Source organism: Rhinatrema bivittatum, chromosome 12, assembly GCF_901001135.1.
Source record: "Rhinatrema bivittatum chromosome 12, aRhiBiv1.1, whole genome shotgun sequence".
NCBI lineage: Eukaryota > Metazoa > Chordata > Amphibia > Gymnophiona > Rhinatrematidae > Rhinatrema > Rhinatrema bivittatum.
The window spans coordinates 71,666,269-71,737,074 of NC_042626.1; the positions used below are offsets into that span (position 1 = coordinate 71,666,269).

At 49.3% G+C, this 70,806-nt stretch overlaps 2 protein-coding genes and 1 long non-coding RNA gene across 12 annotated transcripts in view; 1 reads left to right on the plus strand and 2 right to left on the minus strand.

Annotated features, from left to right (window-relative positions):
* Positions 1–15,577: 15,577 nt before the first annotated feature.
* Positions 15,578–50,873, minus strand: IGFBP4 (insulin like growth factor binding protein 4). Of its 2 annotated transcripts, none has more exons than XM_029573597.1 (4): positions 50,292–50,873; positions 20,735–20,892; positions 18,121–18,249; positions 15,578–18,022 (listed from the first exon to the last, which is right to left on the minus strand). In XM_029573597.1, exons 1-4 carry the CDS (start codon positions 50,635–50,637, stop codon positions 17,888–17,890), a joined length of 768 nt encoding a protein of 255 aa, XP_029429457.1. In that variant the 5' UTR covers positions 50,638–50,873; the 3' UTR covers positions 15,578–17,887. The 2 variants fall into 2 exon arrangements, with proteins under 2 accessions (XP_029429457.1, XP_029429456.1); XM_029573596.1 differs by having other exon boundaries at positions 20,705–20,892.
* An 8,998-nt stretch (positions 50,874–59,871) lies between these two features.
* On the minus strand, positions 59,872–67,928 carry LOC115074065. Of its 2 annotated transcripts, none has more exons than XR_003852179.1 (3): positions 67,303–67,928; positions 64,562–64,685; positions 59,872–60,224 (listed from the first exon to the last, which is right to left on the minus strand). It is a non-coding gene; the product is annotated as an uncharacterized LOC115074065 (long non-coding RNA). The 2 variants fall into 2 exon arrangements; XR_003852178.1 differs by lacking the exon at positions 67,303–67,928 and adding an exon at positions 66,712–66,849.
* LOC115074064 (collagen alpha-1(XI) chain-like) overlaps positions 66,892–70,806 on the plus strand; it is a 30,011-nt gene continuing 26,096 nt past the window's right edge. For 6 of the 8 annotated variants that reach the window (XM_029573169.1, XM_029573175.1, XM_029573171.1 and 3 more), the window contains exons 1-2: positions 66,892–67,213; positions 68,520–68,656. In XM_029573169.1, the coding sequence (XP_029429029.1) occupies positions 67,039–67,213; positions 68,520–68,656 (312 nt within the window). In that variant the 5' untranslated portion in view covers positions 66,892–67,038. Of the gene's footprint in view, positions 67,214–68,505; positions 68,657–70,806 lie in introns of all 8 variants that reach the window. The other 2 variants (XM_029573176.1, XM_029573177.1) reach the window with 2 other exon arrangements.

Genomic DNA, 70,806 nt, shown 5'->3' on the forward strand with positions numbered 1-70,806 from the left:
TTAGTTCTTCTTCTATTTATTTTATTTATTTATTTATTATTTTTATATACCGACATTTGATCTCAATCGAGATATCACATCGGTTTACATTCAGGTACTGTAGGTATTTCCCTATCCCCAGAGGGCTTACAATCTAAGTTTTTGTACCTGAGGCAATGGAGGGTAAAGTGACTTGCCCAAGGTCACAAGGAGCGACAGCAGGACTCGAACCCTGGTCTCCTGGTTCACAGGAGACCCTTTGGTAGAAGGGTTTTCCCTGGCTTGGGTTTAGAGCTCCATGGCTCATGGCTTGTTTAATGTTCACTGATTCAGGCCCTCCGCAGTATGAGCTTCAGTAATTTTAGCTTCGCTAAGCTCATGGCTAGTCATTCGCTGTTACACAGCCTGGATAGGTCACCTTCTCTCAGCGAAAAGGCCAAGACAGGCAGGACCATGGAAAGAGAATATGTGCACACCCTCCATCATGCCTGCCCTTTTTTTTTGTGTTGTCTGAGAACTGAGTACCCAAGGGTCTGACTCCCCTTATTAGTCAGGGTGAGAATCTGTTTGCTTCCTATGGCTGTTTTTTCAGTACATTTCTCTCATAAATCCCTCTTTCATTCAGAAATCTCCAATGTAGGACTTTTCCAGTCATAGTTCTGTAATTTAGGGTTTTGCTATCCGTTGATTTAAAGTGATATTTCACTGCAAGTTACCAATAGTAGTCCAGGGGTCTGTGACATGCAAATCCCCTACCTGAGTCTCTGAATCATCTATTCTTTATTAAATACTGAAGAAATTCTTGAGAAAAAGATTGAAGTGTTATCTGAGAAGATAGAAGAAACCCAATGCATACAGAAATTCCAGATCAGTAACCAAAGGGAAAAGCTCATTGCGCTGGATGGATCTGACATCAGAGGCACTAATCTTTTCCCTTGCACAATTGCAAAGGGAAAGGGTGAAGTGAATAACAAAACTCAACTAAAGTCACAAAAGGAGTCCAGGAAAAGCAGTAACCTGAACGAGAAAAGCTGGAAAGCTATGAGCACAAATGCTCATAGTTTGGGCAATAAAATCCCAGATCTGGAAGCCCTAATGGTGGAGGCAGACTTGGATGTTGTTGCTGTCACGGAGACGTGGTTCACAGAATCTCATGATTGGGATACACCATACCGGGCTATAACTTGTTAAGGAAGGATAGAGTGGATAGAAAAGGGGGAGGTGTGGCTCTTTATGTCAGAAATAATATCCAAGCATCTGAGCTGCAAGGAAGATGGGGCAATGAAGAAGCACTATGGGCCAACCTAAAAAAAGATGATGGGGCATCCATTTATATTGGAGTGGTTTACAGGCCTCCAAATCAAAAGGAAGAGCATGACAGAGATCTGATCAAAGACATCCAAAAGATGGGAAAGAAGGGAGAAGTGGTGAACGTTGGAGACTTTAATCTGCCAGATGTAAACTGGAGAATCCCTTCTGCAGAATCTAACAGTAGTAGAGAAATAGTGGATTCCCTGCAAGGGGCTTTGTTCAAACAAATGGTAATGGAACCCACAAGAGAAGGAGCTATACTTGACTTAGTGCTCACTAATGGAGATGTTGTCTCTGATGTCCAGGTGGGTGCCCACCTCAGCACCAGTGATCATCATACGGTATGGTTTCATATCACAAATAGAATACGGAGAAGAAGCACGAAGACCCGAGTTTTGCAGTTCAAAAACACAGACTTTGATGAAATGGGGAAGTACCTGGAGGAAGAACTAAAAGGCTAGGAGAACAAGAGAGATGTGGATCAACAATGGACCAAACTAAAAGGAGCAATTACCAAGGCAACTAATCTATATAGTTAGAAAAGTAAAGAAAAGCAAAAGAAAAATGAAACCTATCTGGTTCTGAAAGGAGGTGGCTGACAAAATAAAGGCTAAAAGAACAGCATTCACGAAATATAAAGGATCCCAAATGGAGGAGCACAAAGAAGAATATCTGGTAGAACTGAGGGAGACGAAGAAATTAATCAAAACATCAAAAAGTCAAGCGGAAGAAAGGATTGCCAAAGAGGTAAGGAGAGGTGACAAAACATTTTTCAGATACATCAGTGAAAGGAGAAAAGTTCAAAGTAGTATAGTGAAATTGAAAGGTGGAAAGGATCAATGTGTGGAGAGAGACGAAGAAATGGCAGAAATACTAAACGAATACTTCTGTTCTGTGTTCACTAAAGAAGACCCTGGAGAAGGACCGTTGCTAGTTAACAAGAAACTTGAGGGTGTTGGCAACGGGTGATTTCCTGTGCCCTAAGGCCTCGGCCCGGCCCCAGACACGTCCAGGACCGACCCGAGGGTTGACGTGGTTCAGCATGGCTGACGGGCTGACCCTCTGCCAGGCCTGCAAGCTCCCAAAGCCAACAACAAGATGATGTTGGAAGTTGAATGGTCCTCCAACCATTCCGAGCCCTTTCGGACCTGCTGCAAGGAACAGCATGGAGCAGCAGTCCTGGCCTGAGGTTGAGGGCAGACGGGCCTTGACACATAGACAGGACTATGGTCGATGCGACGGCATCGCAGACGAAGACACGTGGGTTGATGCAGCGGCATCACAGACGAAGACACCTGGAACTTGACAACAGCTGGGAGGAAGGACATTTGCACTGTCTCTCAGGGTGCCCTACTCAGGCCACCCGCGGGAGTGGGACAAGCACGGGGAAGATCCAGGCAAAGAGGAACTCCAATGACAAAATCGATGTCACCCGAAGCTCCATCTATGGCTGGCGGGAACAGAGGCTCCGGAGCACAGGGACCAATCCCACCTGCAGACCGCTCCATTCTCGGGCACACACCATCCAAGAACCACAGCTCTACAGGAACAGAAGGCTCAGGAGCACCAGACAAGACGCAGGGAAGAACATCCTGGAAGGCAGGCACATCAGGAGGTGGAAGATCATGACGAGACATCAGGACATGGACCAGGACCTCAGGCAAAACACCAAGACACGAAGACGTGGTAGAAGGCAGATGAGACGAGGAGCTCCACGAAGAACAGAAGACCTTACAAGGCTCTGGCAGGCAGGAGCCTCCAGAGGGGATGACACTCCGATGCAAGGCCACGACAGACTGAGAAGACAGCCTTTTTATAGGGCTCAAGCAGGAAGTTCACTCCCTAGGTGGGGCCAGCACACTTCCTGTGCCTGGTCCTTTAAATCATGAAGAGAGGCGCGCGCCAGCGCCTAAGGAGCAGGAAGCAGGGCTGTGCAGGACCGTGGACAGTGGCCTGCACAGCATCTGTGTGTACAGACGCAGGCTGGGCCTGAGGAGCAGGCCCTGACGTCGGCAGCGGCTCCAGCCGCTGCGGGAAGCCCCGGGGGCGGTTCCAGCCGCTGGATGGAACCGGGGCCTGCGGCCTAGCGCCGCGAAGATGGCAGTAGTGTCGGGGGTGGTCCCGGCCCCGCGAAGAGAGGCAGGAAGTCTGCGGCTCCGGCCGCGGTGAAGAGGACGATCCGGGGCGGCCTCCGGGCCGCGTGGTGGAAACAAGTCCGCGGCTCCGGCCACGTGAAGAGGCCCGACGGCGGCGTCCCTGCCGCGTCGGGGGAAGAAGGCAGCATGGTGAGTGAGCCTGCTCGTGGGGAAACCCGCAGGCAGCGCAGTTCATAACAGAGGGGAATGGAGTAGATGTAACTCCATTTACAGAAGTGAATGTATGGGAAGAGCTTGGAAAACTAAAAGTTGACAAAGCCATGGGGCCTGATGAGGTTCATCCCAGGATACTGAGGGAGCTCAGAGATGTGCTGGCAGGTCCGCTGCGTGACCTGTTCAATAGATCCCTGGAAATGGGAGTGGTGCCGAGTGATTGGAGAAGAGCGGTGGTGGTCCCGCTTCTCAAGAGTGGCAGCTGAGAGGAGGCTGGAAACTACAGGCCTGTTAGCCTCACCTCGGTGGTGCGAAAAGTGATGGAGTCACTGCTGAAAGAAAGAATAGTGAACTATCTACAGTCTGAAGAATTGCTGGACCAGAGGCAGCATGGATTCACCAGAGGACGGTCCTGTCACACAAATCTGATTGACTTTTTTGACTGGGTGACTAGGGAATTGGATTGAGGAAGAGCACTAGATGTCATCTACTTGGATTTCAGCAAGGCTTTTGATACGGTCCCGCATAGAAGGCTGGTGAATAAAATGACAAGCTTAGGAGTGAGTGCCGAGATGGTGGCCTGGATTGCAAACTGGTTGACAGACAGAAGACAATGTGTGATGGTAAATGGAACTTACTCTGAAGAGAGAGCGGTGTTAAGCGGAGTGCCGAAAGGATCGGTGTTGGTACCAGTTCTGTTCAATATCTATGTGAGCGACATAGTGGACGAGATAGAAAGTAAGGTTTGTCTGTTTGCGGATGACACTAAGATCTGCAACAGAGTGAACACACTGGAAGGAGTAGAGAGAATGAGAAGGGATTTAAGGAAGCTGGAAGAGTGGTCGAAGATATGGCAGCTGAGATTCAATGCCAAGAAGTGCAGTCATGCATATGGGGTGTGGAAATCCGAAAGAGTTGTATTCGATGGGGGGTGAAGGGCTGATGTGCACAGAGAGAGACCTAGGGGTGATAGTGTCTAACGATCTGAAGTCGGCGAAACAATGTGACAAGGCGATAGCTAAAGCCAGAAGAATGCTGGGCTGCATAGAGAGAGGAATATCGAGTAAGAAAAAGGAAATGATTATCCCTTGTACAGGTCCTTGGTGAGGCCTCACCTGGAGTACTGTGTTCAGTTCTGGAGACCGTATCTTCGAAGGGACAGAAACAGGATGGAGGCGGTCCAGAGAAGGGCGGCCAAAAAGGTGGATGGTCTTCATCGAATGTCTTATGAGGAGAGATTGAAGAATCTAAATATGTAGACCCTGGAGGAAAGGAGGAGCAGGGGAGATATAATACAGACTTTCAGATACTTGAAAGGTTTTAATGATCCAAAGTTAACAACAAACCTTTTCCGTCGGAAACAAATCAGCAGAACCAGGGAGTCACAATTTAAAACTCCAGGGAGGAAGATTCAGAACCAATGTCAGGAAGTATTTCTTCACAGAGAGGGTGGTGGACACCTGGAATGCCCTTCCGGAGGAAGTGGTGACGACCAGAACTGTGAAGAACTTCAAAGAGGCATGGGATAAACACTGTGGATCCATAAAGTTTAGAGGATGTGAATGAAGAGTGGGTGGCTCGCAGGAATGACAACTACTATCTGGTGATAATACCCTTATTCAATAAACATACACATGGTTAATGCGACTCCAACATTGCTCTAAGCTTCAACGGCAAGAGATAATGTGGAAAAAAATATTTCCATTCACAAAAAAAGTGGGGAGTAGCTTGCTTGTTATGGCAGTTACTACCCCAAACCTAATAAGTCTGATACTTCACTTTCAATGCATATCCAGCATAGCTCTCTTCTTCAATGGCAGGGGAGAAAGTCTGACACTTCACTTTCAATGCATATCCATCATAGCTCTCTTCTTCAATGGCAGGGGAGAAAGTCTGACACTTCACTTTCAATGCATATCCAGCATAGCTCTCTGCTTCAAGGGCAGGGGGGGAATGAAGAAAAGTGGATCTATATACAGACAACAACCAACAAGGACTGAATTACATAGTCTGGGTAAACAAATAAGCATGGGTGTAGCTTGCTTACTGCGGCGGTTACTACCCCTAACTAATTAAGCTAGATATTCACTTTGATACAGTTCCAACACTGCTCTCTACATTAATGGTGGGGGTGAAAGGGAAATAGAACCAAAAGGTTACTAAGAGCCAAGAGTAACAGATAAGTATGAGAAAAAAAAAAGAGTGCAAAAGCTTGCTGGGCAGACTGGATGGGCCGTTTTGGTCTTCTTCTGCCATCATTTCTATATGTTTCTATGTTATTTAAGCACCTTCACAGTAAGAGGTCTGGCAATCTTTTCAATTTCATTCTGGGTTTTTCTGGGCTGGCGGCTCATGTTACATAGCTACATTGTCCTCTTTTTTTCCCTCTGCTGCAGTTCACTTAAATGGTAGCATGCTCTTTAACCTCCATCTCCCTTGGGAGGTGGGTTTCAGAGGCAAGAAGAAAACAGGACCATCAGTAACCAATTAAAACACGGCGATTTACCCAAATCTTTTAATTAGCACCTGCTTTCATTTATTTGGGATCCCACAGTTTTATTTTCATAACTTGCTTATGTCTTTGTCTTTTAATTGTTATGTAAGATCTTGGTCCTTGATGCAATTGATATAGTTTCAGTTTTTTCTGTGCCTCTACTTGTTTTAGTTTTATATATTGTGCATCGCATTGATTTATAAATTAGAAAAGTGATTAAGAAAACAAATTAACTTAACTAAATTAAAGGAGCACAGGATACAGGCATGGGCTGTGCTAAACTAGCAGCTGGCTTGGTCTAGCAGGCTGCAGGTGCAGGCTACATAGGACCCCTTAGGAAGTCAGAGTTTTGGACAAAAGCTTTGCAACTGGATGTGGGAAGAGAGGGATGCTGGGTGAGTGTTAGCTGCTGCTGGGGTGTGGGCCCTTAGCTGAGATGAGGTTGTCGCTACCTGTAGGAGAGGCTCCCACAAGTCCCTGCCATCAGCAAGCAGAACTGGTTGTAGCAGGAACCAGAGCTGGACCTTCACCTATACCAGCCCTCATTCCCGTGGGTTGAGCCCTTAGGTGCCGGGGCCGGCAGGACTTAGGCGAGGGTTCCTGGTGAAGGGGATCCCACGACATGAGGTGAAGGAGAGGTCAGACAGGCCAGGGTCAGGACAGGCAGCAGACAAGCAGAATCCAAGAGACATTCCACGGTCAGGAGGCAGAAGATGAACCAAGTGGGAGATGGCCGCAGGAACCGGGACACGGAGGCAGGAACACAGGAGCAGGAACACACAGCAACCAGCAGCTCACGAGGAGAAGGACCCATTGCAGAGGCAATCCGGATAGCCAGAGTTCAGGTTAAATAGGGCCCTGACCCTGACTGAACCAAATCACGGTGAACCTAGAAGATGTGATAGACCTGACTGACAAACTGAAGAGTAGTAAATCACCTGGACCGGATGGTATACACCCCAGAGTTCTGAAGGAACTCAAAAATGAAATTTCAGACCTATTAGTAAAAATTTGTAACCTATCATTAAAATTATCCATTGTACCTGAAGACTGGAGGATAGCTAATGTAACCCCAATATTTCAAAAGGGCTCCGGGGCGATCCGGGAAACTACAGACCGGTTAGCCTGACTTCAGTGCCAGGAAAAATAGTGGAAAGTGTTCTAAACATCAAAATCACAGAACATATAGAAAGACATGGTTTAATGGAACAAAGTCAGCATGGCTTTACCCAGGGCAAGTCTTGCCTCACAAATCTGCTTCACTTTTTTGAAGGAGTTAATAAACATGTGGATAAAGGTGAACCAGTAGATGTAGTGTACTTGGATTTTCAGAAGGCGTTTAACAAAGTTCCTCATGAGAGGCTTCTAGGAAAAGTAAAATGTCATGGGATAGGTGGCGATGTCCTTTCGTGGATTACAAACTGGCTAAAAGACAAGAAACAGAGAATAGGATTAAATGGACAATTTTCTCAGTGGAAGGGAGTGGGCAGTGGAGTGCCTCAGGGATCTGTATTGGGACCCTTACTTTTCCATATATTTATAAATGATCTGGAAAGAAATACGACGAGTGAGATAATCAAATTTGCAGATGATACAAAATTGTTCAGAGTAGTTAAATCACAAGCAGATTGTGATAAATTGCAGGAAGACCTTGTGAGACTGGAAAATTGGGCATCAAAATGGCAGATGAAATTTAATGTGGATAAATGCAAGGTGATGCATATAGGGAAAAATAACCCATGCTATAATTACACAATGTTGGGTTCCATATTAGGTGCTTCTACCCAAGAAAGAGATCTAGGCGTCATAGTGGATAACACATTGAAATAGTCGGTTCAGTGTGCTGCAGCAGTCAAAAAAGCAAACAGAATGTTGGGAATTATTAGGAAGGGAATGGTGAATAAAACGGAAAATGTCATAATGCCTCTGTATCGCTCCATGGTGAGACCGCACCTTGAATACTGTGTACAATTCTGGTCGCCGCATCTCAAAAAATATATAATTGCGATGGAGAAGGTACAGAGAAGGGCTACCAAAATGATAAAGGGAATGGAACAACTCCCCTATGAGGAAAGACTAAAGAGGTTAGGACTTTTCAGCTTGGAGAAGAGACGGCTGAGGGGGGAAATGATAGAGGTGTTTAAAATCATGAGAGGTCTAGAATGGGTAGATGTGAATCGGTTATTTACACTTTCGGATAATAGAAAGACTAGGGGGCACTCCATGAAGTTAGCATTTAAAACTAATCGGAGAAAGTTCTTTTTCACTCAACGCACAATTAAACTCTGGAATTTGTTGCCAGAGGATGTGGTTAGTGCAGTTAGTATAAATGTGTTTAAAAAAGGATTGGATAAGTTCTTAGAGGAGAAGTCCATTACCTGCTATTAATTGAGTTGACTTAGAAAATAGCCACTGCTATTACTAGCAATGGTAACATGGAATAGACTTAGTTTTTGGGTACTTGCCAGGTTCTTATGGCCTGGATTGGCCACTGTTGGAAACAGGATGCTGGGCTTGATGGACCCTTGGTCTGACCCAGTATGGCATGTTCTTATGTTCTTATGTCATCTCCCTGGGCCACAGCACTGCTTTGCCGCTGGCCCTTTAAGAGGCAGGGAGGCGCGCGCATGCCTAGGGGGCCTGCCTATGCGCGGGTTGGTCAGCATCTGCGCCAGCACCCCCGAGTGGGGGGGGGGACGGACCACAGAGAACAGCGACGGGGTTTCCCCGTAGCCGGAACAAAGCCAGAGGAGGGCCCTGCCATGAAGGTAAGTGGGGTTGGCCGCGTGGCCAACCCATGCAACAGTGAGAAGTAAATAGACGATCTTGCCATGGCCCAGCAGTATGCACACAGCCTGCTCACACGCACAGAGCCTTCCAGTATACATGCAGCTAATTTTACGCTCACTGAGTGGCCTCGTCTTGCCCACGAGCTAGGGTGCAGTCCGTGTGTGCAAAGGGCCTGGGTGCAATGCACCTTCTTCCAGGGCATAGGTTTCCTCCACAGCCCTAAGCAGCCCTCCGTGTTCATCTTTATAACCTGGCTCCACAGGTGCGTGCTGTGGAAGCTCAAGGGCATTTCTAGCTGCCCACGGGAGGGCAATCTTCAGACAGGTCCTTTTCCCAGTTAGCTGACTTTGAAAATCGCTCCTTTTCACTCTCTCAGCTCAGAATAGAAACCAGGCATTATCTGTGTTGACACTCAGCTTCTTGACTAGTTCAAGGACTGTAAATCTCTCAGATATTTTGGCAAAACTCAACATTTTTTCTTATTCCAAGCCCCAAAAGTTAGATTTATCGTTTCTGAGAAATAGGTACTCTCTGGCTGGCTGGCTTGTAAAATATTAATCCATGGTGCAGGATCCAGATGCATCCGACTTCTAGGAAACGGCTCTTTTGACCCTCACAGCCACTGCACTCTGTTTGAGGGCTTATCCCTTCTCCTATGCAAGTGGGGGTTGCTGCCAGAAGGGACCTGCACATGCTGACCAGGTGAGAGGAACTGTTTGCAGGCAACAACAAATCCAAAGAAACAAACTCTGTTTCCACATGCTAAACCCAGCCCCAAAGCAGGCCCAGACTCTCAGCCCCACCGCAGAACAGATACATGCACCCGCTCAATCCCCCACCTCAAACACACATACACCCCCACCACAGAACAGGCAAAGCGCAAGCAATGGCAGTGCAAGCTGCCCACATGTGCACACACACCGCCCCACCACATAGTAATAGTAACAAGACAGAAATGGCCTGTCCAGTCTGCCCAGCTGTGATTCTTGCCATGCAGTCACATGCCGCCCAACTCTCCATCTCTAGGTATGCCACTTGCTGCAGGAGCTGCACGGACAGCATTGGCTGTGTATTGCTAACAAGATTCAGCTTTGTGTCCTGCTAAATGGAGCATGAGAGGTAGCGCTGGCATCCGTGGCACAATGTGTGTGCAAAATCAAGCTGAGGGCCGCTAGGTGGAAGCTGAAGCTGAGCTACTCAACAACTGAGTTCTTGGGTGACCACAGCTGGAGCACAGACCAACGGTAGATAGAGAATTAACTGAAAATTGGAAGTCTTGCTTTGGACAGTTCGTACTTAAACCATTCTTTGAGCATAATGACTTAATTAAAATACTAAAAGCGTGTATTACAAGCGGTCTACCGAAGGAATCTATGCACTGTCTTGAACTGTTGCAGAGTGCAGTAGCAGGGATCTCTGCAGATGTTGGATCAAGGGACTGAATGACTTCTGTTCTGGAAAGGCCACGCTGGCTGCCAGGCGAACATAGGACCCAGTTCAAAAATCATAAACCTGATGTTTAAATCTTACGCTATGGGGGGTAGGGAGGACAACTTATTTGAAGAATTGGTTATTTTGGTATCAACCAGGACACCACCTTAGATCCTCATACAGGTCTTTATTAAGTAAACCATCAGGGAAGGGAGCACGCTTATGCATTACATGGGCTAGAGAGCTTTTAGCCATATTGGGCCGGTATTGTGGAATTGGTTGCCGGATGTTATAAGGAAACTAGAAGAAAAGTAAAGGCTTGGCTTTTTGGCCTAGCATGTATGTACTTATTTTAAGAGGCAGATGGTTGGTGATGCTAGATGGAGACTGGGAGTTTAGGCCATGGTGTACTTTTTGCCTATTAAGGAATATTGTTTTGATGGGTTTTCTTGTTAAGTGATGAGTTCTTTGTTGATGTGTGCTGGCTATTTATTATGTATGGCTGAGACGTCTGTAGGCATTGTGTTTGTGTTATAAACATTTTTATTGAAGCATATTAAGTTTTATATCATTTTTCATTATATGATTTTCATGTTGTGACTCTCTGACAGCATAAATCTGTTTCAGCCAGAAAGAGAGGCAAATAAATAAATGACATCTCAATGCCTTTCACCTGAACGGTCATCCCCTCTCCCACCCCATATCAGTCTCAGCCTATTAAAGCTCTCCCCACCATCTCTGCTTGCAGAGCATCTTAGGCCCCGCCCTTTTTGTCTCTGATTTTACACAAACACTTAATCCACCACCCAGACCCCTTCCATGGTTTATTACTTGAGTTCATAATCCTTACAACTAGCACAACCATCACCCAAAACACCCAGTCTCTCCATCTCATTGGTCACTCCATGCAAGTTACCCCAGTGACATCTTGAAAGCCCAATGCAGGGCTAGCATCCCCGTTAGGGTCGCAAACCCCCACTTCTCCATATAAGTTACCTCAATGTCTTACAGCACAGCCAGTCCCAGTACAAGCTTACATCACTCACACACACAAACACACACACACTGCGCCATCACAGATCAGCTACGGCTTGGCAGTACCAGCTTCCCACACGCACTGCTCTACCAACGTTTATCAGTCCTCTTGGGGATATTTCAGTAATGTCCATAAAACCAAATTATTCTTCCTTTGATCTGACACAGCTCACACACTGCCTATGTTACAGTTTTTCTCATGCTTCAAGCCTCTCTGGGGCATTGACCTTTTTTTTATGGTCTCTGCGGGTGACGCTTCTTGGAAGAGTGGACCCTTAATGTTGTGCTGTGGTTGGTGCTGCCTAGTGAGCAAGCCCACTAGGCCCATGCTGACAGTAGGCAGAGATGCCCTGTGGTGGGACCAGCTGGGGCTTTTCCTATACCAGCCGCCTCCCCTACAGGTTGAGCCTTTGGGTTCTGGTGGCCAGCAGGTCGTAAGTGGCTCCCTAGGGCAGTCCAGAGGCAAGAGTCCAAGACTGAGCATAGGTCGGGGTAGGAAACAGACAGTGGAGACGGAGGTCAGGCCAGAGGTTGGAGAAGGCGGCAGACAGGCAAGGTCAGGCCCAAATAATTTGAAGAGGGGCCTGTTGTTTGGAGAATTGCTATGTAATTAACTAGGATTTGTGTAGAGTTTTGTTTGCAATAGGTTGTACATCGCTTAGAAAGATTTTTATCAGTTAGGCAATTAACAAAATTGCTTGTAGAATTTCACTTAAAGTTCTCTGCCTGACCAATAAAGCACTTTCCAAGGGTCTTCCTGAATATTTGTTCAATCTGTTGATCCCTTATCAACCATCATGGTGTTTGAGATCCTTAAGTTGCCCTTTTAGAAGGAAATTTATTTAGAGGGTACTCGACAGCCTGTGTTTCAATATCAGGCCCCCGTGCTTTGGAGCTCATTGCCTATGGAGCAGGACCGGTGCTTCCATTTGGCGGTTGCTAGAGCCTCAAGATTTTGGAGGTGCTCAAATCCTACCAGGGTGAGATCCAGAGGGAGGCTGTACCAGAGCCAATACAGAAGGGGTCACTGTTGAAGGAGGGAGGGAATGACCGAAGGTTCACCTAGGGCACCGGCCCTGCTCTGGATATCCATTTGGAAAGCAATTATTTGAAATTCAGCAAATTTGGTTAAATCCTAATTTTTCCCAAAAGTTTTTGATTAAAACTTTGACCATTTAAGTTCCTCTTGCAAAGTTTGTTTTACTGTACTTATCACTGAAGCATTTATGAAATGTGGGGAGGGTTGATATTGTTTTTCAGATTTTATTTTTTAAATTGATTTGAATGCTTTTATGTTTTAACCTGTGTTATTTTATTTTGGATTTGCTATATAGTATTATCTTGTAATTTTATTGGTATGCTGCATTATCTTTTTACATTTTTATTGTAAACCATTTTGAAGGGATTGCAAAAATCGATTTATCAAAAATAAATTGTCATCACCAAGGAACAAGAACAAGACAGAAAGTCAGACAAGCCAAGACAAACAGGACATGATTGAAGCACGGACAAGGCAAGGACCGGACAGGTATAGGCAAGACGAGATGAGGGAAGCTCACAAGGACACCAGGGGACCTGTTGCTGAGGCAAAGGAGCTGGAATGTGAGGAGCCCTTAAGCAGGGTGGAGCAGGTTACCTTGTCCGTCCGTGGTCACTGCAGTCTATTTCCCAGCACGGGTCCTTTAAATGGGAGCACTTTGGGCAGGCGCACACCTAGAGGAGCCATCAGGAGCGGCAGGTAATGGCAATGTCTTGCCATGAAGATTGCCAGTGTCGGGGGGTGAGTGCGGTGGCTCGTGAGGTCGTCCTGCAAGCCACCAAATGTGACACGGTGTGGTTTGCGATCCTATAGTGCACTTTTCTGTGGTCACTACCACATCGCACACTATCCACCCTACCATAAAATAAAATAAGTCAAGTCACAGTAACCCCCTCAGCCTGACCTTCCCGTGCAGAGCCCCACATCTCTCACTTGAAGCGTCCGGAGAGAATCTCGCTTGAATGCCTCCCTCGCTAACTCCAGGCACGCCAGGTGCCGACACCATCTGCACCAAAGACAGACAGACAGAGCAGGCGGGTATGGCGATGTCTCTTTTATTCCTCGTGTTTCATAGCATATAGTGTGAGATACAGAAACATGCTGGGGAGCACCACGCCACACCCACGGTGTCCCAGCCCGCGTGTCTGGTCACTTTTAAGCTGTATAACGGAGATAAAATACACTTAATACAAATATTAAATAACAGCTCAAATTAAATATAGCAATTACCTTTTTATATTTATAGATACTGTATATTTATATATATATATGTACAGACAATACTCTTGAGCATGCTGGGTATAGTCAGGAGCTGCAGGCCAAAGGGGGAGGGGGGAGGGGAGAGAAGACGGCGAGGCACATGTTCCATATGGAAAGAAAATGACATTTGTACAATACGAAATCAGGAGGCTGTTAGATAATTACTCCCTTGTAGCAATCAAGTGGAAATGCAGTCTCAGTCTTTTCCCAACCTACAGATGATGACAGCACATGAGGATACCAGCAGCGGACCCGTTAGTCACTGAGAAGGCATTGGGGAAGGCAGGGTGAATCCCAGGGCATTCAAAGGCTGGAACCTAATTCTGCAGCGCCCCGAAATATTCCTCCCATCCCCCAAGGAGCTTGCACTCGAACTGCGATCCCAGAGACCCTTCGGGAGCACAGGGTGGGCTGGGGAATCAGACCAGGATCTCCATCTCGTCCCAGCACAGCAGTCCCAAGCAGAAACAGCCATGCATCATCTCAAGTGTGGTGGGGATGGGTGGAGGGCGCAAGACGATGAGAGCTTGTCTGGAGGTTGGGGAACATATGTAAGCTTGGGGTAAGCAGGAACTCCAGTAACTGTGAAAGTATAATCCTGCCTTTCTGCATGCTATCAAAACCGGATGAAACTACTCAGCAGAGGGACTGATTATTCGGCCTGGGGTCAGCAGAAAACTTGGATGCATCAGGTCACCATTACTAAGGGTCTGTGGAAGAAGCCTCCCCCGCCAAAGCAGATCCTAACAGGTCAGGAAGGGACCAACTAGGAGTCAAGGGCTCTCAGCAAACGCCTACAGGCCTACCACATCCTCGGCAGACATCACACGCAAGCAGAACAAGGGGAAAGTGGAGGGAAGTTAGAGGGAATCCTGATTATAGATGGGAAGAGCTCTCAAAGCTTAACTGCCAGTAGGGTGGCGTCGTGGCATTGCAGCTGCAGGCTGGGCATTGTAGGCTGGCTGTGGACCATTCAAAGGCTGTAGGACTGCCAGTGGTGCCATCCTCTGACCATTCCAGCCCTCGGACCAATAGCGTAAAATGGTGATTCGGAGTAGCAAAGCACATAAGGGCTTCCATGTCTCATGGTAATAAAGTATTTCTGTCCTTCTCTTCTGCATCCCTGTGTCTGTCACTTGCTCAGGGCATATCTCAAAAAGAAATTTACAGACAACCAAGCCCAGGACCCGGTCATCTCAGGAAATCTTTGTATTTATCGCAGTTTGTTTTCAGCTGGTCTCCCACACAATGACTATTTATCCCACTTTAAAACCTGCCCTGGGGCTCCCCCCTGAGATATTTCAAAGGTTCATCTAAGAACATAAGAAATGCCAAAGGTCCCTCAAGCCCAGCATGCTGTCTCCCAGTGGCCCATCCAGGTCACAAGTACCCGGCAGGAGCCCGGGGATCAGACCCAATCCTTCTCACTCAGAACCAGGGCTAAGCAGTGGGTTCCCCAAGTCTATATAGCTAATTATGACATCTAACGAAGTGGATTGTGTCCTCGAAAGCTCATGCCTCAATAAATGGGTTGATCTACCACCACTTGTCATTATGGCTAATAATGGTTTATTGATTCCTCCAGGAACTTGTCTAACCCTTTTTAAACTCACTACATCCTCTGGCAAGAAGCTCCACAGTTTAATTGTGCCCAGAGTGAAAAATACTTTTGCTGATTTGTTTTAAATGTGCTACCTATTAGCTGCATGGAGTGTCCCTTTGTCCTAGTGTTATTTGAAAGGATAAATAACCGTCCTCTATTTATCTGTCCCATTCCACTCATTATTTTATAGACCTCTATCATATCCCCGCTCAGCTGTCTCTTCTCCAAGCTGAAGAGTCCTAACCTCTTTAGCCTTTCTTCATAGGGGAGCCATTTCATCCTCTTTATCATCTTGGTCGCCCTTCCCTGTACCTTTTCTAATTCTGTTATATCTTTTTTGAGATGTGGTGACCAGAACTGCACATAGTACTCAAGATGAGGTCACACCATGGAGCGATACAGAGGCGTTATGATATTCTCTGTTTTATTCTCCATTCCTTTCCTTATAATCCCTAGCAATCTGTTTGTTGTTTTGACCTCCATTGTGCAGGCTGAGGATTTGAAAGTATTGTCCACAATGACTCCAAGATCCTTTTCTTGGGTGGTGATACCTAATATGGTACCCAGACTCATGTGCCTATTATTTGGATTATTCTTCCCTTTAGGCATCACTTTGCACTTTTCCACATCACATTTCATCTATCAATTCCCTCCTGCAAATCTTCACAATCGGCTTTGAACAATTTTGTGTTATCTGTAAATATGATCACCCCACTCTTAACTCCCTTTTCCAGATCATTTATAAATCTAGTAAAAAAAAACCCGGTCCCAGGACAGATCCCTGCAGCGCTCCACTGTTCACCTTTCCCCACTGAGAGAAATTACTCTGTTTGCTATCCTTTGGCATGTTACCAATCCAAAATAGGACACTGCCTCCTAGCCCATGATGAATCGCATAAGGGATTTTGTCAAACACCTTCTGAAATCCAGATACACCAGACCCACTGGCTCGCCCTTGTCAGCATGTTTAGGGATACTTACAGGCCTCAGAGGAGGACCCTGGCTCCAGGGATAGGCAGGTGCCTATGGGCAGCCGCCCTGCTGTGCGTCATCAGCTGTGACAACCCACCACCTTCTGCTGGGGAGGGGGAAGGAGAGCAGCCAGCTGCCCACGTGCCTAAGGGCCACCGCCTGCCTCCTCTCTAGCACTGCTAACAAGCGCCAGATCAGGGACTTGTAGTTCCTGTGGATCTTAGAATAAACTGAAATTCAGGTCCCTAGACCCAAGGGGGTGGTAAAACCAGTCCTGGTTCTGCTTGCCCCTGATGACATGGGACTTACTAGCAGCCCTGCTATCCTCTCCCACCCAAAAGCCCCATGAAGCTGGGGGTCATCATTAAAACCCTAGCAGCTGATGTTTTGCCAGTGGTTACGAGACACTGGGTAAGAAACACTAACTCTCATTGCGCCAGGCTCATCATGACTACAGATGGATGCATGCGTGTCCAAGCTGAATGGGGGCCAGTGCAGGACACCACAGGCAGTAAACATCGAGCAAACGCTGCGTCGCCCTGTGCCCGAGCTCCAGTAGGGTTACCAGATGCAACGGATGAGGGACAACTGAGCCTGGGGCCTGTATAGTCTTGCAGGACTGGCTCACCTTGACCTGGTAAACCTATGGCCTTTGGGTGGCAGAGATGAGAGCGAACTCTTAAACATTAAGGCCCTCTCCAAAGGATTCTGCAACTTTCCACGAAACCCTCCCACCCACCGAGAAGAGCATTCCTTAGTCATCTACACTCCCATCCGACTCCAACCAGTTTAAGCAGGTTGGTGAGAACTGGAATTTAGTTATAAGACAACGTTCTCAAGAGCACGCAGAATTAGGCTGTAGATATCAGCAAAGACAACATTTGTGCTATTTGCCCCCTGTAAGCCTGCTGAAAGTATCAAACACCTCCCCTAATCTCTTTCTTCTGCCCTAATGTTCTGGAGGGCGTTTCCGTATCTCGTCGCCAGGCTTGGCCCACTCCCCAGGAATCAGGGCTCAAGAAATCCCGCACCTCACGAACTCGGTCATATCCCCAAACCTGAAGAGCAGAGAGGCTCCCTGGCCAGAAGAGCCCTGGTAAAGGTCACCTAAGGACAAAGGGACCGGAAGAGGAGAGAAAGCAGGAGGCCAGAGGGCAGGATCTCGCACAGGCTGTGCGCGGGTCTCGCTAGCGGTGCTTGCTGACATGGGGGGGGTGCACTCCTCTTTGCCTTATCCACTTTATCCAAGCTTGCCGGCCATGCTGCAGGACTCTAGGAATTTCCTTGTGGATCTTCAAGCATTTTCTTGGTGACTCAAGAGGCTCACGAGAAGGACACCAGAGACACCAGCAAAATGCCGAGAACGCTGGAGGAGGCTCAGCAAACTGCGAGGGTGCAGGAGGGTGGGAAGAGCGGGGAAAGACTCCAGTAAATCGCCAGGAGGACATGGGTTTCTGTGTTTTGCTGTGCTTACGCCCATCGGCATGCCTAATGACCAGGTGTGCTTTTGCCATTTATTGCTAGGGGTTCACCTTCCTTACCCCACACCGCTCAGCAAGGTCAGCGACTCGGCCCCTCCCCTTTCATTCATTCAGTTCAGCAGTGGACATTGTTCTGTTTCTGTTTTCCCTGCATCCGTGAAGGGGCCCTGCTGTCCATCCCCTTTATTCCCTCACGTTCTCCCCAAGAGCTTGGCAATCCAGGTCCCCCTTCGGCTCAGGGCCTCCGTGGATCTTCATGCCAGTCTTCCGGTCCACGCACCAACACCTTCCACGCTGACCATCCAAGGCTGGGTGGCACTGACAGAAGAAGTAAATCGTCAAGGGTAAGGCAGGTCATGACATAAGGGTTAATTAGGTAACAAATATAGCTGTAGGGGCAAATATTGTAAAGTTACCTGCTTGGGGTGGAAATTCCCATTCCGATCACAGTTGGGGATGGGGATATTAAACAGATCTTCCTGCGTGCGGGTTGTGGCAGCAGCAAGCCGATCCAGTGCTCTGTACAGCTCACTGTGGCAGGAACCCTTCAATACACAGTGAGAAGCAGTCAGGATACAGCCATCCAGGGAAGTCAGATTGATCACATTTCTTCCTTATGGACTATGGACTCTAATTTAGAGCAGCCTCCCCATCTACCTGTCACCTCCTGGACAGTACACCCCCCTCACCCTATTCTGTAACATTAGAGGAGTTCCCACATATCCCTGTCACCTCCTGGGCTTTGCCACCCTCTCCCTCCCCATTACCTTTCACCTCCTGGATTCTGCTCCCCCTCTTCCCCCATACTGTAAGAGAGGAAGCCCTCTCTTTCCCTTAAACCTCCTCGGCTCCTCTCTCCTCTACTCCCTATATTGTATCATTGGGGGGGTCTCACAGGTTGGTTACTGCTGTCTTACCTGATGCTGTAACAGTGGGAGAGGGGGTGTCTCACAGGCTGGTTATTGCTGTCTCACCCTGTGCTGTAACACTGGGGGGGTCTCATAGGCTGGTTATTGCTGTCTCACCCTGTGCTGTAACACTGGGGAGGTCTCATAGGCTGGTTACTGCTGTCTTACCTGATTCTGTAACAGTGGGGGGAGAGGGGGTGTCTCACAGGCTGGTTATTGCTGTCTCACCCAATGCTGTAAAACTGGGGGGAGAGGGGTGTCTCACAGGCTGGTTATTGCTGTCTCACCCTGTGCTGTTACACTGGGGGGGTCTCATAGGCTGGTTAGTGCTGTCTCACCCAATGCTGTAACACTGGGGGGAGAGGGGTGTCTCACAGGCTGGTTATTGCTGTCTCACCCTGTGCTGTAACACTGGGGGTGTCTCACAGGCTGGTTAGTGCTGTCTCACCCAATGCTGTAACACTGGGGGGAGAGGGGTGTCTCACAGGCTGGTTATTGCTGTCTCACCCTGTGCTGTAACACTGGGGGGGTCTCACAGGCTGGTTACTGCTGTCTTACCTGATGCTGTAACAGTGGGGGGAGAGGGGGTATCTCACAGGCTGGTTATTGCTGTCTCACTCTGTGCTGTAACACTGGGGGGGGGAGGGAGGGGCTCTCACAGTCTGGTTAGTGCTGTCTCACCCGATGCTGTAACACTGGGGGGGGGGGGGGGGAAGGAGGGTGTCTCACAGGCTGGTTAGTGCTGTCTCACCCGATGCTGTAACACTGGGGGGGGGGGGGTCTCACAGTCTGGTTAGTGCTGTCTCACTCGATGCTGTAACACTGGGGGGGGGGGAGGGAGGGGCTCTCACAGTCTGGTTAGTGCTGTCTCACCCGATGCTGTAACACTGGGGGGGGGGGGGGAAGGAGGGGGTCTCACAGGCTGGTTAGTGCTGTCTCACCCGATGCTGTAACACTGGGGGGGGGGGTCTCACAGTCTGGTTAGTGCTGTCTCACTCGATGCTGTAACACTGGGGGGGGGGGAGGGAGGGGCTCTCACAGTCTGGTTAGTGCTGTCTCACCCGATGCTGTAACATTGGGGGGGGGGGTCTCACAGTCTGGTTAGTGCTGTCTCACCCAATGCTGTAACACTGGGGGGGGGGGGGGGGGGGGAGGGGCTCTCACAGTCTGGTTAGTGCTGTCTCACCCGATGCTGTAACACTGTGGGGGGGGGGGGGGGGGGAAGGAGGGTGTCTCACAGGCTGGTTAGTGCTGTCTCACCCTGTGCTGTAACACTGGGGGGGGGTCTCACAGGCTGGTTAGTGCTGTCTCACCCTGTGCTGTAACACTGGGGGGGGGGTCTCACAGTCTGGTTAGTGCTGTCCCACCTGATGCTGTAACACTGGGGGGGGGGGTGTCTCACAGGCTAGTTAGTGCTGTGCCACCTGATGCTGTAACACTGGGGGGGGGGGGGGTGTCTCACAGGCTGGTTAGTGCTGTGCCACCTGATGCTGTAACACTGGGGGGGGGGGTGTCTCACAGGCTGGTTAGTGCTGTGCCACCTGATGCTGTAACACTGGGGGGGGGGGTGTCTCACAGTCTGGTTAGTGCTGTCCCACCTGATGCTGTAACACTGGGGGGGGTCTCACAGGCTGGTTAGTGCTGTGCCACCTGATGCTGTAACACTGGGGGGGGGGTGTCTCACAGTCTGGTTAGTGCTGTCCCACCTGATGCTGTAACACTGGGGGGGGGGGGTGTCTCACAGTCTGGTTAGTGCTGTGCCACCTGATGCTGTAACACTGGGGGGGGGGTCTCACAGGCTGGTTAGTGCTGTGCCACCTGATGCTGTAACACTGGGGGGGGGTCTCACAGGCTGGTTAGTGCTGTGCCACCTGATGCTGTAACACTGGGGGGGGGGTCTCACCGTCTGGTTAGTGCTGTCCCACCAGATGCTGTAACACTGGGGGGGGGGGGGTCTCACAGGCTGGTTAGTGCTGTCCCACCTGATGCTGTAACACGGGGGGGGGGGGGTCTCACAGGCTGGTTAGTGCTGTCTCACCCTGTGCTGTAACACGGGGGGGGGGGTCTCACAGGCTGGTTAGTGCTGTCTCACCCGATGCTGTAACACTGGGGCGGGTCTCACCATGATTCTAGTTTCGGTTTGAACAGGGTTTGCGAGGATCCTCGACCTGCCGCCGTTGTTCTGCTGGTTGCGCGTTTTCGCTGTAAGTTTGTGGTTGTTGCATTTGCGATCCTGAGGATTGCAGAGGTTTAAGCTACTATTCGGGGACTCGCTGTCATCTTTAAAGAGAAGAGAACATTAAAAAACAAACAAAAAAAAAGGACAATGTGTACAGTCCTGATCATGGTTCTGTTTCACTCTGTTTTTTCCTATTTCACTCTCAATGAAATTTGAGTTTTATTGAAGTAAGGTGGGAGACAGCACCGGAAGATCAGTGCTATTCCTGTCTGCTGGACCGTTCCAGCTTCCTTGGTCTGCTGGAATGCTGAACATCTGCCATGTGTTCCCCTCAGATTAGGGGATGGACTGCTTCTGCTAAATTTAGAACCTGCCACAATTTTATTGCTTAGAATTTTGGCAAAAGAAAGAAAGAGATTGCAAGCTTCTTTTACCTGTACATCTTCTTGGGGTAAACAGGGAATCTCTCTGTGCTTTCGCTTACAGCCTCTGACCAATGGAAGAGCTCTCCCAGCTGCCTGTGCACCTTCCCACAGCCTCTGACCAATGGAAGAGCTCTCCCTCCCACAGCCTCTGACCAATGGAAGAGCTCTCCCAGCTGCCTGTGCTCCTTCCCACAGCCTCTGACCAATGGAAGAGCTCTCCCAGCTGCCTGTGCTCCTTCCCACAGCCTCTGACCAATGGAAGAGCTCTCCCAGCTGCCTGTGCTCCTTCCCACAACTTCTGACCAATGGAAGAGCTCTCCCAGCTGCCTGTGCTCCTTCCCACAGCTTCTGACCAATGGAAGAGCTCTCCCAGCTGCCTGTGCTCCTGCCCACAGCTTCTGACCAATGGAAGAGCTCTCCCAGCTGCCTGTGCTCCTTCCCACAGCCTCTGACCAATGGAAGAGCTCTCCCAGCTGCCTGTGCTCCTTCCCAGAGCTCTCCCAGCTGTTTTGTGTTGTTTTTTCTTATGCATCTTTATTCAAAGTTGTTCCTTCCTCAGTTAATCCAACCCATAAATCACCAGCTTTAATTCTTCTCAATCATTCTGTCACTATTTTAACTCAAAGCCTTTTAGTTGTATTTTTATCTGTGTGTCTTGTCTGCATGTCTTGACTTGATTTTAAACTCTAAGGCGCAGGGTCTGTCCATTATGGGCAACAGTCAGTTCCCATCTGAGATAAGCACAGACGATCCTTAGCTGTGGGCAGGGGCGGATTGTGGGAAAATAGTGGCCCGGGGGATTTTTTCTCCATACTGACCCATGGGTACCCAATTACACATACAATTTGGTGAGTCACCAAATACAGAATAAAGGGACCATAAAATATGCACAGACAAACTGAACTGGAAATCACAACAAGTTAGACTATGGGCCGGATTTTAAAAGGGTTACGCGGATAAGGTACACGCGTAACCCTTTTAAAACCCCCCTGCGCGCGCTGAGCCTCTTTTGCATAGGCTCAGTGGCGCGCGCAAGTCCCGGGGCTTGCAAAAAGGGGCGTGTTCAGGGGCGTGTGGGTGGTCCGGGGCGTGGCCAAGTGCCTGTGTTGGGGCCTGCCGCGCCGCCGCGCGTAAGTTACTACTGCCCGAAGGCAATAGTAACTTTTCGGATAAAGGTAGGGGGGGTCTAGATAGGGCCGGGGGGGTGGGTTAGATAGGGGAAGGGAGGGGAAGGTGCGGGGGGGGGGGGGTGGAGGGAACGGACAGCGCGCGCAGGGCTCGGCGCGCGCAAGGGGGTGCACATTTGTGCAACTTGCGCGCGCAGGGCTCGGCGCGCGCAAGTTGCACAAATGTGCACCCCCTTGCGTGCGCCGACCCCGCATTTTATAAGATACGCGCAACTACGTGCGTATCTTATAAAATCCAGCGTACTTTTGTTTGCGCCTGATGCGCGAACAAAAGTATGCGCGTGCGTACTTTTTTAAGATCTACCTCTAAATGTAATGTAGCAATGGAAAAACAGAAAATACCATCATTCCTCATAAAACATCAAACAAAATAAAGAACTATAAAACATCACAATAGGAAAATCATACTAAAAATATATATTTCAAAACTGCTGATGAATAGACCCTCCAGTAATTTAACTCAGGGAAATTTTCAAAAATTTGTATATAACACCAATACATTATTTCAAAAAGAGCAGACATCAAATAATATTCAATAATTAAAACTAATAAGGATTTTAAAAAGCCCCTGCTGTCCCCTTCTGTGGGAAAGCCCGATCCCCCGATAGGCCAATCCGCCCCTGGCTGTGGGGCGGTGAGAGGTAAAGCCTGGGATAAGCACAGAGGATCCTTAGCTGTAGGGGAGTGAGGGGTAAAGCCTGGGATAAGCACAGAGGATCCTTAGCTGTGGGGGAGTGAGGGGTAAAGCCTGGGATAAGCACAGAGGATCCTTAGCTGTGGGGGAGTGAGGGGTAAAGCCTGGGATAAGCACAGAGGATCCTTAGCTGTGGGGGAGTGAGGGGTAAAGCCTGGGATAAGCACAGAGGATCCTTAGCTCTGAGGGGTAAAGCCTGGGATAAGCACAGAGGATCCTTAGCTGTGGGGCGGTGAGAGGTAAAGCCTGGGATAAGCACAGAGGATCCTTAGCTGTGGGGGAGTGAGGGGTAAAGCCTGGGATAAGCACAGAGGATCCTTAGCTGTGGGGGAGTGAGGGGTAAAGCCTGGGATAAGCACAGAGGATCCTTAGCTGTGAGAAGTAAGGTGTAAAGCCTGGGATAAGCACAGAGGATCCTTAGCTGTGGGGGAGTGAGGGGTAAAGCCTGGGATAAGCACAGAGGATCCTTAGCTGTGGGGGAGTGAGGGGTAAAGCCTGGGATAAGCACAGAGGATCCTTAGCTGTGGGGGGAGTGAGAGGTAAAGCCTGGGATAAGCACAGAGGATCCTTAGCTGTGGGGGAGTGAGGGGTAAAGCCTGGGATAAGCACAGAGGATCCTTAGCTGTGGGGGAGTGAGGGGTAAAGCCTGGGATAAGCACAGAGGATCCTTAGCTGTGGGGGAGTGAGGGGTAAAGCCTGGGATAAGCACAGAGGATCCTTAGCTGTGGGGCAGTGAGGGGTAAAGCCTGGGGTAAGCACAGAGGATCCTTAGCTGTGGGGGGAGTGAGGGGTAAAGCCAGGGATAAGCACAGAGGATCCTTAGCTGTGGGGGAGTGAGGGGTAAAGCCTGGGATAAGCACAGAGGATCCTTAATGTGGGGGAGTGAGAGGTAAAGCCTGGGATAAACACAGAGGATCCTTAGCTGTGGGGGAGTGAGGGGTAAAGCCTGGGGTAAGCACAGAGGATCCTTAGCTGTGGGGGAGTGGGGGGTAAAGACTGGGATAAGCACAGAGGATCCTTAGCTGTGGGGGAGTGGGGGGTAAAGCCTGGGATAAGCACAGAGGATCCTTAGCTGTGGGGGGAGTGAGGGGTAAAGCCAGGGATAAGCACAGAGGACCCTTAGCTGTGGGGGAGTGAGGGGTAAAGCCTGGGATAAGCACTAGAGATGTGAATCGTGTCCTCGATCGTCTTAACGATCGATTTCGGCTGGGAGGGGGAGGGAATCGTATTGTTGCCGTTTGGGGGGGTAAAATATCGTGAAAAATCGTGAAAAATCGTAAAAAATCGAAAAAACGTAAAATCGCAAAACCGGCACATTAAAACCCCCTAAAACCCACCCCCGACCCTTTAAATTAAATCCCCCACCCTCCCGAACCCCCCCCCAAATGACTTAAATAACCTGCGGGTCCAGCGGCGGTCCGGAACGGCAGCGGTCCGGAACGGGCTCCTGCTACTGAATCTTGTTGTCTTCGGCCGGCGCCATTTTCCAAAATGGCGCCGAAAAATGGCGGCGGCCATAGACGAACACGATTGGACGGCAGGAGGTCCTTCCGGACCCCCGCTGGACTTTTGGCAAGTCTTGTGGGGGTCAGGAGGCCCCCCCAAGCTGGCCAAAAGTTCCTGGAGGTCCAGCGGGGGTCAGGGAGCAATTTCCCGCCGCGAATCGTTTTCGTACGGAAAATGGCGCCGGCAGGAGATCGACTGCAGGAGGTCGTTCAGCGAGGCGCCGGAACCCTCGCTGAACGACCTCCTGCAGTCGATCTCCTGCCGGCGCCATTTTCCGTACGAAAACGATTTGCGGCGGGAAATTGCTCCCTGACCCCCGCTGGACCTCCAGGAACTTTTGGCCAGCTTGGGGGGGCCTCCTGACCCCCACAAGACTTGCCAAAAGTCCAGCGGGGGTCCGGAAGGACCTCCTGCCGTCCAATCGTGTTCGTCTATGGCCGCCGCCATTTTTCGGCGCCATTTTGGAAAATGGCGCCGGCCGAAGACAACAAGATTCAGTAGCAGGAGCCCGTTCCGGACCGCTGCCGTTCCGGACTGCCGCTGGACCCGCAGGTTATTTAAGTCATTTGGGGGGGGGTTCGGGAGGGTGGGGGATTTAATTTAAAGGGTCGGGGGTGGGTTTTAGGGGGTTTTAGTGTGCCGGCTCACGATTCTAACGATTTATAACGATAAATCGTTAGAATCTCTATTGTATTGTGTTCCATAACGGTTTAAGACGATATTAAAATTATCGGACGATAATTTTAATCGTCCTAAAACGATTCACATCCCTAATAAGCACAGAGGATCCTTAGCTGTGGGGGAGTGAGGGGTAAAGCCTGGGGTAAGCACAGAGGATCCTTAGCTGTGAGGGAGTGAGGGGTAAAGCCTGGGATAAGCACAGAGGATCCTTAGCTGTGGGGGAGTGAGGGGTAAAGCCTGGGATAAGCACAGAGGATCCTTAGCTGTGGCGGAGTGAGAGGTAAAGCCTGGGGTAAGCACAGAGGATCCTTAGCTGTGGGGGAGTGAGGGGTAAAGCCTGGGGTAAGCACAGAGGATCCTTAGCTGTGGGGAGTGAGGGGTAAAGCCTGGGGTAAGCACAGAGGATCCTTAGCTGTGGGGGAGTGAGAGGTAAAGCCTGGGATAAGCACAGAGGATCCTTAGCTGTGGGGGAGTGAGGGGTAAAGCCTGGGATAAGCACAGAGGATCCTTAGCTGTGGGGGAGTGAGAGGTAAAGCCTGGGATAAGCACAGAGGATCCTTAGCTGTGGGGGAGTGAGGGGTAAAGCCTGAGATAAGCACAGAGGATCCTTAGCTGTGGGGGAGTGAGGGTAAAGCCTGAGATAAGCACAGAGGATCCTTAGCTGTGAGGGAGTGAAGGGTAAAGCCTGGGATAAGCACAGAGGATCCTTAGCTGTGGGGGAGTGAGGGGTAAAGCCTGGGATAAGCACAGAGGATCCTTAGCTGTGGCGGAGTGAGAGGTAAAGCCTGGGGTAAGCACAGAGGATCCTTAGCTGTGGGGGAGTGAGGGGTAAAGCCTGGGGTAAGCACAGAGGATCCTTAGCTGTGGGGAGTGAGGGGTAAAGCCTGGGATAAGCACAGAGGATCCTTAGCTGTGGCGGAGTGAGAGGTAAAGCCTGGGGTAAGCACAGAGGATCCTTAGCTGTGGGGGAGTGAGGGGTAAAGCCTGGGGTAAGCACAGAGGATCCTTAGCTGTGGGGAGTGAGGGGTAAAGCCTGGGGTAAGCACAGAGGATCCTTAGCTGTGGGGGAGTGAGAGGTAAAGCCTGGGATAAGCACAGAGGATCCTTAGCTGTGGGGGAGTGAGGGGTAAAGCCTGGGATAAGCACAGAGGATCCTTAGCTGTGGGGGAGTGAGGGGTAAAGCCTGGGATAAGCACAGAGGATCCTTAGCTGTGGGGGAGTGAGGGGTAAAGCCTGAGATAAGCACAGAGGATCCTTAGCTGTGGGGGAGTGAGGGTAAAGCCTGAGATAAGCACAGAGGATCCTTAGCTGTGAGGAGTGAAGGGTAAAACGTGAGATCAGGTAGGAATATTTGTTATTTTGAATGAGCCTCTAAATAAAGCAACAACACCTGTGATTGTATGCTTTTTTTAAGCACTTAAGTCACTGCTAGTCCTTTATTCTTCAGTCTTTTTCTGTTTGCTCTCCAGCTGCCCCTGTGTCTTTCCAGCCAACTTTTTCTAGTAAAGTTTTCCAAATAGCCTGTGTCCAAGTTTCCGTGCATTAAAGCATAACTTGGAATTTGTATTTGTGTCAGAAAGAGAAATCGCAGTGCCAAGAATGAAGAGAGCTGCCGAGGAAACATGTCGAATATACGATAGGATTAGAACCTGAAGTGTTTACTTTTTCGCCAATTTGATCAGTGGCAAGATCCAGTGAGGCAGGGGTGTGTTGGATTCGTGGACCCTTGAGCCGACTGGGACAGCTGAAGACTCACCGTTGGAAGGCCCACAATGGATGTCGAAGCCGGGAGGCGACACTGAGCAGGAGACCGGAGGAATCGTCACCACTGGAAGCCCGAGATCCCCGGAGGAGCCCGTGAGGACCCGAGCCGGTTGGACTAGGAGAGGCCCCTGGAAGATAGCCGGAGTCAGGAACCAGTGGACGAGCTGAAGTCAGAAGCCAGTAGTCGGAAGCCAGAAGTCAAAGCAGCAACTAGAAGCTCTCAACAGAGAGTGAACCTCATTGCAAGGCAAAGTATAGGCCTAGCTGCAGAGTTAATATACCCCTGCAGCGTCTGACGTCATCCGAGGGCTGTCCTGCTTCTTCCCGCTCTGGCCCCTTGAAATCTCGAGCCCCCGCGCGCGTGCCTAGGGGGCGGGGCCAGGCGCTTCGGATCGGCGGCGTCTCCCTCATGGAGGGAGCGCCGCGGCAGAGACCAGGATCGGGCCTTGTCGAGCGGGGAGGCGCTTCAGCAGCCCGGGCCGGCCCGAGGTAAGTGGAGGGACCGGGTCACGGCCCGGGACCGTAATAGGGTGGCTCTATCATGAGGCAAGGTGAGGTGGCTACCTTGGGTGGCAAAATTTAGGGAATGACAAAAAGTGCTCCCCCCAAACACTCCTATGGCGGCCGTCTCACATTGCTGAAGAGCTGGGCCACGATGAAGCCCCATCCTGCCATGGCCTGAAGACCGGTGGCCCAGTAGAATCACAGCTGAGCCCATTCCACAGGGGCCTGAAGATCAGGAAGGACCTGTGGGGCCATGGTGGAACCCCATCTCACTGCAGCCCGAAGAGCGGTCCTGTAGGCTGCTGTGGACCCCATCCTGCAGTGACTGAAGAAGAAAGGTCCTGAGACAATGCGCGTGCATAGAAGAGAGAGTGAGAGCCTGTACGCATGTGTATTTGGGTGTGTGTGTGTGAAAGAGCCTGTGTACGTATGTGCATGTGTGTGTGAGAGGTGTGAGTGAGTGCCTGTGTATGTGTGTGTGAGTGAGAGGGAGATCCTGTGTGCATGTGTAAGTGTGGGGGGGTGTGAGAGTTAGGGAGTGTGTAAGTGTGTCTGTGTGAGAGAGAGTGTATGTGTGTGTAAGGGAGTGTGTAAGTGTTTCTTGTGTGAGAGAGAGAGGATAAAGTTTGTGTAGCCCCTTCCCCTAATCCAGGAGAATTCAGGGTGCCCGAAATAAATAGATCCCAGGTATAGGCAGCAGGGAAATGTGTTTGCTCTTATTAGTTATAATTGTTAGGTGTTATTTGATGTGTCTGTTGTTTTGAAATATTTTATTGGGTTTTTGGAACTTTTCTTGAGTTTAATTATTGAATTATTTCTCAGCTCTTAAAATTTGCGTCCTGGGCAAGGTCTGAAGGAGGCTGGAACCAAGTTCAGTATTCCCTGCATCCACCACCCTTATTCCATGCAGTGGGAAATCAATGCAGCTCTGCTCTCCTCTAATTGCCTGTTCCCACCCCCTTTTTTTTTTTTTTTAAATCAGCAGATTTTCACGTTTACTGGAGCTTCCTCTAATCTGCTTTCAGAGACCTCCCGTCTATGCAAAGTGTGAGAGGGGGAGATTCTGAAAAGCCCCTGAGCAGGAGGGGGTAGAAAGGCTTTGCCAAACCAAAGCTGCTTTTTTTTTTTCTTTCTCTTTTTTTGGCATCGTAAAGTGGAATTAATTGGGCGAAGGCTTTAAAATGATTTTCGAACAATTGTCTCCCACAGTGGGGAGAGGGGGATAGTGTGGAGGATCAGCCCCCAGGCATTTAACCAGCTCAAGCCTGGATGCCTGTGCTGAAAGCATTGTTTTTGCTTTATGTTTCATGAGTTTCCTGTTTTGCTGCGTTTCCCGGTTTCTCCGCTCCCTTCTCCCTACGATGACTGCTCTAGAGGACATGGGGCTAAGGGGGTGTCCTGCATTGGCAGCGTCCACTGCCCACACCGAGCCCAATATCTCTAAAGTGCACTGGGGAGACTCAGACCCTGGGCCACTTTGGCAGATGCAGGGAAAGAGTTGTTTCACCTGTAAAGGAAACACAATATGCAGGGCTTGGCTCCTTCTTATTTAAACACAAATCCCAAGCAGCCTTGCTTCCAAGCCCTGAGGTCCGGCTCCGAGCGCGCCTTTACACAACAAGAGTTCTGAAGGGGGAAACCGCGAGCCAGAACTTCAGACAGCGTTTGCGTGCGCACGGAAAGCCGGAGAGGCTTGGCTAGCAGGTGGAAGGCCTCCACTGCTGAAGGTGGCAGACAGGCAATGCCGCAGGGCGACCTTTCTCATGGATCAAAGAGGTCTTGGAATGATGAGCTCTGACTAGCAATGTGATTGGTTGCCTCAAATGCCAGTATTTGAGCAGCTCTCGAGAGGGAGGGTAAGCTGGGATGATGGGTGGCTTCATGGATAATCTGAAGAGGGGACCAGTGTGCTCTCCCAAAACGGATTACAGGCTCCTTTCACCTGCTCTTTTAATCTACCTTCCAAGGGCACTGGAGTAGTGAAGGGCGGGGCCTGCAGCCAGTTGGGTTCTCAGGATATCTGCAATGAATATGCATGAGATAAATTAGAATATACTGGCTATCCAGTTTATGGTAGCCTAAAATGATCTATTTTGGGCCTTCTGAGAAGTGCTAGTGAGGATGGATTAACAGTCCTTCCAGGATTGAAGGTAAGACTATGCCCACTCCGGGTGCTCCGAGAAGAGAGATGACAATGAAATAAGGCAGAGGAAAATTCATTTCCCAGAGGGGATGCCCAGAATCTCTTGCCAGCTGCTTCCCAAACCAAGCACTAGAACTCCAGATGAGGGCAGCTACTGGGCCATCATCCTGAGACACATCTGGTTAGTTTCTACTTCAGAAAATAACAGCTCTCTCTTCAGTTCAGAGAGCACATCCCTCTGCCCTTCACTGTTTCTTCTTGCATATCTTCTGTTCCCAGAGTAATTTAAGGGCTGTACAATTGGCAATGGAAGGTATTGTGAGGCCAGGCCCTGCTACCCCTTTGGGTTGCACTAATTCTGTGATGCCTAAGGGTTTGGAAATGTGCTTAAAATAATTAGCACCAGTTATCTCAGACTGGAAATAAACACAAGTGAGGGTAAAGGGAGGATCTGGGAAACTAGGAGCAACTTTGAGTGGGTGTAGAAGGGGGATCATCAGAGTATTAGGCAAGAGTGGGTCCTATCCACACCCAGAAGGTTGGGTCCAGTGGATGTCTGTCTATGTGGCTACATGACCCCATACTCATATGGTCTCTTCAGCAGGTCTTGGCTATATACCTGCTGGAGTCACAAAGCATTCTGGGGTCTGTAGTCCCTCTTTCCCCTTGAGAAAACAGAGATATAAACCAGAGCCTTGACATACTCTAGACATTATCATCTGCTCACCCAGGGATCCCCTACATAAAAAGTTAATCTTTCTAGATGTACACTTATTATTTTTCCAGAACCTTTGAATACATGCTTGGGAATAGGAGAAGATAATTAGTTAAACTGATAAATTGTTCTCTGCTTTTTGTTAATCTGCTGGATGTACTATTCTATGTTAGGTCCTTAATAAAGTTTTTTTGAAAAAAAGAAAAAGGTTCACTTCCTGTGCATGGAGAGCTTTGAGGTATTTGAATGTCTCTATCAGATCTCCCCTATCTCACCTTTCCTGTGCAAGTTTAGATCTTTAAGTCTATCCCCTATGCTTTAGAGCGAAGACCAGACCACTGCCCAAACAGGATAGACCCACTCCATCCTGTTTCTATCCTTTTGAAGGTGGGGTCTCCAGAATTGTGCACAATATTCCAAGTGAGGTCTCACCAGGGACCTATACAGGGGCAATATCACCTCCCTTTTTCTGCTGACCATTCCTCTCCCTGTGCACCCAGGCATCTTTCTGGCTTTTACTGTCACTTTATCCATCTATTTGGCCACCTTAAGATCATCAGATACAATTACCCCCAGATCTTTTGTGCTTAGAAGAATTTCACCTCCAGTACTGTAACCTTCCCTTGGGGTTTTGCATCCTAAATGCATTACTCTGCATTTTTTTAGCATTAAATCTTAGCTGCCAGACCTTAGACCATTCCTTGAGCTTTGCTAGATCCCCTCCTTGTTTTCCACCCCTTCTGGCTTTTCACTCTGTTACAGATTTTGGTATCATTGGCAAAAATACAAACTTTTCCCAACAACCGTTCCATTATGTCGCTCACAAAAATGTTGAAAAGAACTGGTCCAAGGACCAATCCCTGAGGCACACAGTAACAACCCCCTCCTCAGAGAAAACTCCTTTAACCACCACACTAGAGTTGCCAACTGGCTCCAGATTTTCAGGACAGGTTGATTCAGTCCTGTTTTACTCCCCTGCATGCAGGTAATTATAGTCTTGATTTACTTAGGGAATACGATAAGTCCCAGCATGCAATGGGGTAAAACCAGGACTGGATCAACCAATCCTGAAAATGTGGAGCCAGTTAGCAACCCAAAAAAACTCTGGCTGAGTTTTGCCCTCTATATTGGGGCTGCTTCAGGGGCTAAAATAGCCCCAATATAGAGGGCGAAACTCAGCCAGAGTCGGGCTTGCTTAAAGATATATGTCTCCATGTAATAAAGGTTCCTGATCAGACATTTTTGGCTTCTAATCCACTTTGTTGCCACTTTGTTATGCAGCCTTCCTTGTTGTGTTTTTAGCCAGTTAGCAACCTTTGTTGCCTCCCACTCAGCCACTTTCTAACCCAGTCAGTCGCTCTAGGATCCATACCAAGAGCGCACTATTTATAAGTCTTCTGTGTGGGAATCATGTCAAAGGCCTTGCTGAAATCCAAGCACGCTATGTCTGGAGCGCTCCCTTGATCCAACTCTCTGGTCACCCAATCAAAGAAATTGATCAGATTCATCTGACAAGATTCACCTCTGGTAAAACCATGCTGCCTCGGATCTTTCGATCCATTGGATTCCAAAAATTGCACTATTGCTCTGTCCTAGCAGGGATTTCATTAGTTTGCTCATCGCAGAGGTCAGACTATCTGGCCTTAGTTCCCAGCCTCCTCCTCCTTTCACTTTTATGAATAGGAACCACATCTGCCCTTTCCCAGTCCTCTGAAACTCCTCCAGACTCTAAGGAAGCATTGTAAAGGTCACCAGCGGAGCTGCCAGGACACCTTTTAGAGCCCTCGGATGTATCCCACCTTTGCCTTATCTACTTTAAGTTAAGTTAGCTCCTCACGCGCACACTGTTCTGAAAATCCAATCTTTTGTGTTTATTTTATGAGGTCCTGCTCCGGGCCCTTCCTCAGGGGCAGATTTTAAAAGCCCCGCGCGTGTAAATCCAGCTGGATTTACGCGCGCAGGGGGTTACACGCGTCAAACCTATTTTGCATAGGCCCGGTGACGTGCGCAAGCCCCAGGATGCGTGTATATCCTGGGGAGTGGCCAGAGGCCTCCATAGGGCCTCTAGGCCGAGGAATCGCGCGCTGGCACTCGGCTGGTGCGTGCAACCTACGCCTGCCCGGAGGCAGACGCAACTTGAAAAATAAAGGTCAGGGGGGGTTTAGGTAGGGTTGGGGGCGGGTTAGGTAGGAGAAGGGAGGGGAAGGTGGGGGAAGGTGGGGGGGGGAAGGAAAGTTCCCTCTGAGGCCGCTCCGATTTCGGAGCGGCCTCAGAGGGAACAGGGAAAGTTGACTGGGCTCCCCTAGGGTGCGACGTGCACAACCCCCTTTCACGCGCCGACCCCGGATTTTATAACACGTGTGTGGCTGCGTGCGCATGTTATAAAATCGGGCGTAGATTTGTGAACGCAGGGTTGCGGGCACAAATCTACGCCCACGCCCTCAGTGAACACTGAACAGAAATATTAGTTTACAAATTTTGCTTTCTCCTTCATCATATTCCTCCTGTGGGAAGGACCATGGTGGTTACGGGATTGTGATGAGGTTGTGGGCTGGGGAGATTGTCAGATTTCAGGTTAGTGAGTGTTATGATGCAGCTGCAGGTTGGGAATGTAGCTATGGGTAGGGTGATGGCCGTACTGAAGTAGTTGTGAATGGCGTGAGGTTTATGATGGGGCTGCAGCTGTGGGAAGGGTGTGGTTATAATGAAGCTTTAGGTTGGGATGCAGCTATCAGTTTCCCTAAGGATTATGAAGAGGCTGCATCCCCATGTCTCCCCTTCACCTTTGAGTCTCACAATGACATTTTTGCACTTCCTTCTATCACTAACATATCTAAAAAAAAAGTCTTGTCCTCCTATTTTACCATATTTGCTATTTTTTCTATTTGACATTTTGCATTCCTGACTACTTTTCCAGCTTCTCTAGATTTTCCCAGATATTTCCTCTTTCTGCGCTCTCTTGTAGTTTATAAATGATAACCTTTTCTCCCTTACCGTTTCAGCTACTTCTTTAGAAAACCATAACAGTCTCTTTTTCCTCTTCCCTTATTTACATTCCTAACCAAAAAGATGAGTTGCCCTTATGATATCTCCTTTTAGTTTTGCCCACTGCCATTCTACTTCCCCTAGATTTTCCCATCCAGGTAATAACTTCTTGAGGTGCGCCCCCATTTTGAGAAATGAACTTAACATGGCCAAGATGGAGCTTCTTGTCCTTCCCCCAAGACCCTTGTCCCTTTTTTTTCTGTCTCTGTGGGTGGTGCTCTCATCCTCTTGGTTTCCTCATCCTTGATGCCTCGCTCTGCTCATCAAGAGACATCCACAACACTGCCAACGTGTGTCGTTTCTTCTTCCATAGCATCGCTCATCCGCTCTCCTCCCGCTTACAACACGGCAGCTTGCTTTTTGCAGGGCTCCTACTAATCCGCCTTTCTCCACAGCGATCTATTCAAAATCCGGCTGCACAACTTCTCTTCCTTCAGTGTGAGCCACTGCATTGGCGCCCCATCCTCTTCCACATATGGTTCAAGCTTCTCTTACTCGCCTACACAGGCACGCAATCTGCAGCTCCCCATTACATGGCTTCTCTTCTCTCTATCCTCCCATTGTCTCTAGTTTCTCTTGACTAGACTGTAAGCTCCATGGAGCAGGGACTGTCTATTCTGTGCATGTTTAGTAGCAATAGTAGCTTGTGTGCATGTCATGTGCCATTGAATGTGTATTATGTGCCATTCTGTGCGTGTGGTTGCGCCTCTGGGTCGCTGGGTGCCCTAACCCTCAATGTCTGCGCAAGGCCCTCGGATGAGGCATTGCAAATATGTGGTCCGTCCAGTTTCCGGTTTTCTAGAGAGGGTTCCTGCAGACTGCTTAGGACGCTGCCAGCGGAGCTCTCCGCCCCCTGGCGACTCGGTGCCAGGCTCCCTCCAGCTGTTATTATCTCAGGCAGGATTCAATCTCTCTGCATACCTGTGAGAACACAGTCGTAGCCACTTTACAGGGCAGCCCCCTGTCCCTTCCATGCTCACACTCTCCCCCTATTCCTCTCTCATTCTTTCTCACCGCCTGCTTTCTTAAGCTCCTTTTGCAAGATCTGTTTCTCCCTTTTTCTGTTTTCTTTGACTTTCCGGATCTTTTCTTTCTCTGCTCCCACGTCTCTCCTGTAGATTTTCTTTCTCTCTGCTTCGTGTTATATAAAGTGCAGCTTTCCAGTTGCCATTTTGGTCCTGTAAAAGTTGGATCCTTTGTAGGATGGGAGACCATTTATTGGAACAAGAAAGAGAAAAAGATGTAACACCTGAGAGCTCTAAAGACCACATAGGTCCCGGCTCCATATGTGACTGCAGAGCCGAAGGAAGGAAGCATTCATTCACTCGCTCGTTCCTAGAGAAGGTTGTGGGACTTCAGAAGACGGCAAAAATCAACCTACATGGTATCCTATGAAATTAATAATAAAATCACTGTCCACAGCATGAGGTCTGATGGCTGCATGCCAATGCTTGGACTGAGTGAAAGCTTGGCCCTTGGGCATGAGGAGGGAAGGAGAATGGGTGAGGAGAGATGAGCGAGCAGGAAGGAAGGAGCAGGCAAATGTGGTGGCCCCCCCCCCCCTAACAAGCACAGGCCACCAGGAAGGATCCTGTCTTAAGGAAGAAGCATTCGATTTTAAGTTCTGGGCTGAGACTTCTGAAGGGAAACCGTGGCCAGGGGCTGCCAGCTGCTTCCTAACTGAAAGTCAAATTCACAGGGGGGTAGGGAGGGACTGAAAAGCTGCTCTTCCCCAGCTAAAAGCTGCACCATTCCCCCAAACCCAATCAAGGATGAACATCAGTGGTCTTTGTACCGGAGAAAATGAAACCCAGAAGGCCAGGGCAGAGAGAAGTCCTACTCCCCCCACCCCAGTGCTAATACACGCAAAGGAAAGTCTGGGGACGGCAGGAGCCTGCAAACCACCTGCAGCTCACAGCACATATTCTGCCTCCCTAACCTCCTGGGGCTCTTTTGCTGTTTGTTTTTTTACCTTTCTGGGGGCAGGCCTGGCACACACATCCTCCCATTGTTTGCTTTCAGCTTAATCTGTGACTTTCCAGGAAGCAGGTCGAGTCCTTGAAATGTGATGTGAAAGCTGAGGTCCTGCCATCACACGCCTGGAGGTGAAATCCTGTGCAGAGGCAGTTACAGCAGAAGGCCGCCAATTGAATGGACAAAATGAAGCCCAACCCCTGAGGTCACTTTTAAAGTAGATGCAGACCCTCCGCATCCCTGTTCTTTGCTGATCTATTTTTAATCGTTCCTAAAACAGAATAAAAATTCCATGTCTTTTTTCTTCAACTTATCAACTCAGGGTAGCAAGGAAAGTCCACCCTGGCCCCCGGCTCTGATTTATCTACAATTTCTCCTGACACTGACCAATTCTCCTCCACAGGCTACTGCAGTCCCAGTTCTGCTTTCTCCCTTTTTCTTCATTTCCGCTGGAGAGTTTCACCCCCCCTTGCAGTCTGCCCTCCTACCAGGAAATTTGCTGACCAAGGGGACCCATGCAATTTTCGTGCACAGAAGACGGGCGCTCAGTGTGGAGCGCCCGTTCTTCCTAAGGCGCGCCCGGCCTCCTCTCAATATTTAAATGAAGGCAGTGCGCTGAAAAGGCGGGGCTAGGAAAACGTGTGCGTCTGTAGCGCCTCCTCGGCGTCGGGTGCACAGGAGAGGTGGCTGTCAGTGTGGGCTGGAAAAATGGACGCCCAATACGAGCGTGCGCCTTCCCCCCGCCACCGGCACAAGATGCACGGCCCGCATCGTGCATCTTGGGTGTTTATATCGAGTGCCCAGAATTACTTTTTTTTTTTTTACCCGAGACTTCTTTTCCTTACCTGAATCTGCTTTCTGTGGTTCCTCCTACTTAGTATCACAACGATATTAACAGGAGGAATCACAGAAGGCAGGGTTTTTTTGTTCTTATCAATGCGCCCTTGAGTGCGGCATACCCTTGTGCCAGCCCTGGGCTGGCGTAAAATTTGCCGCGTTGCAATGGATACATTAGCCACGCGGAAAATGTTTTTGCATGACGGGGATTAGCTACTGGCCTCATCTGCATGGAATTTGCATGTGATGAGTGCTATTAGCTCTGCAGTGGTTTGGACGCACGTTTCGGACGCGCTAATCCTCGAATTGCACTGGGGGCTATGGATGCAGGTCCAAAACGCGCATCCGATTGCGTGTTAAGCTGTGCGCTAGCCGCAGCGCACAGTATTGCATCGGCCCCCAAGCAGGTGAGCCATGAGTGCAGGGAAGACCTGTCCAGTGCTTGGTGTGGAATCAGCGCCAGGGCATCGAGCAGGTTCCTCGCCTGTTTTCTGGATGGCATTTGTAGCTCACAGTTGTACGAAGGCGAGGAAATGTTTGAGAGGAATTTTTGGAAGTGTCTTTTGTGGTCGGAGTTGTTTTCTGCTTGTTTCTCAAGCCTGTGGTTCATGCAAGGAGCAGGCTCCCTTTCCAAGCTGCTTTGACCCAGGTCTGAGGTAGTGAAGGTCACATGATGCCCTCCCTGGCAGAGGTGGCGCATCAAACACAGATGCAGGGCATTTAAAAACCAAATCAAACCCTGGAAAGTGGCAAAAGTGGAGAGGCTTGTTTCCTGAATACAACAAACATGCTGAACTCAGTAGAGAGTGGTAGACCATCCAGTAACTCAGGAGACTGGCCCATGCAGTCTGCCCAGGTAACTCCTATCCACACTGCTAAGACTCTGTCCCACCTGCCAGCCATAGAGGGTGACTGCCTCCAGGCTATCGCTCATCATCCAGGACAGATTTTGCTGTTTTCCTAGGCCCACCTCAACCACCAAGCTTGTAAAAGTCTAAATGGTTACCACAATGGACACAGCTGTTGTCCAACATTTTACTTATTACATTTATTTCTTGTTCCTGCTGGACAGTGCCCGACCTCCATTGGCCTGCCGTCCCCAGTCCAGTTGATTTCTGGGGAGTTTGTACCTGAGGCAGTGGAGGCTGAAGTGACTCGCCCATGGTCACAAGGACTGGCAGCAAGATTTGAACCCTGGTTTGTAGCTCGCTGCTCTAACCACTAGGATCTCCTCCACTCCAAACTGTACATTTAGCAACAAAAAAAAAAAAAGGAAATTAGTATACGTAAGTCTCGGATAAGCGTTCTGCTTGGAGCCTTTCACGTTTCCTCTCACTGTGAATTCAGTCTCTGTGCTTCAGGGAGACTGGGTGACCCTCGGCATTCTCTCAGCAGTAGACGAGGCAATTCTCACAGCCCCCACCGAATCCCCTCATGTCCCAAGGCACAGTCGGAAAAAGCATGCACCTGCTGTGCGGGACGAATCCTGAGCTGCTCGGGGTGTTTTTTTCTAGGCCTCCCTGCAGGAGGGAGCTGCATGCCAGCGAGCCCTGGCACTTTATGATCATAGAGGTGCCATGCGAGCCCATTTTAGGTCAGTCCGGGATTCCTGACAGCCCCGTCCTGCTACCTGTAGTGCTGATTTCAAGGGGTAGCAGGAGGGATTACAATCCCCACAATGCACTGGGACCAAACGTCTTCCTCCCGGCCATGCACATTCAGCAAAGCAATCTCTGCTGCTCTGAGTGCCCTTTCAATGTTGTCTAAGAGCAGGGTAGAACTTTTTGTCACTGGTATTGATGTGTTTTGGCTAATGTTTACTGAGAAAGTAGAAAAAAAAGAGCCTTGACCGCTGACCCTCTCTAGGGCAAAATACAAGTCCAGGACCAGTCAATACCAGTTGCAATGTTGGCAAACAGACAGGTACAGTAAGCCTGGCGGCACTGGGAGTATTTATCTGTAAAAGTTTTAAAAAAACAACCCTTGGTAACAAGCAAAAACTGCTGGAGATAAAAGGAGTGGGGGCTGGTGATCAGCTGGTTCCATTTCAGCAGGACAGGCAGATCCAGTCCTCCCAACTCCCCCTCGCCCCTCCCACACACCACTTTGCACGTAGGGACATTAGAACTGCCCTGGGGTACAATCAGGAGTGGATCAGCCTGGTTAGTTGATTTGGGATGAGGTGGCAGGGGCGCTGCTGTGCTCCTTCCCGGTGCAGGCTTCCATTATACATGGGGTATTCCCAGCTCTCCTACTGAGGCTGTGCCAGGTCTAGTTTCCAGGGTAACCATCTTATGCCAATTAGCTTTGCGCTTAACCTGCAGATATGGAAATACTTCTGATGTACATCCATCGGGGACAGCCCTAGAGGCTCTCTCAGCAGGCCCATATCCTGGGAGGGAGCCTCTGTCCTGGGAAAAGGTTGCTGGAGCTTGGAGGCTCTGGGCATAGGCTACCATCTGTCCTCACCCAGGCCGAAGCCAGAGCAAGTTACCAGATGGTTCCCGCTTCTCGAGGACAGGCTGAACAAGCAATGTTCCTTCACCTCTGGCACCAGCATGTTGCTGGGTCAGGCAGCCCTGGCTTGTTTTCCCTCTCCTGGCTCCCTTGGAATAACAGTTGCCGCCTCTTGTCCTTTGATAACCTTCTTTGATTTCCAATCAGTTACTGAGTGGTGCCTGGCCAGAGTGGACATTGTGTTTCTAGCGGTGGGCTGGCAGGATGTGACGGTAAATGAGAAACCATCCCTGGTGCTGTTGGCGGAGACTCGGAGGCTCTTGGGGGGTCATCTGAAGACGTTCTCCAGTGCAGTGAAGAAGCCTCAGATTCACCGTGCAGAGTAAAGATGCAGAAAGTGGACGCTACAAGCAACATCCTCTGTTTCCATGCAAGAACATCCTCCTTCCAATCCGGACAGCACCACTGCCCTTTCCTCCCCACCCCCTCTCCAACCTGCCTAACACATTTCAGTGGAGCTTTAAGACACAGTCCTCTCCCAATACATATGTTCCACCTCTTATCAGGGAACCATCAGGACAGCACTGCTCTCCTTACTTCTCCCCCTCCATCTCTCACCAGGGTATCATCGCAGATAGGCTCTTCCTTACTTCTTAGGGGGAAACAGGGATGGTTTACAGGAGATTGGATGCCACCAGAAGTCCAGGTGAAACAGAGAAAGCACAAGCGACGTTTAATGGCCTTCTTATGGGCTACCACCTGACCCTAGTCTCATCTCTGGAACAATACTAGAGAAAGCAGGGAATTGGTCCTTATAACTGGCTTAGCATAGTACATGACAGCAGCAAAAGGTCAATCCAGTTACTCCTGTCCACACCACCAAGGATGTATCCCAGCTGCCAGCCATAGTGCATCACTGCTTATGAGATGTCATCTTCCTCCATTGTAGGCCACCTTCCTGGGAGCTCAGCATGCAAGATTCCCTTCTTAGTTCACTCCCAGCACCCTTCTCTTCCCATTTTGTCCTGGATAAATATGGAAGATCACTGACCACACCACATTCTGACCATGGCCCTAAGGTCAAAGAATGTATTAGTACTCAGAGCGGGTCTGCAGAGAGCGCCAACTTCTAAAACTGGGAGTGGGAGGAAATCTGTTCCCTTAAGACTGAGTGTGACTTTTCCTGACCTCTGACCGCCCCCTCCTACCTCCAGCCGGATGAAGGAAGCTTTCCATGATAACCTTTAAGCAGAGAAGTCCAGCGGTCAGAGGTCTGAGACTCGGGGGAAGAATTAGATGGTGTAAATGGGACTAGATCAGGGCCGGATGTAGGCACAGGAAACATAGGCACATGCCTTGAGCATCAAAGTCTGAAGGCACCCAAAAACTTGGATTCCCCCTGCTGCTCTCTGCTTTCCACGGGGAGTCAAAGGAGGGAATCCCTTGCCCTATGCGTATCAAAAATAGGTGACTATCAGCTTGCCATTCATTTTAATGGAAGTAGGTCTGTGAGGGGCCTGTGATCTCAGATTCACCAAGGGACCTATGAGGCAACCTTAATTAGATAAAGGCTTAGAAACACTTGATGACAGGGATCTATGTTCTATGACATTTCAATTCTTTACTGTTGTTTTCTTGATATTTTTCTTGACAATATTACAGTTGTTTGTACTTTGCTCATGTCCCATCATGGAATAACAATTATTTTGAAAGAACAAAACAGTGTATATGAGTGTGTGTGTGTGTGTGTGGGGGGGGGTTTCCTATCCTCTCTTAGTCCATTCCAATGATGCACGGAGAAAAGATCATTCTATAATGGGGCAGCACCCCCTGCTGGTGGAAGCAGAGGATTAGCGTATTCCACCAGCAGTGTTCCAAGCAGACTTTGCAATCTGCTGACATACTTTGCTTATTCCTTAAGGGCATAGCAGTGGCTCTGGAGACGGGATAGAAGGTAAGGTTTGTCTTTTTGCGGATGACACTAAGATCTGCAACAGAGTGGACACGCCGGAAGGAGTGGAGAGAATGAGACGGGATTTTAAGGAAGCTGGAAGAGTGGTCGAAGATATGGCAGCTGAGATTCAATGCCAAGAAGTGCAAAGTCATGCATATGGGGTGTGGAAATCCAAAAGAGCTGTATTCGATGGAGGGTGAAGAGCTGGTGTGCACGGAGCAGGAGAGAGACCTAGGGGTGATAGTGTCTAACGATCTGAAGTCGGCAAAACAATGTGACAAGGCGATAGCTAAAGCCAGAAGAATGCTGGGCTGCATAGAGAGAGGAATATCAAGTAAGAAAAGGGAAGTGATTATCCCCTTGTACAGGTCCTTGCTGAGGACTCACCTGGAGTACTGTGCTCAGTTCTGGAGACCGTATCTCCAAAGGGACAGAGACAGGATGGAGGCGGTCCAGAGAAGGGTGACCAAAAAGGTGGAGGGTCTTCATCGAATGACTTATAAGGAGAGATTGAAGAATCTAAATATGTACACCCTGGAGGAAAGGAGGAGCAGAGGTGATATGATACAGACTTTCAGATACTTGATAGGTTTTAATGATTTAAAGACAATGACAAACCTTTTCCATTGGAAAAAAATCAGCAGAACCAGGGGTCACGATTTAAAGCTCCAGGGAGGAAGACTCAGAACGACTGTCAGGAAGTATTTCTTCACGGAGAGGGTGGTGGATGCCTGGAACGCCCTTCCGGAGGAAGTGGTGAAGACCAAAACTGTGAAGGACTTCAAAGGGGCGTGGGATAAATACTGTGGATCCATAAAGTCTAGAGGATGTGAATGAAGTGAAGAGGCATGGGGGTGGCTTGCGGGAATGACGGCTACTACCTGGAGATTAATACCCTTATTCAATAAACATACTCACTGTCAATGCGACTCCAGCATTGCTCTATGCTTCAACGGCAAGAGGAAATGTGGTAAAAAGGATTTGCATTCACAAAAAAACAGGGAGTAGCTTGCTTGTTACGGCGGTTACTACCCCAAACCAAATAAGCCTGATACTTCACACATATCCAGCATAGCTCTCTGCTTCAACGGCAGGGGAGAAAGACTGATACTTCACTTTCAATGCATATCCAGCATAGCTCTCTGCTTCAAAGGCAGGGGGGAAAGAGGAAAAGATGATTTATATTCAGGCAACAACCAACAAGGGCTGAATGGCACAGGCTGGGTAAACAAATAAGCATGGAGTAGCTTGCTTATTGCAGCAGTTACTACCCCTAACCAATTAAGCTAGATACTTCACTTAGATGCAGCTCCAGCACTGCTCTCTACATCAATGGTGGGGGTGGAAGGTAGCTAGAATCAAAAAGTTACTAATAAGGGCCAAGAGTAACAGATAAGTATGAGAAAAAAAAATAGTGTGAAAGCTTGCTGGGCAGACTGGATAGGCCATTTGGTCTTTTTCTGTCGTTATTTCTATGTTTCTATATGTTTCTATGTTTGGAAGGTGTGTTGCCTCCAGAAAGAGCTGAGAGAAAAGTACCAGTACTGTCAAAAGGAAACTTTGCATCTGATTTCTTAAGGAGTGTGTGAAAGCTTGCGGTTGAAAGCCAGTATAAGATGGGCCTGTATGTCAAGGGCAGCTAATAAGGGTTTGGTGAGTGAGGCTGCTCGGCAGATGGCCGACCAGCAACATCACACACAGTGCCAAATGAAACAGGAGCCCGCTGACCCTTGGAATAGGGCTGGGCAACTGGAAGTTGAGCTCTCTCTCTCTCATATTCCAGATAGTGCTTCAGTGTGTCTCGCTCTTAGCCCACTCAAGTTGAGTTTCCTTGAATCTTGGCCAATGGCCAATGTCCATATTGCCTTGGGAAGTCTTCAGTCTCTTATTTACATCTACTTATGCTGAACTTGCTGGTTGACCTTTCATTTCTCCCACATGACTGGTCTGACACTGATAATCTGGAGTCTTGGGTACTGGGTTATCAGAAGAGATAATGGACTCTAGTCTGGTATGATGGGTTGGTGATATTATGCCAGATATTGATCTGATTTCTGCTACAGAAAGAATGCACTTGCTGATTAGATGCTGTTTCAGCAAACTGTCCGTAGTAGGGTCTGGCTTTCGTCTGAGAAGCCTAAAATTAAGTTTACTCCTGGTTTGTTTACATGGCCAGATCCAGTCTCTCTTGGAGTCATAATGGAAACTGTGCTGAAAAGATATTCTTTCATGGCAGTGTTACGTGGTCTCCTGTAATGGTGCAGGGACTTTAGAGAAGGGACGCACGACGTATATCCCTTTCTTGCTTTTAGCTCCTCAGACTTGGAATAAGCAGAGCTATGACCCCCTTTTATTTAGCTCAGACCAGAAGCAAAGTTTCTTTTTGATGGATGATCGTGGTGTCCAGGTTTTCAGTTTTCCCAGGGGAGTTGTGTGCAGCTCTTGCCCCTGGAATCAGGAGCAGTATTTGGGCTTGACACCCAAGAAATAAGGAAATTCTGTTTTATGTAGGCTTGGCCATGAAAACCATGGAGAAAGAGACAGCTGGGGAGATGGAGCACACTGGCTTACAAAGAAGACTAGGGATGATGATTGGCGGGGGGGGGGGGGGGGGGGGGATCCTATTATTTACTGGCTCCCCTTATGCAGTAAGGAGTAGGAGGAACCGGAGCCCTGACCCAGGAGTGGCTTGAAGGTCAATCTCAAAGCAAAGGCTACACTGCTGCTGCTGCTGCTGCTACTCTAGGAATATGCTGCCTGGATATGCACCCCAGAGGTGGCTGCATGTATGAATCTGAAGTAATGTAAACAGCAGGGTTGGAGTTAAATAAACCCCAATTAATATTCATGTTGTCTCAACCTCCCTAAGCTAATAAACCAGACCTAGGTCTGCCGCTCTGCCTTGGCTCTCTTGCTAGAGTGAGCTATAAATACAATTTAGCTTGCAAAACTTGGCAAACAGCTCAAGTCAATTCTTAGCGTTACTTTTCACCTCCACTGCAGCGGAAAGCAGCTAGAAAACAGCGATCTCAAAGAGACAGGGCTGGAAGAGGAAAGAGACACTGCAAGCATAGAGCAATGCACTCTGCATGTGGATAACTCTCCAATGCACCTTTCCCCACGTTCACAGAGCAGCAGAGACAGGCAGGCAGACTAAAGTAAAGGCTAATTGGGAGCCAGCAGGAACTGGTCAGTGGCATCAGCAGCTTCTTTGCCTCTCAGTGCAGCAGGGCATGCTGACAGCATACATTTAGAAGCTGGTGTTGGGGAGAGTAGGGGGCAGCAAATCTGGACAACACCACTTCAGCTTTCTGCATGCTCCTCCCCTGACTATTGTGGATTGTGTGACATCACAGAGTGTATGAGCGGCAGAGAAGCCCAGGGATGCAGTGACATCACAGAGTGAATGAGCAGCAGGGAATCCCAGGGATGCGGTGACATCACAGAATGAATGAGCAGCAGGGAATCCCAGGGATGCGGTAACATCACAGAGTGAATGAGCAGCAGGGTATCCCAGGGATGCGGTGACATCACAGAGTGTATGAGCAGCAGGGAATCCCAGGGATGCGGTGACATCACAGAGTGAATGAGCAGCAGGGTATCCCAGGGATGCGGTGACATCACAGAGTGTATGAGCAGCAGGGAATCCCAGGGATGCGGTAACATCACAGAGTGAATGAGCAGCAGGGTATCCCAGGGATGCTGTGACATCACAGAGTATATAAGCAGCAGGGAATCAATCCTGAGGATGTTATAATGTCACAGTGAGTATGAGGAACATGGGATCTCAGGAATGATGTAGCATAACAAAGTGTGTGAGCAGCAGGGAATCCCAGGGATTCAGTGATTCACAGAATGTGAGCAGCAGGAAATCCCAGGGATGCAGTGACATTGCAGAGTGTGAGCGGCAAGGAACCGCAGGAATTCTGTGACATCAGAGAGTGTGAGCAGCAGGGAATCCCAGGGCTGCTGTGATATCACAGAGAGAGTGAACTGCAGGGAGCCTATAGACAGTGTGGAATTATTGAAATCCAAGGAAGTGCCTTCTGAGATCTAAAACATCTCAGCCCAGTCCTACCTATCACACCAAATAACCACTGTAAGGAAAGGAATAAAGCACCAGAAGAGAACCCCAAGAACAGGAAGTTCCCTAGAATAATTAGAGTTTGTGAGAGGTGCACAGTTCTTTTACTGTCCCCAGCCCTGGAGAGAAAAGCTTTGCTCCCATCTGTCCTAATGTGAAAAAAGTGAAATCGATCCTGTCCATCTCGCTGTCAGTTTCAAACAATGACGTTGTTTACCTTCCAGGTAAATATTAACTGGAAGAGGAGCTGCAGGGCCATTAATTCATCCTCCCCCAACTTTGGCCATGCACATGTTCCTTCTCCCCTACAGCTTCCATTACCCCATCCACAGCACATTGCCAGGGTATGTGGAGGGAGATCTTTGTCATTCACCCAACTCCTAAATACTGTTGAATCAGCTCCCATCTCCTCCCTGCACTACCCCCCCACTAAGCAGGCAATCTCTGCCTATGCTTCCCTCTCTCCACATTTCCTGGGTTCTTAATAGTCCCATGTGAGATGAGCCAGAAATGCTTTACCCCTCCCGCTCATCCTGCCTGTAGTGTGGGAGGGAGCAGCCCATGGTGAGGGTCCTGAAGGAGATCACTGAGTCTGCTCACAGCTGGACACCCACACTTTCTCCACTCAGCTGTCACTCACTACTCCCCAAAAAGCCTGCCATCCTATTAACATTACTGCACAATGGGAAATGGGAAGAAAGCCTCAGCTTAAGCTGCCTCCTAAGGCTCTTGGAAACTGCTGAGTTATGCAGCACCAAGCCAAAGGCAGCAGATTTCCCCCTGCCGAGGAGAAAGTAACTGTATGAGAAAGGCTGGCACACTCCAAGCCAAGAAAAGAAGGGGTCAAGAACCCCACATAGCTCCCACCTCAGCTCCCCCTCTCACCCTGCCCCATCCCACCCCACCTCTCAGCTCCCCCATCCCACCCACCTCAGCTCCCCCATCTCACCCTGCCTCATCCCACCCCACCTCAGCTCCCCCATCTCACCCTGCCCCATCCTACCCCACCTCAGCTCCCCCATCTCACCCTGCCCCATCCTACCCCACCTCTCAGCTCCTCCATCTCACCCTGCCCCATCCCACCCCACCTCAGCTCCCCCATCTCACCCTGCCCCATCCTACCCCACCTCTCAGCTCTCCCATCTCACCCTGCCCCATCCTACCCCACCTCTCAGCTCCCCATCTCACCCTGCCCCATCCTACCCCACCTCTCAGCTCCCCATCTCACCCTGCCCCATCCTACCCCACCTCTCAGCTCTCCCATCTCACCCTGCCCCATCCTACCCCACCTCTCAGCTCTCCCATCTCACCCTGCCCCATCCTACCCCAACTCTCAGCTCCCCATCCCACCCCCCCACCTCTCAGCTCCCCATCTCCCCCTGCCTCATCCCACCCCACCTCAGCTCCCCCATCTCCCCCTGCCCCATCCCACCCCACCTCTCAGCCCCCCCACCTCTCACCCTGCCCCATCCCACCCCCCCACATCTCATCCCCCCATCTCACACTGCCTCATCTCACCCCAACTCTCAGCCCCCCCACCTCTCAGCTCCCCATCTCACCCTGCCCCATCCTACCCCACCTCTCAGCTCCCCCACTTCTCAGCCCCCCCACCTCTCACCCTGCCCCATCCCCCCCCCACATCTCATCCCCCCATCTCACACTGCCTCATCTCACCCCCAACTCTCAGCCCCCCCACCTCTCAGCTCCCCATCTCACCCTGCCCCATCCTACCCCACCTCTCAGCTCCCCCACTTCTCAGCTCCCCCATCTCACCCTGCCCCATCCTACCCCACCTCTCAGCTCCCCATCTCACCCTGCCCCATCCGACCCCACCTCTCAGCTCCCCCATCTCACCCTGCCCCATCCGACCCCCACCTCTCAGCTCCCCCATCTCACCCTACCTCATCCCACCGCACCTCTCAGATTTCCCCATCTCACCATACTTCATCCCACCCCACCTCAACTCTCTCATGTCACCCCACATCTCCTCAGCCCACCAAACCGCTCCCCATGTCACCCTGTCTTATCTCACGCCCAGCTCTCAGCTCCCCCATATCTCCCCAACTCATCCTACCCCACCTCTCAGTACCCCCCCACATCACTCCTCAAATCACCTCTCAGGTCCGCCATGCCCCTCCACCTCTCTGCGCCTCATCTCACCCCAACTCTCAGCAGCTCCCATGTCATCTCCAAATCATCACATGCACCAATTAGCTCCCCCATGTCACCACCACAGACTGACAGAGCCTCTCTCTCTGTGTAACACTAGCACAGGCTTCGGGAACCCCCTCTCCCTGTGGGTGACACTAGCACAGGCTGCGGGAACCCTCTCCCTGTGGGTAACACTAGCACAGGCTGCGGGAACCCCCTCTTCCTGTGGGTGACACTAGCACAGGCTGCGGGAACCCCCTTTCCCTGTGGGTGACACTAGCACAGGCTGCGGGAACACCCTCTCCCTGTGGGTAACACTAGCACAGGCTGCGGGAACCCCTCTCCCTGTGGGTGACACTAGCACAGGCTGCGGGAACCCCCTTTCCCTGTGGGTGACACTAGCACAGGCTTCGGGAACCCCCTCTCCCTGTGGGTGACACTAGCACAGGCTGCGGGAACCCCCTCTTCCTGTGGGTGACACTAGCACAGGCTGCGGGAACCCCCTTTCCCTGTGGGTGACACTAGCACAGGCTGCGGGAACACCCTCTCCCTGTGGGTAACACTAGCACAGGCTGCGGGAACCCCTCTCCCTGTGGGTGACACTAGCACAGGCTGCGGGAACCCCCTCTTCCTGTGGATGACACTAGCACAGGCTGCGGGAACCCTCTCCCTGTGGGTGACACTAGCACAGGCTGCGGGAACCCCCTCTCCCTGTGGGTGACACTAGCACAGGCTGCGGGAACCCTCTCCCTGTGGGTGACACTAGCACAGGCTGCGGGAACCCTCTCCCTGTGGCTGACACTAGCACAGGCTGCGGGAACCCCCTCTCCCTGTGGGTAACACTAGCACAGGCTGCGGGAACCCCTCTCCCTGTGGGTGACACTAGCACAGGCTGCGGGAACCCCCTCTCCCTGTGGGTGACACTAGCACAGGCTGCGGGAACCCCCTCTCCCTGTGGGTGACACTAGCACAGGCTACGGGAACCCCCTCTCCCTGTGGGTGACACTAGCACAGGCTACGGGAACCTCTCTCCCTGTGGGTGACACTAGCACAGGCTGCGGGAACCCCCTCTCCCTGTGGGTGACACTAGCACAGGCTGCGGGAACCCCCTCTCCCTGTGGGTGACACTAGCACAGGCTACGGGAACCTCTCTCCCTGTGGGTGACACTAGCACAGGCTGCGGGAACCCCCTCTCCCTGTGGGTGACACTAGCACAGGCTGCGGGAACCCTCTCCCTGTGGGTGACACTAGCACAGGCTGTGGGAACCCCTCTCCCTGTGGGTGACACTAGCACAGGCTGCGGGAACCCTCTCCCTGTGGGTGACACTAGCGCAGTCTGCGGCAGCCCCTCCCCATGCATGACCCTAGCACAGGCTGCGGGAGCCCCTTTCCCTATAGGTAACACAAACACAGCCTGTGGCAGCACCCCAATCTCCTCCATCTAAGCTTCAGCAGTTTGGCACTTTAAATCTGGAGTGGGTTTGTTTGGGTGTGGGGGTACACACCCAACTCCACCTCCTACTCTCCTTGAGGATCACATCCTGTCCCTGTAGAGGTGGGGTGGGGTTGCCATGGTAATGGGTCCCAGTCCTCAGTCACCAGGGCCCTGGGACCAGAGGCAGTCTGAGGCTCACAATGCACGGTCCAGGTGCTGGACTGGGAGAGGAAATAGCAGCGCAAGATGCCTCATGAGGGGCTTTTTTTTCCTGTTTTTCTTTTCTGTGTCCGGCTCTTTGTAATGTATTTAAAGCCTGGCATCCCGAGGAAGGGAAGTGGGCAGAGAGAGGAAATGGAGAAGCAGGGATGGGGGATGGAAATCCAAAACAGATTTCTGTATTGTATTTGTCCCTTCAGCCACCTAATATGGGGATGGGGGGGGGGGAGGGGCAGGGGTGAATCCTAGTTAATAAATGGATTCTCAGTACTAACCAGTGCACAGACCTTGAGCTCAACTAACAGCAACTTAGCATCAGTCTTAAACTCAACTCCAGCAGTGAAGCCAAGAGGCGAGGGCACACAGCCCTATCCTTCTGTGACCTTCAGCAAGTCGCTTAACCTCTCCTGTGCAAGTTCATTGGGGAAGGGACATGGCAGTAACATTGGGGACTGCAATGCACAATAATTGTGACTACTTGTAGTCCCCTGGCTCATCGTGGGAGGCGCTGTCCAACCTGAAGCTGCCAGTTTATAACATAAGAAAGCCTTACATCAACAACACAAAGTGTAAATGGGGACCTAGCAGATTTTTGGGAAGTGATATGACACACTTCCATCATTTGTTTTGCAGTGGATGGCCAGACTGCTCTTCCTTATGGGGGTCCCTGCCCTAGCAGGCAGATGCTAAGGGTGTGGAGATGGTGGGAGTTTTGCTCCTGAATGATGGCATTCCTCATCTCTGGTTTGTGTCTGGGGTATCGCTCTCCATGACTGGAGTACAGACCAGCGCCCCTTCTCCCCACCCTAACTGCTTCACCTGAGCTCTAGGCCTGAAGCCCATTTGAGACTGCAGTTGATGAAAACCCTGTCATGTCCCCTACCTCTCCCTCCACGCACATATACAGCGGTATGCACAGACCTGTACGCACAGGCACCTTGTGCTCCTCTACAAGCACCTGCAGCCCTGTGCTCGGACAGCAATGCACAGACACCTCCAACCAAGCCTTGGTCCTCGGAAAGCTGTCAGGTTCTCACTAAATCCTGGAAGTAGCAGCCTGGGCGCCAGATTCCCAGGGCTGAGAGTCCTGCCATGATCCCGAGGGGGGGGGAGGAGGGGCTGGAAATAGGCACTTTTAACTGGGTGCTACTCCCTTGGCTCTTAGAAGCCATTGCAACCTTGTTCTTGATGCTTTCATCACCAGGGAGAAAGCAACAGAATGAAACAGCGTCACAGTCCTGAGAATACAAAATCATCTCTGCTTCTGATGTTGCCTCACCCTCCAGTACTGCTCCCCCACTCTTCATTTCCTCCAATGGTTGCTCACTGTTAAGTATCAACACAGTGTAAACTCTCATGGGGAGTGTCACTTCCCATGTCTCCAGCCCCAAAAGGATGCCCCATGGCTGAGAGGAAAACACTCTTAGCATGCTGGAGGCTGGAGGCCAGTCACTCACCTGGAGTATCTTCTTACAGTGACACCGACAGAGCCCGTAAGGTCAGGACCCCTGGCATCTCTACAGCCGTGCTGCAGTGGCAAAGATATGCAAATCACAGCAGCAGCTCAACCGGACATGGCCTAGCAGGACAGGCCGATCCCGTGGCTTTAACTTGCAAATGTATGAGAATGGTACCCACCAGCCCTAATAGAGTCCCTTTAGCTGGGATTTGGGTTTATTTAAGTGAAGAGAAGGAGGGGGAGGGGGAGGAGGAAGGCTGCCTTACCTATGGGCTGGAGGCTGTCTTGAATGGACTGTATCTCCGTGAGGTCCATGCAGATTCCTTGGCCATTCATCAGTGTATGAAGAGGTTTCTCTATTCCCCGGGGCGGGTAGCAGCGCAGCCCCGAGCCACAGCGAGCTGTATAAACTCCACAGGACGTCCCCTTGCTCAGGGCGCAGGTGGCACAGCACCCACAGCCTGGCTCTCGCACCAGCTCCTCGCAGCCCATGGGCACCTTACAGCGGCTCAGCTTCTCCTCGGAGCATGGTGGACACTGGATGGCTTCCTCGCTCACGCAAAGCCCGCTCACGGCCAGGAGCACGATGGCAGACAGCCCGCCGGACGGCATGGCGGGGTGAGACACCAGGCGCCGTGGCAGGGTGATGGACCAGCCGGAGTGGTGCAGCAGAAAAGCGACTTAAACGGAGCTGGCGAGGGCAAGGTGCACCTGCCGACGGCGGGACAGGTGGGTGCTGGTCCGGGGCAAGGCACTGGTAGGGATCAAGAGAGCATGTCAGGCCCCCAGGTCTTTACAGTATGATGAGTGACCAAGCAAAGTTGAACAGGCATTCTCTGTAAGGAGGGACTCTGTGCTCTCAGTGCAAGCTCCGCGCCTCTGGACTTTATACCAGCTTTTAACCACACCCCCATCTTCCCTACTGCAGGGAGAGAGAGAGAGAGAGGGAGAGACGGACAGAGAGAGTGGGAACTGTCTGCACAAGCCAAGGGGATCTTTCCCTCTCCTCCACCATCTCAGAGACCTTAATCACCCCAAAAATGAATGGGCTGAGGCTTGGAAGCGGCTGAAATCAGAGCTAAATGGGGTTCAGGAAGGGGCTGGGGAATGGGAGGGAGGGAGGGAGGGATGTCTGCAGGCTGTAACTTTCGTGCATTCAGGACAGTTATGCAGATCCTGGCCCTAATCACATCCAAGCCAAAGTGTTCCCAAATATTGGGAGCCCAATGCAAACAAAAGCCTGGCCTCTGCCCTTCCCCCACCCTGCGGTGCACTCACTAAAGACGAGTGCCAGAAGGGACGATGTCTGGTTAAGGGGGACACCCCAAAGACATTCTCATTTTAGAAGTCAAGTGATGCTGTTTGCAGGGGGGGGGGAGGCCTGAATCAGTATAGAAAGGCTCCCCAGAAGATCTCTGTACAGTGCACTGCTCTGCTGGCAGCGGCCCATCTCTGACACTTAATGTGCAGGGCCATGGGTGCAATCACTAGATAGGCAGGTCTGGAGAGGAAAATCAGGATGTGCCTTATTCACCTCCTCTACCCCCTCCCTGATAGTATCCGTCCACCTGCAGGCACTAAGCACAGGGATGGGATTAAAAGAGAGGGGCTGCAGGATTCCTGCTGTTTCTCCCAGTGCTGTGATGATATATCACCAGAGAGCCCAGAGGACATTTGTGCTTAGCAGGACCACTGCGTGGGCGGTCAGAAATTCACCTGCTTAGGATTCAGAACTGTCCTGGGGAATCTCAGTAGGCCTCAATGCTATCACCTGTCTAAACAGGGATAGACTTAGTTTTTGGGTATTTGCCAGGTTCATATGGCCTGGATTGGCCACTGTTGGAAACAGGATGCTTGGCTTAATGGACCCTTGGTCTGACCCAGTATGGCATGTTCTTATGTTCCCTCCAGAGACTTCAATGACATCCCCTCTTAAGCCCATCATTGCCCTCCATGGTCTCTAATGGCCTCTCCCTCCTAACCTCATTGTTCATTTGCAAAGACTTCAATGGCCTCCCCCTCCTAACCTCGTCATTCCCCTCCATAGACGTCAATGGCCTCCCCCTCCTAACTTCATCATTCCCCTCCATAGACTTCAATGGCCTCCCCCTCCTAACCTCGTCATAGACTTCAGTGGTAACCCCCTCCCAAACACATCATTCACCTTCATGTAATTAAATGGCATCTCCCCTCCTAACCCCATCATTCCACTCCATAGACTTCAATGGCCTCCCCCTCCTAACCTCATTCCCCTCCATAGACTTCAATGGCCTCCCCCTCCCAGACACATCATTCACCTCCATGTAATACAATGGCCTCCCCCTCCTAACCTCGTCATTCACTTAAGAACATAAGAACATAAGAAAATGCCGTACTGGGTCAGACCAAGGGTCCATCAAGCCCAGCATCCTGTTTCCAACAGTGGCCAATCCAGGCCATAAGAACCTGGCAATTACCCAAAAACTAAGTCTATTCCATGTAACCATTGCTAATGGCAGTGGCTATTCTCTAAGTGAACTTAATAGCAGGTAATGGACTTCTCCTCCAAGTACTTATCCAATCCTTTTTTAAACACAGCTATACTAACTGCACTAACCACATCCTCTGGCAACAAATTCCAGAGTTTAATTGTGCGTTGAGTAAAAAAGAACTTTCTCCGATTAGTTTTAAATGTGCCCCATGCTAACTTGCATAGATTTCAGTGGTAACCCCCTCCCAAATACATCATTCACCTTCATGTAATTAAATGGCATTTCCCCTCCTAACCCCATCATTCCACTCCTTAAATTTAAATGGCCTACCCCTCCTAACCTCATCATTTCCCTCCATAGACTTCAGTGGCCTCCCCCTCCTAACCTCACCATTCCCCCCCTTAGACTTCAATGGCCTCCCCCTCCCAGACACATCATTCACTTCCTAACCCCATCATTCCCCTCCATAGACTTCAATGGCCTCCTCCTCCTATCCTCGACATTCCCCTCCATAGACTTCAATGGACTCCCCCTCCTAACCTCACCACTCCCCTGCATAGACTTCAATGGACTCCCCCTCCTAACCTCACCATTCCCCCCTTTAGACATCAATGGCCTCCCCCTCCCAGACACATCATTCACCTCCATGTAATACAATGGCCTCCCCCTCCTAACCCCATCATTCCCCTCCATAGACGTCAATGGCCTCCCCCTCCTAACCTCATTCCCCTCCATAGACTTCAATGGCCTCCCCCTCCCAGACACATCATTCACCTCCATGTAATACAATGGCCTCCCCCTCCTAACCCCATCATTCCCCTCCATAGACTTCAATGGCCTCCCCCTCCTAACCTAATTCCCCTCCATAGACTTCAATGGCCTCCCCCTCCCAGACACATCATTCACCTCCATATAATACAATGGCATCCCCCTCCTAACCTTGTCATTCCCCTCCATTGGCATCCCCCCTCCTAATCTCATCATTCCCCTCCATAGTCTTCAATGGCCTCCCCTCCTAACCTCGTTATCCCCCTCCCAGAACATCATTCCCCTCCATGTAATCCAACGGCCTCCCCCTCTTAATTCCATCATTCCCCTCCATACATATCAATGCCATTCCACTCCTAACCTCATCATTCCTCTCCATAGACTTCAATGGCTTCCCCCTCCTAACCTCCCCTCCATAGACGTCAATGGCCTCCCCCTCCTAACCTCATTCCCCTCCATAGACGTCAATGGCCTCCCCTCTTAACCTTGTCATTCCCCTCCATAGACTTCAATGGCTTCCCCCTCTTATCCTCACATTCCCCTCCATAGACTGCAATAGCCTCCCCCTCCCAGAACATCATTCCCTTCCATGTAATCTAATGGCCTCCCCCTCTTAATTCCATCATTCCCCTCCATACACATCAATGCCATTCCACTTCTAACCTCATCATTCCTCTCCATAGACTTCAATGGCCTCCCCTCCTATCCTTGCATTCCCCTCCATAGACTGCAATGGCCTCCCCTCCTATCCTTGCATTCCCCTCCATAGACTGCAATGGCCTCCCCCTCCCAGAACATCATTTCCTTCCATGTAATCCAATGGCCTCCCCCTCTTAATTCCATCATTCCCCTCCATACAAATCAATGCCATTCCACTCCTAACCTCATCATTCCTCTCCATAGACTTCAATGGCCTCCCCCTCCGAACCTCGTCACTCCCCTCCATAGACTTCAATAGATTCCTCTTCCTAACCTCATCATTCCTCTCCAAAGACTTCAATGGCCTCCCCCTCCTAACCTCATCATTCCCCTCCATAGACTTCAATGGCCTCCCCCTCCCAGACACATCATTCCCCTCCATAAATGGCATCCCCCCTCCTAATCTCATCATTCCTCTCCATAGTCTTCAATGGCCTCCCCCTCCCAGACACATCATTCCCATCCATGTAATCCAATGGCCTCCCCCTCCTATCCCCATCATTCCCCTCCATAGACTTCAATGGCGTCCCCCTCCTAACCTCATCATTCCCCTCCATAGACTTCAATGGCCTCCCCCTCCTATCCTCATCATTCCCCTCCATAGACTTCAATGGCCTCCCCCTCCCAGACACATCATTCCCCTCCATAAATGGCATCCCCCCTCCTAATCTCATCATTCCTCTCCATAGTCTTCAATGGCCTCCCCCTCCCAGACACATCATTCCCATCCATGTAATCCAATGGCCTCCCCCTTCTATCCCCATCATTCCTGTCTATAGACTTCAATGGCCTCCCCCTCCTAACCCCATCATTCCCCTCCATAAATGGCCTCCCCCTCCTAACCCCGTCATTCTCCTTCATAGACTTCAATGGCCTCCCCTTCCTATCCTCATTTCCCCCCCCCCCCCCAGCCCCATAGACTTCAATGGCGTCCCCCCTCCTAAATAACAGGATTACCTCCAATTCTCTCTTATTTTGGTTTGAGCATCCAAAAGTAGTTTTTATACATTAATTGCAGAAATCCAGCTTTGCTTTCAATCATGAGATGCCGGGAATTGTGTCCCTTCTGCAAGTGAAGGCTCATAGAAGCGAGTGACATATCCCTCCCCTCCCAGTCTTGGTCTATTCAGATTCAGGTAGCTCTACTGGCAGGACAATTTTACCTGTGTGCCAAAATAATGAGCAGAATGAGTAAAATAAAAGGGTAGGGGGGAGAAGGGAAAAATGACCAAATTGTAATAAGTCAAGTAGTTGTAGAGGGTTAAGTAAAGAAGAGCATCGGAGCCAATTCTTAGGTTCTGCTGCTGCTCCGTATTGTTCCTGGTCTGATTTCATTTCTGGCCTGGTGACAAGATGCCACAGATTTTGCTGCTCAAGCTGCTCCTTCTCCTCTTTCCCCCAGAATCAGACAGAGATTTTACTGCTCATTCTTTTTCTGGGACGTCTTGCATTTTCTCTATCAGCCTTGGGAAATGTGCATCCCTGATCGATTTGTATTCTGCCCAGCACAGCAGGAAATGCATTTCTGCAGGTTGCAGAATGTCTGCAGTGTTGCATTGCATGCATTGTTGGGCTTCTTGGGATTTCCAGTTTAGTTTTTGTGTGCATCCTTCTATTTCTGGTGGAGCTTGCGAGTTCCCTCCTGTCCAGGAATCAGCGAGGGGACCTGAGAAAGGATGGTGAATGTGTGCTGCCACCTAGAGGTCTCCCAGCCAACAAGAGGAAGAACATTCGCCCAAGCCTTTTCCAGCAGGATCTAATTCTCAGCTTGCAAAGGTGGCCATGTAGAAGTGCTTTGAGGGGGGGGGGGGGGGTTTCTCTGGGAAGACAGCAAGGTTGGTGGTGGTGCAGAGGCAGAAAAACAATAACATCATAATAAGATTGAATTAATCAGACTTGCGGATATAGCCAAGGCCTTCTCTCCCTGGGAGGAGCCCCTTCATTACCTAGGCTTTCCTGTCTCAGTCACAAGGAAGCCCCCTTGGCTTAGATCATGAGTTCTATACTCAAGGGTTGCCAATTTGTAACCAGCTGGATGAAGGCAGGGTATTTGGAAATGCCCTCGGTACGTGCTAGAAAACAGGCAAGAGTTGTAGCCCGGCTGTTCTGCTGCGAGGTGGAATATTTTAAGGTTACATTGGAGGGGACGGGGACTGTTGAAGCAGTTAAAAGGGATCTTGCAATATATTTCTTTCCTGCTAGGGGAGATGCCAATTGAGTCCAGCTTATTAGCTGTTTAGGGCTATGTTTTGGATGCAGTAATGTCTGTGTTACTATAAGGGCTGTTATTGTTATCCGCTCTGGGCGTTTGTGGTAGGACGGACAATAAAAGTGATTAAATAAATACATTATGTCTCCCTGCTGCTGTCTTAGGGTCATGGTTGGGAGGGACACCCCCTCCTTGGCAGGTACAAATGTCTGGTTCAGTGGTTCAGAACATAGAAACATAGAAATTAGGATAGAAAAGGATCAATGGTCCATCCAGGCTGCCCAGCAAGCTTCCCATGATAATATCTGCTGGGCCCTGCAGGTTACCCCCATGTATCAGCCAGTGCTGCTTGACGTGCTTTGCTTATGGACTTGACCATAGAAACAGTCCTGTGTTTTTTCCTTACTGTCTGAGCATCCGTACCCCAGACTGTAAAAAGTCATAGCTTGTGTTTGTTGTCTCTGAATCCAAATTCCTCTTTCCTTCCACCCCCACCCTACCCCTTTGAAGCAGAGAGCGATGTTGCAGTTACATCAAAAGCATCAAGGCTTATTAGTTAAAGGAAGTAATCCCATGCCTTCTGTTAAGGGTAGAAACCGCTGATCTGTGCTGGTTACCCCCATGCTTATCAGTTCCCCAGACCATAAAAGTCGGAGTCCTCGCTTCCTGTCTAAATCCAATTCCCTCTTTCTCTTGCCGTTGAAGCAGAGAGCAATGTTGGAGTTGCATCAAAAATATCAAAGCTTTCTTTGTTTCCTTTATGTCTTGGTCATAGGAGCAGTCCTGTGCTTTTTCCCTTATGTCTGCGTATCAGTATCCCAGACCATAGAAGTTTAGACCCTCTTGGTTGTTGTCTGAATCCAATTTCCCTTTTCCCCCCTGCCATCAAAGTGGGCAACAATGTTGCAGTTCCATTAAAGGTATCAAAGCTTATTGGTTAAGGGTAGTAACCTCCATGCTTTCTGCTAAGGGAAGTAATTGCTGCACCAGCAAGTTACCCCCCTCACACTTATCTCATTTCCAACCTCTATATAGCCTTTAGGGATCCACAGTGTTTATCCAATGCCCCTTTGAATTCTTTCACTGTTTTCTTCTTCACCACCTCCTCCAGAAGGGTATTCCAGGCATTCACCACCCTCGCCATGAAGAAATATTTCCTCACGTTGGTTCTGAGTCATTCCCACTGGAGTTTCATTTTGTGACCCCTAACTCTATTGTTTTCTTTCCAAGGGAAAAAGTTTGATGATTGTGCATCTGTGTACAATTGAATACTGTGTACAATTCTGGTCGCCTCATCTCAAAAAAGATATAGTTGCGATGGAGAAGGTACAGAGAAGGGCAACCAAAATGATAAGGGGAATGGAACAGCTCCCCTGTGAGGAAAGACTAAAGAGGTTAGGACTTTTCAGCTTGGAGAAGAGACGACTGAGGGGGGATATGATAGAGGTGTTTAAAATCATGAGAGGTCTAGAACGGGTAGATGTGAATCGGTTATTTACTCTTTCGGATAATAGAAAGACTAGGGGGCACTCCATGAAGTTAGCATGTGGCACATTTAAAACTAATCGTAGAAAGTTCTTTTTCACTCAACGCACAATTAAACTCTGGAATTTGTTGCCAGAGGATGTGGTTAGTGCAGTTAGTGGAGCTGTGTTTAAAAAAGGATTGGATAAGTTGACTTAGAAAATAGCCACTGCTATCACTAGCAACAGTAACATGGAATAGACTTAAATTTTGGGTTCTTGCCAGGTTCTTATGGCCTGGAATGGCCATTGTTGGAAACAGGATGCTGGACTTGATGGACACTTGCTCTGACCCAGAACGGCATGTTCTTATACATCCTTAAAACCTTTCAGGTATCTGAAGGTCTGTATCATATTTCCCTTGCCCTCCTCTCTTCCAGGGTGTACATATTCAGATCCTTCAGCCTCTCCTCATAGGTCTTCCGATACAGACCCCATACTATTTTCGTCTCCCTTCTTCATACCTTCTCCACCCTGTCTCTGTCCCTTTGAGATATGGACTCCAGAACTGAACACAGTATTCCAGGTGAGGCCTCACCAAGGACTCGTACAAGGGGATTATCACCTCCTTTTTCTTACTGGTGGTTATTCCTCTCTCTATGCAGCCCAGCATTCTTCTGGCTTTAGCTATCACCTTGTCACATTGTTTCGCCATCTTCAGATCACTCGACACTATTATCCCAAAGTCCCTTTCTTGGTCCGTGCACATCAGTCTTTCACTACCATCACATACAGTTCTTTTGGATTACCACACCCCAGATGCATGACTGCACTTCTTGGCATTGAATCCCAGTTGCCAAATCTTCGACCACTCTTCCATCTTTCTTAAATCACTTTTCATTTTATCTAATCCTTCAGGTGTGTCCACTCTGTGGCAGATCTTAGAATCATCCACAAATAGACAAACTTTACCTTCTATCCCTTCTGCAATGTCGCTCACAAAGATATTGAACAGAACCGGTTCTGTTCAATGTGCAATGTCGCTCACAAAGATATTGAACCGGTCCCAACACCAGTCCCAACACCTTCTATCCCTTCTGCAATGTCGCTCACAAAGATATTGAACAGAACCGGTCCCTCTGAAGAGAGGACCGTGTTAAGTGGCATTCCACTTAACACGGTCCTCTCTTCAGAGTAGGTTCTATTTACCATTACACACTGTCTCCTATCAGTCAACCAGTTTGTAATCCACGCAACCGCCTTAAGAACATAAGAACATAAGAAATTACCATGCTGGGTCTGACCAAGGGTCCATCAAGTCCAGCATCCTGTTTCCAACAGAGGCCAAACCAGGCCACAAGAACCTGGCAAGTACTCAAACACCAAGAAGATCCCATGCCACTGATGCAATTAATAGCAGTGGCTATTAGCTAAGTAAACTTGATTAATAGCAGTTAATGGATTTCTCCTGCAAGAACTTATCCAAACCTTTTTTGAACCCAGCTACACTAACTGCACTAATCACGTCCTCTGGCAACAAATTTTGATTCTAACGCCCAGGCTTCTCATTTTATTCACAAGCCTCCTATGCAAGTCCGTATCAAGCTTTGCTGAAATCCAAGTAGATCATATCGAGCGCTCTTCCTTGATCCAATTCTCTAGTCACCCAATCAAACAAATCAATCAGATTTGTCTGACAGGACCTTCTCCTGGTGAATATATGCTGCCTTGGGTCCATCAACCCACCAAATTGTAGATAGCTCACTATCCTTTCCTTCATCAGCATCTCCATTAATTTTTCCACCATCGAGGTTAGGTTAACCGCCTATAGTTTTCGGCCTTCTCTCTGCTATCACTTATAACTGGGTGTTTTGAGATTCCTTGGTTATCTCTTTGCATGTCTTCCGGAACATTCACCTGCTACCGTGGTGCCGCTTATCAAAATCATATTGTAGCATTGTGCTGTTATTTGCCTTCCAGGGTAGCAGGAGGACATGTTCAGCCCCTTACACAGGAATGCTGACTGATAGCTTCTCTCCAACCGACCTAGACCAAAGAAGGCCCCCTGGTAAATTCAACTCCAAAACTTCTCCACCCCTTTCCAAAACCCTGCCCTTCCGTTAGCTGTTTCGGCCACATGAATGGCTGCAAAATCACCAGTGGGTCCCACTGTTTCACAACAGGCTGAACTGGTCCTGGTTTCACCTCATTGCATACCCAAGTTTGTAGTGACGGCTTTATTTTATTTTATTTTATTTTCAGGGAAAGCAGAACTGCAAAATCCAGGCACTCTTATGCAACAACACCAGAACTAGGGAAGGGAGTCGGCCGATAACCCAAGCTGACCCTCTCCAAAGTAGCGAGTGAATACGTCTCAGGCCCTGCTGGCAGGTGTGGATCGGCTTTTTGGCACTCCAAAAGTGGGGCTGATACCTGGGCAGTAGGAATGACCCTTTCACCCCTTCACTCCTTCACTCTACCACAGAGCTCTCATCTGATGATGCAGGAAGACTTCCACAGGGTCCCAACCTGTGCTACGTCCTTAACGTCATTCTCAAAGATATTGCATAGCGCAGTCAATCTGACAATCTGTTGATCAGAAAGGAAAAATGAATTATCTCACATAATTTATTTTTTTTTAAGTATTTTAGGAAAAAACAAAGAGATTCCATCCTAGCTTGTGATTGGAACATGTGCTGATGTGGGGACCAGCGTGTGTGCCCTTTTAATCCTGTTGAGCCCAGAGCTTGCCATGTCTGCCAGCCATCCGCCACATTGCCCCTCACAGGTCTTCTTGAACTTACAGCTCCTTGGGAGCTCAGTATCGGATTCTTTTCACTCCTGTTACTACCGAAACACTGAAATACTAATTAGAAACATGGAAACATGACAGCAGAAAAAGACCACATGGCCCATCTGCTCTGCCTAGCTGTCCAGTTTATGTAGCCCTTACAACTCCCAGCACGCCCTGCTATTTATTCCATGCTTCCTTGAACAGCTGTCATTGGAAGCGGCTGATCTTTCTCAGCTCTAGTCTGAGGTCGTGCTAAACTTTCAAAAGGGAAACTTTGATAAAATGAGAAAAATTGTTAGAAAAAAAACTGAAAGGAGCAGCTACAAAAGTAAAAAGTGTACAAAGGGCGTGGTCATTGTTAAAAAATACCATTCTAGAAGCACAGTCCAGATGTATTCCACACATTAAGAAAGGTGGAAAGAAGGCAAAACGATTACCGGCATAGTTAAAAGGGGAGGTGAAAGAAGCTATTTTAACCAAAAGATCTTCATTCAAAAATTGGAAGAAGGATCCAACAGAAGAAAATAGGATAATGCATAAATGTTGGCAAGTTAAATGTAAGACATTGATAAGACAGGCTAAGAGAGAATTTGAAAAGAAGTTGGCCGTAGAGGCAAAAACTCACAGTAAAAACGTTTTAAAATATATCCGAAGCAGCCTGTGAGGGAGTCAGTTGGACCGTTAGATGATCGAGGGGTTAAAGGGGCACTTAGAGAAGATAAGGCCATCGCGGAAAGATTAAATGATTTCTTTGCTTCGGTGTTTACTGAAGAGGATGTTGGGGAGGTACCCGTACTGGAGAAGGTTTTCATGGGTAATGATTCAGATGGACTGAAACAAATCACAGTGAACCTAGAAGATGTGGTAGACCTGATTGACACACTGAAGAGTAGTAAATCACCTGGACCGGATGGTATACACCCCAGAATTCTGAAGGAACTAAAAAATGAAATTTCAGACCTATTAGTAAAAATTTGTAACCTATCATTAAAATCATCCATTGTACCTGAAGACTGGAGGATAGTTAATGTAACCCCAATATTTAAAAAGGGCTCCAGGAGTGATCTGGGAAACTACAGACCGGTTAGCCTGACTTCAGTGCTAGGAAAAATAGTGGAAAGTGTTCTAAACATCAAAATCACAGAACACATAGAAAGACATGGTTTAATGGAATAAAGTCAACATGGCTTTACCCAAGGCAAGTCTTGCCTCACAAATCTGCTTCACTTTTTTGAAGGAGTTAATAAACATGTGGATAAAGGTGAACCGGTAGATGTAGTATACTTGGATTTTCAAAAGGCATTTGACAAAGTTCCTCATGAGAGGCTTCTAGGAAAAGTAAAAAGTCATGGGATAGGTGGCGATGTCCTTTCGTGGATTGCAAACTGGCTAAAAGACAGGAAACAGAGAGTAGCATTAAATGGACAATTTTCTCAGTGGAAGGGAGTGGGCAATAGAGTGCCTCAGGGATCTGTATTGGGACCCTTACTGTTCAATATATTTATAAATGATCTGGAAAGAAATACGACGAGTGAGATAATCAAATTTGCAGATGATACAAAATTGTTCAGAGTAGTTAAATCACAAGCAGATTGTGATAAATTGCAGGAAGACCTTGTGAGACTGGAAAATTGGGCATCAAAATGGCAGAAGAAATTTAATGTGGATAAGTGCAAGGTGATGCATATAGGGAAAAATAACCCATGCTATAGTTACTAGGGATGTGAATCATTTTTGAACGATTAAAATTATCGTCAGATAATTTTAAAATCGTTCTAAATCGTTAGAGTGCACGATACAATACAAATGCCCCCGATTTATCGTCAGGGGCATTTGTATTGTATCGTTAAATAGGGCACGGGAATTATTTGGGGGAGGGCGGGAAAACCGGCACACCAAAACAACCCCTAAACCCACCCCGACCCTTTAAAACCAATTCCTTACCCTCCCCCACCCTCCCGAACCCCCCCAAAATGTTAAGTTACCTGGTGGTCCAGTGGGGGGGGGGGGGGTCCCGGCGCGATCTCCCGCTTTCGGGCCATCGGCGCCATTTTGGCTGCCACTAATTAAAATGGCGCCGATGGCCCGATTAAAAAAAAAAAACCACCCGACCCTTTAAATCGACCCCCCACCCTCCCGACCCTTTTTTTTTAAGGGAGGCCCGCGCCGCTAAAAAAAACCAAACCACCCGACCCTTTATATCGACCCCCCCAAAACCTTTTAAAATTACCTGGTGGTCCAGGGGGGCCTCGGGGGGCCTCGGGGAGAGATCCAGGGGGGCCTCGGGGAGAGGAGAGATCCAGGGGGGCCTCGGGAAGAGATTTCCCGTTCCCAGGCATCAGCTGTTCTAAAAAAAAAAATGGCGCCGATGCCCCTTTGCCCTTACCATGTGACAGGGTATCCGTGCCATTGGCCGGCCCCTGTCACATGGTAGGAGCACTGGATGGCTGACGCCATCTTTAAATATGGCGCCAGCCACCTGTACCCATACCCTGTCACATGGTAAGGGCAAAGGGGCATCGGCGCCATTTTTTTTTTTTTAGAACAGCTGATGCCTGGGAACGGGAAATCTCTTCCCGAGGCCCCCCCTGGATCTCTCCTCTCCCCGAGGCCCCCCTGGATCTCTCCCCGAGGCCCCCTGAGGCCCCCCTGGACCACCAGGTAATTTTAAAAGGTTTTGGGGGGGTCGGGAGGGGGGGTCGATTTAAAGGTTCGGGTGGGGTTTTTTTTTTAGCGGCGCGGGCCTCCCTTAAAAAAAAATTAGCGATGTGAATTGGAATCGGAAACGATTCCAATTCACATATCGTAACGATCAGATTTCCCCCCCCCCCAGCCGAATCTGATCGTTAAGACGATCTGGCACACGATTCACATCTCTAATAGTTACACAATGTTAGGTTCCATATTAGGTGCTACAACCCAAGAATGAGATCTTGGCATCATAGTGGATAACACATTGAAATCGTTGATTCAGTGTGCTGCGGCAGTCAAAAAAGCAAACAGAATGTTGGGAATTATTAGAAAGGGAATGGTGAATAAAACGGAAAATGTCATAATGCCTCTGTATCGCTCCATGGTGAGACTGCACCTTGAATACTGTGTACAATTCTGGTCGCCGCATCTCAAAAAAGAGATAATTGCAATGGAGAAGGTACAGAGAAGGGCGACCAAAATGATAAGGGGAATGGAGCAGCTCCCCTATGAGGAAAGACTAAAGAGGTTAGGATTTTTCAGCTTGGAGAAGAGACGACTGAGGGGGGATATGATAGAGGTGTTTAAAATCATGAGAGGTCTAGAACGGGTAGATGTGAATCGGTTATTTACTCTTTCGGATAATAGAAAGACTAGGGGGCACTCCATGAAGTTAGCATGTGGCACATTTAAAACTAATCGGAGAAAGTTCTTTTTTACTCAACGCACAATTAAACTCTGGAATTTGTTGCCAGAGGATGTGATTAGTGCAGTTAGTATAGCTGTGTTTAAAAAAGGATTGGATACGTTCTTGGAGGAGAAGTCCATTACCTGCTATTAAGTTCACTTAGAGAATAGCCACTGACATTAGCAGCGGTAACATGGGATAGACTTAGTTTTTGGGTACTTGCCAGGTTCTTATGGCCTGGATTGGCCTCTGTTGGAAACAGGATGCTGGGCTTGATGGACCCTTGGTCTGACCCAGCATGGCATGTTCTTATGTTCTTACCCTGAGACTAATTAAAGGGCCCACATCAGGTTCCACACTCATGTCAATTGTTACTCTTATCCATTAACTTCCTATATTCCCACTCCATGCCTCCCCCTCCTGTCCTGCCGCCACCTTCAGTGACTCCAGCTCATGACCTGAGACTCCGCCATCTGCATTTTTTACTTTACAGTTTTCATTGAATTTCTCAGACAAGTATACAAGCAAAGTGTTACATTTGCTCCTGTATGATCAATATCCTTGTAGCACTAGGCACTTTGTCCCTCTGAACCCAGCTATTCCTCAAGATGAAATTCAATCAACCAAAAGTACTTAAGCCCCAATAGGGATGCATAGTAAACGAGAAATGGAGTGCTCTGCACTTCCACCCCTGCCTTTCCACAGCTCTTGAGTCACTCCAATCATCACATGGCTTCCTTCTAACTTACTCACCCTCGCACTTCCCGGGCCATTCATCAAATCACTTTCTCAGTGGTCTGTGGTTCCCAGAGTTTATTTAGTTTGACAAAGTGGCTCTTTATTTTTTCCCATATCGCCACCATACAGCATCTCCCTCCTGCAAGCACATTAGACATAAGGTTTTTGTTTCTCATGACAGTCTCCAGAAGAGACACACCTAACACAAAGGCTGCTGCTTTCCATGGAATCTTAGTCTTTAATTCCTTCCTGGACCTTTCCCCAGAATGTAGACCGGTTTGAGCAGCCTCACCAAATCTGCAACACAGAGTCGAGAAATGTAAGTCTCAAAATTCATCTTGAAAAACAGGATCGCCTTATCCACGGGTTAATGGTCCGTTCACTCCTTCCCCCCCCCCAACATGGCTATCCCCGGTCCGTTCACCCACAGGCCGAAGACATAATCGAAGCAGCTAGAAAGAGGTCAGTGGCAGTAGGACAGCTTCTACCTCGCTCCCCCTCCCTATCCCATAACTCACCTCTGTTAGCAGGAAGACGACGGGAGTTGCGGTACCTCAGGCACATCCTACCGCCTCCCTTGCCAGGGCCTGATTGGCGCACTTAGAACCACGTGGTTCACAGCATGACACTGGGACCCCGTGGAGGAGGAGAGAGGAAACACCCGAGCAACCGAAACTCCTGTTGTTGTCTTGCTAATAGCAGGTGGGTTAAGCGATCGGAAGGGGGTGCGAGGGAGAAGCTGTCCTACTGCCACCAGCCTCTTTCTAGCTGCTTCAATTATGTTTTCAGCTCATGGGTGAACAGACAGGGGATAACCATGGGGGGTAGGGAAGGAGTGAATGACTGGGCATAGCCTCCACTTATCCATGTCATAGCAAATGTCTTAAATTTTGAGCCAAAAAACTGCCCTTGACTAATCCACGAGATTGACTTATTTGAGGTGACTAGAGGACTAGAATAGGTAGATGTGAATCGGTTATTTAATCTTTCAGATAATAGAAGGACTCGAGGGCACTCCAAGAAGTTAGCAAGTAACACTTTTAAAATCAATTGGAGAAATTTCATTTTCACTCAATGCACAATTAAGCCCTGGAATTAATTGCTGGAGGATGTGGTTAGGCAGCTTAAAAAAGGGTTTTAAAAAAGGTTGGGATAAATTCTTGGAGGCAAAGTCCATTAACTGCTATTAATCAAGTTGACTTAGGGAATGGCCACTGCTATTATTGGCATCAGTAGCATGGGATCTTCTTAGTGTTTGGATAATTGCCAGGTTCTTATGGCCTGGATTGGCCACTGTTGGAAACAGGATGCTGGGCTTGATGGACCCTTGGTCTGACCCAGTATGGCAACTTCTTATGTTCTTGCAATCCGGCCAGTGACTGAATATGAACCTCTTAATTTTCATAAATGATAACAACCCAAAGTTATGTGATGGATTCCAAGCACTGAAGATAATCAAGTCAGCTGGCCAGGAGCATGTGTCTTGTGTTGCAGGCTGTTGTAGGCCTTTCTAGGAGACTGCTTTCTTTACAGCAGATGACCCTGAGATAGCGCACCTGCAGTGGGCCTGTTTGAATGCCCCTGTTTGGTTCAGAAATATTCTTTGGAGAGTATTTGCTTCTTCTCCCTTGGGTCTCTGGTGAATGCTGGAGCGAGCTGGTAATCCTGATCCACACACAGCTGAAGACGTTTTTCAGGTCAACCCAAGCTGTGTCCATCTGATGAAAATCTGTGCTGATGATTCTTCTGGAGAGATGAGGATTCCTCTTGCTGGGAAAAAGTTCCCATCCTTTTTTGTCCCCGTCCCCCCCCCCCCCCCCATCTTCTCATATTATAAATTCCTCCTCTCCCATGGGTCAGATTTCAGAATCAGGCAAAGGAAGGAAAAACATTCAGTTTGCTCAGCCCAGTTCTGAATTTGCCTGGGCATCCGTTCTCCCACAGCCTCTGCCGGGTGGAAAAGTGCTGGAAAGGAAATGGAGCAGGGAAGGAGCCCGGTGTGGGAATTCTGCACAAGTCCCACTCCAGCGTTCTGCACAAAGTTTTCTTGCCGGCTTTCTTCTGTGCAATATTTTATACTCAGCAGTGGGGGGAGCAAGTATCAAAGGGACGGTGGGGAGGGCGACAAGATTCACTTTAACGATGCTTCCATAGTTTCCTCTTACCTTGAGAGGTCCTGGGTGGGCAGTAAGGGCTGAGGGAGCGAGAGCCCCCGCTGAATTATTTTCATGGGCATCCCAGGCGGTTCCACTGTTCCCAAGAGCAATAGCATAGGGGCACGTGCTGGAAGAGCAGGGCCAACCCAGGAACCGGGGCTGATGATAAGGCCGGTGCCAAAGTTCAGTCTGCAACCAGCACCTCAGCTGAGCAGGGTCTGAACGGTGCAGTCGCCGCCGAAGCAAGGCGATGCGTCCCAGATAGAGAGGCAGCAGCAGCCCCACAAGCAGAGATGTGAGAGGGGAACGGTGCTCTGAAGGATTTCGAGCTTTGCCATGTGGACACGCGGGAGGCTCATCTTCCTCTGGCTTCTTTGGGGCTGGATCCTGCCCGGCGGGGCTCAGTGGTTCAACTTTAGGGACCGGGACAAAGAGAAGGCTGCTGTGACCGCGAGGGCTACGACAACCAGCTCGTCCCCCCCAGCTCGTCCCACGACCAGGGAGAGAGACGGTAACCACTTCCCCTCACTATCTTCACTACCCACCAAGTTAAAGGAGCAAATAAAGGGCTGGAATAGTTACTAAGCAGCCTGTACTGACCTGGTGACGCTGCTTCTTCACTGAGGCGTTTCAGGACAAATGACCCTGGGAGATGGTGGAATCTACATCACTGTCAGGGCAGTCCCGCGGGAGGCAGAGGGTGAACTGGATGATTATTTTTTAAGTCCCTTCTAGTCCTGTCTTTCAACCAATCTGGAAGTGGTGGCTAGTTCTTAATTCTTTAGTACTGCACGCAGAGCATTCTGGGATTTATAGTCATTTGTTTCCAGCAGAGAAAACAGAGCTGCAGACCCCAGACTGCGTTGGAATGAGGAGAGTAGACAAGTAGCCTGGCTCCCTACCATGGCCAAGTAACTAGATCAGCTTAACCTCATATGGGGCATGGTGCAGGGGAAACTGCAGCCTGCCTGGATAGAAATCCTCTTAACTAATCTGTTTGCCAGTTAGATGCTGAAGACATCGTCAGGTCAGTGACTATGATATGGCACCAGCTGTGCTGCAGTGTTGTTCCATTACGAGAGCGAGAGATTAGTCTTAATTTAAGACACCCCCCAACCTTTCACCCATCTGATGCGTATGTGTGCAGGGGGCACTACTCTGACGATAGGACTAATCACTGTTGAAAGAGGCCATTGGTGCACCCACTCATGGTGCCTCTCATCCCAGGGCTGGCATCTGGTCCCATTTGGAAAAGGGAGCAGGAAGATCTCAGAAGCTCATGGCACTGCCTCTTTTGTTTAGTCATCATCAAAGCTGTAAAGAAGGCAATATTGTGAGGCTGTGCTTGTGGAGGGGGGAGGGTCAGTCGGAAAATGTCTTTTTTTATTTGTAACCACACAAGGAGGTGTCCCCTTAGAGAGAGAATTGCTATTGTCGGTGGGACGCTGTGCTCCGTTTGTAACAGGCTTGATGGAAACGACGAGACGTAATGACCGTATGTCATAGACAGTGCTGCACAACAGAGCTGTGACTGGGATATTAATAAAACTGCAGAGCAAATCACTTCCCCCTTCTCATGGTGCACCCGGGAATGTCTGGGGAGAGGCAGGGTTCATCTCTGTAGCCCTAGTGCTATTGTCATGTCTTTGGCTTGATCCATGGATTGCAGGCCGGGTAAACGCCATGTTCTGTTCAGGAAAATGTTATGCTTCAGGTTGAAGCCTGCAGTCTCTAGCGATTGGCATTGCCTTTCAGTTTTGGAGTCTTCTGTTCCCTGCGATCTCTGTTTTTAACTCCTGTCAGGTTTACCCTTGCAGAGGGCAATGTAGATGAGCAGAGAAGGACGCTGCCACTCACCAAGCCTCCTATGACAGTGCCAGTCCGCGCCCCTGAGGGCGAAGCCTCTGTGGAATTGGCTACTAAGGAGTCCCCTTCCGAGGAAAGATGGAGCAAGGTTTGTGCTGGGAGAGGACCGACGATGCTGGCCGAGATGCCATGTACTTGTGTGGATGACTCCAGGTTTTCGGAGGCATGCAGGGTGCATGTGTGTCTACTTGAACTGTGTATGTGAGTGTGAGACTGCATCTCTGCATCTTAGTGTGTGTGTGTGAGAGAAAGAGAGAGAGTGTCCGAATGTGTGTGTTTTGGGGATCAAAGGGTATGAAATTTGTCGGGCCAGAGGTCTAGAAATAAAGCATGTGAGTTCAAATCTCTCAATCCAAAGAAAGCTGCACTAGGAACCTTGCTGAGAGCGAATTTTATGTTGGCGGTTTCTGTGCTGGCTGGGCTGCTGGTAACCTATCCTACTTCATAAATATTAACCAAAGTCCCAAGGTTGCTCGATACAAGCCTGTCAGGACTGCTGATTCCTCACCGCCCTGCTTTCACTGAAAATATTTGCAAGGTATTTGTAACTGGCTCCTGACTCTCTCAGCCTCCAAAACCAGAAGCCACAACCGCATGGGGAATAGAATAGCCAGAAACCAACAATCTCCTCTCCTCATGTTACCCTGCTTTCCCTGTCTCCCCCCCCCCCCCCCCCAGGGTCTCAGCCCTCCCCTAGGACATTCCTCCGGGGTACTCGGTGGTCTTCTTGGCAGCTTTTCTCTTCTCAACTTAATTGCTCTCTTTGATTTCTGTTTGATTAACGTTTGGAAACAGATCAAGAGAGGTCCCTGGCTGTGGTGGAGCAGAAACCTTGTTTCCCTTTTCTAATCCTAAGTAAAGTCTGGGCCGAGAGCACGTGAGGGCAGAAGGCCTAGAAGCTAGGTAGTTCCCCCTCAGGCTTAGCAGCTCCTTTAACTTGGGGTCCTATTGCTTCCCCCTCCCCCAGCTGCCACTGGGAGTTGAATGATTTCTCCAGTAATGGAGGAGCTCACTCAGATTCCATTCATCCTTAGCTGGAAACTCAGCACCTTTGCTCCTCGTGGGGCTCTTCCTCAAACAACTGCTGTTCAACCTGGAAAGTTCAAAGTCACGGATTTTCGTGAGCAAGTTTGTGGAAAAATAAAAGGCATGGACAAAACAGTGTGTACGGCCTGATGCAAATTATAATCCATAGCAGGGTGAAAGGAAATACCTGGTGCCGGGAGCAAAGGATAACCGAGGACACCAACTAAGAGAGCTGAGCACTTACAAACTGCTGGTGCATTTCAGTAAGATATTTCCAGGGGTATCAACCTTCCCAATACCCCAGACACCTCCAGCCAGGAAACACTCGCAAATGATCAGGACCTCAGAGTTGGAAAAGCTTCCTAGGTCCACCCTAGCTGGTCCTTGCAAAAAGTACTTTGACAGGGTCAGGGCTGGTGCTAGCATTTTTGCTGTCCTATGCGAACAATGACTGAGCTGCCCCCCTCCTCATTTTTTTTTTGGTTTTTTCTTAACATAGAATACCCCACCTCAATTAAACATGCAGAACACAGACTCACTCTCACCACATTCAGAATAAAGAGACTATAAACAGAATCTGAACCGCAAACCACAACAAGCCAGACTCTGTATGCAATGCAACAATGGAGAAACAGAAACATCACGCGTCCTCATACATCATTCATCAAACAATAAAATCAAGGAATATAAATCAGTCATATTAGTAAAACCATACTTGTAAAAATATTTCCAATGATCTAAGAAATAGAATAGCGTCCAATAATTAAGAGCTCATACCAAATTTTTAAAATTTCCCTAACAAATTATTTCAAAATGGCAGACACAGACATCCAATAAGTTAAACTAAAAAGGATGGAAAATTCACCATTCTCCATACCTGAAAACTTTATATTTCCAGTCATCCTAAGGCATAGATTAGTGAGGCAGTACAAAATTTCTTCATACACACCCCAGATAGGTTCCTACACACACACACACACACCAGACGGATTCCTACCCTTCCCCCCCCCACACACACACACACCCCAGACAGATTCCTACCCTTCCCCCCCACACACACACCCCCCAGACAGGTTCCTATTCACACACATACAACCCCCCAGTCAGGTTCCTATTCACACACACACACACACACACACACCCCAGACAGGTTCCTATTCACACACACACACACACCCCAGATAGGTTCCTATTCACACACACCCCAGATAG

Excerpts from the sequence above, each read along its gene's own strand:
- IGFBP4 (XM_029573596.1), bottom strand. The coding sequence starts at position 50,637 with ATGCCGTCCGGCGGGCTGTCTGCCATCGTGCTCCTGGCCGTGAGCGGG. Across the intron at positions 20,893-50,291 it reads AGACAGCCTCCAGCCCATAG|ATGACAGCGAGTCCCCGAAT; the intron begins GTAAGGCAGCCT and ends TTCTCTTTAAAG. Across the intron at positions 18,250-20,704 it reads CCCCAGTGTTACAGCATCGG|GGTTCCTGCCACAGTGAGCT; the intron begins GTGAGACAGCAC and ends TGTGTATTGAAG.